At 45.9% G+C, this 72,089-nt stretch overlaps 1 protein-coding gene and 2 pseudogenes across 4 annotated transcripts in view; all 3 read right to left on the bottom strand.

The window, feature by feature from the left end:
- Window positions 1-8,831, bottom strand: part of LOC148140857 (class I histocompatibility antigen, F10 alpha chain-like) — a 12,797-nt gene extending 3,966 nt beyond the window's left edge. Inside the window, exons 1-5 of one of the 2 annotated variants that reach the window (XM_087979608.1) lie at window positions 8,527-8,831; window positions 8,132-8,410; window positions 5,952-6,071; window positions 5,000-5,032; window positions 4,247-4,282 (exon numbers count right to left, since the gene is read on the bottom strand). In XM_087979608.1, coding sequence (XP_087835734.1) covers window positions 4,251-4,282; window positions 5,000-5,032; window positions 5,952-6,071; window positions 8,132-8,410; window positions 8,527-8,737 — 675 coding nt within the window. In that variant the 5' untranslated portion in view covers window positions 8,738-8,831 and the 3' untranslated portion in view covers window positions 4,247-4,250. Of the gene's footprint in view, window positions 1-4,246; window positions 4,283-4,999; window positions 5,033-5,951; window positions 6,072-6,176; window positions 7,698-8,131; window positions 8,411-8,526 lie in introns of those variants that run through there. The other variant, XM_087979607.1, reaches the window with a different exon arrangement.
- Window positions 8,832-35,819: 26,988 nt separating this feature from the next.
- LOC148140856 (class I histocompatibility antigen, F10 alpha chain-like) lies at window positions 35,820-52,745 on the bottom strand (annotated as a pseudogene). The gene is made up of 8 exons (XR_015753089.1): window positions 52,495-52,745; window positions 47,361-47,621; window positions 42,179-42,422; window positions 41,752-42,071; window positions 38,113-38,232; window positions 37,635-37,667; window positions 36,891-36,926; window positions 35,820-36,260 (listed from the first exon to the last, which is right to left on the bottom strand). The product of XR_015753089.1 is annotated as a class I histocompatibility antigen, F10 alpha chain-like (transcript).
- A 1,692-nt stretch (window positions 52,746-54,437) lies between these two features.
- On the bottom strand, window positions 54,438-68,439 carry LOC148140855 (class I histocompatibility antigen, F10 alpha chain-like; annotated as a pseudogene). Its single transcript, XR_015752986.1, has 9 exons — window positions 68,361-68,439; window positions 67,050-67,277; window positions 65,713-65,988; window positions 65,318-65,596; window positions 60,316-60,650; window positions 58,093-58,199; window positions 57,656-57,688; window positions 57,124-57,159; window positions 54,438-55,071 (listed from the first exon to the last, which is right to left on the bottom strand). The product of XR_015752986.1 is annotated as a class I histocompatibility antigen, F10 alpha chain-like (transcript).
- Window positions 68,440-72,089: the final 3,650 nt, after the last annotated feature.

Below are 72,089 nucleotides of genomic sequence, written 5' to 3'. Positions count from 1 at the left end.
GTGGGACAGGGTCAGGAGGGGAGGGGAATTAGTCTGACAGGGTATAACAGTAACTGGGAGGGTGTGTCAGGGTCAGGAGGGGAGGGGAATAAGTCTGACAGGGTTTAAGAGTGTCTGGGAGGGTGGGTCAGGGTCAGGAGAGGAGGGGAATTAGTCTGACAGGGTTTAACAGTGTCTGGGAGGGTGGGACAGGGTCAGGAGGGGAGGGGAATTAGTCTGACAGGGTTAACAGTGACTGGGAGGGTGGGACAGGGTCAGGAGGGGAGGGGAATTAGTCTAACAGGGTTTAACAGTGACTGGGAGGCTGGGACAGGGTCAGGAGGGGAGGGGAATTAGTCTGACAGGGTTTAACAGTGTCTGGGAGGGAGGGACAGGGTCAGGTGGGTAGGGGAATTCGTCTGACAGGGTTTAACAGTGACTGGGAGGGCGGGACAGGGTCAGGAGGCGAGGGAAATTAGTCTGACAGGGTTTAACAGTGACTGGGAGGGAGGGACAGGGTCAGGATGGGAAGGGAATTAGTCTGACAGGGTTTAACAGTGTCTGGGAGGGTGGGACAGGGTCAGGAGGGGAGGGGATTTGTCTGACAGGGTTTAACAGTGACTGGGAGTGTGGGACAGGGTCAGGAGGGGAGGGGAATTAGTCTGACAGTGTTTAACAGTGACTGGGAGGTTGGGACAGGGTCAGGAGGGGAGGGGAGTTAGTCTGACAGGGTTTAACAGTGTTCTGGGAGAGTGGGACAGGGTCAGGAGGGGAGGGGGATTAGTCTGACAGGGTTTAACAGTGACTGGGAGGGGGTGACAGGGTCAGGAGGGGAGGGGAATTAGTCTGACAGGGTTTAACAGTGTCTGGGAGGGTGGGACAGGGTCAGGAGGGGAGGGGAATTAGTCTGACAGGGTTTAACAGTGTCTGGGAGGGTGGGTCAGGGTCAGGAGAGGAGGGGAATTAGTCTGACAGGGTTTAACAGTGACTGGGAGGGTGGGACAGGGTCAGGAGGGGAGGCGAATTAGTCTGACAGGGTTTAACAGTGTCTGGGAGGGTGGGACAGGGTCAGGAGGGGAGGGGAATTAGTCTGACAGGGTTTAACAGCGTCTGGAAGAATGGGGCAGGGTCAGGAGGGGAGGGGAATTAGTCTGACAGGGTTTAACAGTGACTGCGAGGGTGGGACAGCATCAGGAGGGGAGGGGTATTAGTCTGACAGGGTTTAACAGTGTCTGGGAGGGTTGGACAGGATCAGGAGGGGAGGCGAATTAGTCTGACAGGGTTTAACAATGTCTGGGTGGGTGGGTCAGGGTCAGGAGGGGAGGGGAATTAGTCTGACAGGGTTTAACTGTGTCTGGGAGGGTGGGACAGGGTCAGGAGGGTAGGGGAATTTGTCTGGCAGGGTTTAAGAGAGTCTGGGAGGGTGGGACAGGGTCAGGAGGGGAGGGGAATTAGTCTGACAGGGTATAACAGTAACTGGGAGGGTGTGTCAGGGTCAGGAGGGGAGGGGAATAAGTCTGACAGGGTTTAACAGTGTCTGGGAGGGTGGGTCAGGGTCAGGAGAGGAGGGGAATTAGTCTGACAGGGTTTAACAGTGTCTGGGAGGGTGGGACAGGGTCAGGAGGGGAGGGGAATTAGTCTGACAGGCTTTACCAGTGTCTGGGATGTTGGGACAGGGTCAGGAGGGGAGGGGAATTAGTCTGACAGGGTTAACAGTGACTGGGAGGGTGGGACAGGGTCAGGAGGGGAGGGGAATTAGTCTAACAGGGTTTAACAGTGACTGGGAGGCTGGGACAGGGTCAGGAGGGGAGGGGAATTAGTCTGACAGGGTTTAACAGTGTCTGGGAGGGAGGGACAGGGTCAGGTGGGTAGGGGAATTAGTCTGACAGGGTTTAACAGTGTCTGGGAGGGTGGGACAGGGTCAGGTGGGTAGTGGAATTAGTCTGACAGGATTTAACAGTGACTGGGAGGGAGGGACAGGGTCAGGAGGCGAGGGGAATTAGTCTGACAGGGTTTAACAGTGACTGGGAGGGAGGGACAGGGTCAGGATGGGAAGGGAATTAGTCTGACAGGGTTTAACAGTGTCTGGGAGGGTGGGACAGGGTCAGGAGGGGAGGGGATTTGTCTGACAGGGTTTAACAGTGACTGGGAGTGTGGGACAGGGTCAGGAGGGGAGGGGAATTAGTCTGACAGTGTTTAACAGTGACTGGGAGGTTGGGACAGGGTCAGGAGGGGAGGGGAGTTAGTCTGACAGGGTTTAACAGTGTTCTGGGAGAGTGGGACAGGGTCAGGAGGGGAGGGGGATTAGTCTGACAGGGTTTAACAGTGACTGGGAGGGGGTGACAGGGTCAGGAGTGGAGGGGAATTAGTCTGACAGGGTTTAACAGTGTCTGGGAGGGTGGGTCAGTGTCAGGAGGGGAGGGGGATGAGTCTGACATGGTTTCACAGTGTCTGGGAGGGTGGGACAGGGTCAGCAGGGGTGGGGAATTAGTCTGACAGGATTTAACAGTGCCTGGGAGGGTGGGACAGGGTCAGGAGGGGAGGGGAATTAGTCTGACAGGGTTTAACAGTGACTGGGAGGGTGGAACAGGGTCAGGAGGGGAGGGGTATTAGTCTGACAGGGTTTAACAGTGACTGGGAGGGTTGGACAGGGTCAGGAGGGTAGGGGAATTGGTCTGGCAGGGTTTAAGAGTGTCTGGGAGGGTGGGACAGGGTCAGGAGGGGAGGGGAATTAGTCTGACAGGGTATAACAGTAACTGGGAGGGTGTGTCAGGGTCAGGAGGGGAGGGGAATAAGTCTGACAGCGTTTAACAGTGTCTGGAAGGGTGGGTCAGGGTCAGGAGAGGAGGGGAATTAGTCTGACAGGGTTTAACAGTGTCTGGGAGGGTGGGACAGGGTCAGGAGGGGAGGGGAATTAGTCTGACAGGCTTTAACAGTGTCTGGGATGGTGGGACAGGGTCAGGAGGGGAGGGGAATTAGTCTGACAGGGTTAACAGTGACTGGGAGGGTGGGACAGGGTCAGGAGGGGAGTGGAATTAGTCTAACAGGGTTTAACAGTGACTGGGAGGCTGGGACAGGGTCAGGAGGGGAGGGGAATTAGTCTGACAGGGTTTAACAGTGTCTGGGAGGGTGGGACAGGGTCAGGTGGGTAGTGGAATTAGTCTGACAGGGTTTAACAGTGACTGGGAGGGAGGGACAGGGTCAGGAGGCGAGGGGAATTAGTCTGACAGGGTTTAACAGTGTCTGGGAGGGTGGGACAGGGTCAGGTGGGTAGTGGAATTAGTCTGACAGGGTTTAACAGTGACTGGGAGGGAGGGACAGGGTCAGGATGGGAAGGGAATTAGTCTGACAGGGTTTAACAGTGTCTGGGAGGGTGGGACAGGGTCAGGAGGGGAGGGGATTTGTCTGACAGGGTTTAACAGTGACTGGGAGTGTGGGACAGGGTCAGGAGGGGAGGGGAATTAGTCTGACAGTGTTTAACAGTGACTGGGAGGTTGGGACAGGGTCAGGAGGGGAGGGGAGTTAGTCTGACAGGGTTTAACAGTGTTCTGGGAGAGTGGGACAGGGTCAGGAGGGGAGGGGGATTAGTCTGACAGGGTTTAACAGTGACTGGGAGGGGGTGACAGGGTCAGGAGTGGAGGGGAATTAGTCTGACAGGGTTTAACAGTGTCTGGGAGGGTGGGTCAGTGTCAGGAGGGGAGGGGGATTAGTCTGACATGGTTTCACAGTGTCTGGGAGGGTGGGACAGGGTCAGCAGGGGTGGGGAATTAGTCTGATAGGATTTAACAGTGCCTGGGAGGGTGGGACAGGGTCAGGAGGGGAGGGGAATTAGTCTGACAGGGTTTAACAGTGACTGGGAGGGTGGAACAGGGTCAGGAGGGGAGGGGTATTAGTCTGACAGGGTTTAACAGTGACTGGGAGGGTTGGACAGGGTCAGGAGGGTAAGGGAATTAGTCTGACAGGGTTTAACAGTGTTCTGGGACGGTGGGACAGGGTCAGGAGGGGAGGGTGATTAGTCTGACAGGGTTTAACAGTATCTGGGTGGGTGGGACAGGGTCAGGAGGGGAGGGGAATTAGTCTGACAGGGTTTAACAGTGTCTGGGAGGGTGGGACAGGGTCAGGAGGGGAGGGGAATTAGTCTGACAGGGTTGAACAGTGTCTGGGAGGGTGGAACAGGGTCAGGAGGGATGCGAAAATGCTACAAATAAATCTAGAGAATATAAATCTGAATAAATTTCAGTCAGAGAAAAGTTGACATGTCACTTACTGAATCATGAAGAAGCTGCACCAGAGATATCAGAAGCTGAGAAAATAAAAACAGAATGTGAGAAGTTATATCAAATATAAAATGAGACAGTGTGAGATATTCTCCATCACTCACTGGACCCAGGATTTAATCGCCCTCAGCACTAACTAACCAGACTCTCCGAGCACCCCCCAGTGGGAATTAAGGGTGAGTGAGTGGAGGGAGGGGCAGTGGGGGAAGAGAATGGAGGGTGACAATTCGAAGGAGAGACACTGGGGACATGGAGTAGAGAAACAGGACGATAAGAGAGTGTTGGCTGAGAAACAGCATTGTGAGGAGATGGACCCATCACCCTGAGCAACACCCTGGCAAATATAACTCTACACTCTAATAGGGGCAGCACGGTGGCTCAGTGGTTAGCACTGTTGCCTCACAGCACCAGGGACCCGGGTACAATTCCCACTTCGGATGACTTGCGAACTTTGCACATACTCCCTGTGTCTGTGTGGGTTTCCTCCGGGTGCTCCGGTTTCCTCCCACAATCCAAAGGTGTGCAGGTCAGGTGAATTGGCCATGTTACATTGCCCATAGTGTTAGGTGTGTTAGTCAGGGGTAAATATAGGGTAGGGGAATGGGTCTGGGCAGGTTACTCTTTGGAGGGTCTGTGTGGACTTGTTGGGCTGAAGGGTCTGTTTCCACACTGTAGGGAATCTACTCTACACCTCCCATTACCTTATCCATCATTCCCAACACTCTGTCCCCTCGGTCACTTACTGGGAGCTGTTGTGTAGGTCCCATTTGGTGAACCTGCAGAAACAAAATAAATGTCCATTAGGATGGGGAATAATCCATTCTCAGAGAGTGAGAACACAACAAGTGAGGGGATGGAGATTGATGTGGGGGTGTTGGTATTGGACTCGTGTGAACACAGTCAGAAATCACACACGGCCCCAAGTTACAGTCCATCAGGTTTGTTTGAAATCACAAGCTTTCTGAGCGTAGCCCCTTCCTCAGGTGAAGTGAGAGAGAAGCTCACAGACACCGAATTTATCAGCAGGGAGATCAATGGGCAGAGAGATCAAAAGATCATCCAAATGGGGTGAGTGGAGTCTCTGCAGGTGATCACAAATGTCAGATGGTGGGAGGAAAGTGCCAACAGCTGGATAACAAGAGAAGGGATGATCCAGAATCCCATTAAATGGGGCAGAGAGATCATTCCAAAACATTAAAAATACGGTGGGACTGGAGACAAACCAAATGCCTGGAATAACATGATCGGTATCAGAGTCACACGCCCAGGGTCAAACCAAAGTAATAAGTCATCCAAAACTGTACAAACTCATTAAGGGAGAGAGATCTTCAAAATTTATCAAGGTGATGGTGCCCAAACAAGGCAGGAAGGAAGGTTCTTTAGGGATTGTGTCAGAAATCCTCATTCCCACACTCCCGTCCATCCTTACACTTTATGGAGATGCAGAAAATCCCTTCCATTCCATTAATATTCAGTCAGTGAGGATCTGATTAGGTGCAGTGGGTTTAATGATAAATATTAGACCTGGTCCAAAGGAAGATCAGACAGGGAACGAGACGTGTTTATACGTGTGTATCTGTGTGTGGGAATTCAATCAGTTCCATTCCCCACAGTGCCCTGTACTCCCAGTACTGGAGATCCCCCCACACTCACTCTGTCCCCTCAGTTCTACATTCCCCTCTCTCTGATTCTTACCTCTCCGTGACCATTTCCAGATGATTATTCCGACTATCCCGACAATAACAGCCAATAGAATGACCATTGATGCAATGAGACTTCCAAGTTGGGAATGCAGCCAATTGCTTTTCAGATTTTCTGAAACACATTGGAAATATATCAGGATTCTCTCTGTTCCTGGATTTATTTCTAGCTCTGTGTTGATTGGGAACAATTATAACTGCTCCGAGCTGTTGGGAATTGTTGGGATTGGCTGAAATGCAGGTTTGACCCTCTCCCGATTTCACTCTCCAGTGAAGTCACCAAGGATCCCATTGATAGGGGTATAAACATCGTGTTGTACCTGTCCTGGGGGTTACCTCCCCAGACAGTTCAGTTCCCATTCTCCCCAGTATCTCTGTGTCCTGTCCTTACTAGTGCTGGTGGGGTAGATCGGCCTTGGGTGAGGTGAAGGAGTGAGTGAATGGTTGGAGGGGTGTAGTTAGGTACCCAGAAAGGCACTTCCTCAGTGGTTGGGCAAGGGGCAGTTTGGGAACTCACTGGTGAGTGTTGGGGATGTTGAGTACCAATGGAATGGGGTTTGGGTGCCACAGTGGGCTGGTGAGGGGGCCTTGTTAGGGATCCAGTTGTGGAGTTCTGTGTTGTGTCCCAGTTATCTGTCCAGGGTGATGCACTGCGAGTCTGACAGACGTCTGGAGGCGGTGAGCTGGTGTTGGTGCTGGGGAGAGGTCAAGTGTTGGTTGCAGAATGTCAGGTTATGTATTTTGAGGGGATGGAGTCAAAGAGTTAAAGAGTCACACAACAAGTGTGTATGTTCAGTCCAACTTGCCCACGCTGACCAGATATCCTTGTCAGTGTGTGAATGGTGGGATCAGCAGTACGTTTGGAGATGGTCGGCTTTCCAGCTCTCTGGTGTTAGGGACCAAACCAGGCCCCCTCAAAATATTTGAAGAAGTCTAGATCTGAACTGTTTCTTATTTTAAAGCTGAATGGGAAATGCAGTGTTCCAGATACAACGCAGGTGGTCAAATAACTCGACGTTAAGCAAAACATAATTTATTTAAACGCTGTCATTAAAATACAAACAAAAGAAAAAGAAATTTAGAATAACTTACAATTGAAAAATGCAACCGAATACGGTACCTATTACTAATTAACTGCAGCAATATTGTAACGTCCTATAAACATCTTGGAAAAAAGGTAATTTCAGACAAAGATTCTTACATGCAGTTCTCCAATCCAGGAGGAAATAATATCAAGAAATAAATGTAGAAAGTAGTAGCCAGGTGACACTCACTGAAGCTGCCAACTCTTTTGAGACCCCAAAGGCTTCTGTGGTAACTGAAAAAAACCAAACTGCGAAATCTGGATCTGTGAGAGCTGGCCACGCCCATTCAGACTGCTTCTATTGTTCCAACTTAAAAAACCCCAAGGCCTCACAACTGGCTTACCTCAGTCATCATCAGCGGCAGGTTTGTTGCCTCTGCCTTACAACCTCCCTTCAAAACAAAAACTAGGACACCAACAACCTTTTAAAGTGGCAGCATCATCACACTAGGAGTTAAAGAAGCTTCCAATCCCTAACCTCAGACCCTGAGATCTTTCCAGAGGGTTCCAGATGCGAGGTAATTGTCCATCGGAAGTTGAAACTTCCCAGACAAATCCCATGAGTGAGTCAGGAATTCTGAGGGGTCCAGTCCCTCCTCTCTCAGTCTCTGACTGTCTGGCTGCTGGACAATCTGGGCCCATGTCTGGTGCTGAAGCCTGGAATACAAGAGAATCTTCTTGTAATTCTAGTGAGATTATTCCAGAGGGAAATCAACCAATACTTCACCAATAACAGGGTTGTGGGAATCTGGAATCCCCAAAAGGCTCTGGAAGCTTGGGATTCAGAGGCCCTTTCATACTTAGAATTGAAATCTTTAACTCAGTGAGACCAACATGACATATCAACACAGAGAACAAGGTGGGTAGTTGCAAACAAGGAAGTGAAAAAGTGTCCTCTAAATGGTTCCATCTGTCACATGTACACACACACACACACACAGATACACACACACACAGACACACACACACACACACACACAGACACACACACACACAGACACACACACACAGACACACACACACACACACACACACAGACACAGACACACAGACACAGAACACACACACACACACACACACCAGTCCCTTACCCCACTGATAGAGCTGGGCCTCTGCCAGGCTGCTGTGTTCAATGTGACAGGAGTATTGATCCTCATCCCCAGCATTGATCTCAATCTCTTTCTGGATCTGATGGGTCCCATCGTGGTTCGGTCGAACCCCCGAGGATTGGGTCTCAGACATGACCTCTCCATTCCTTAGCCAGGTCATCTCGATGTCTACAGGATAAAACCCAGTGACCAGGCAGGAGAGAGTGAGCGGCTTGTCCTGACCATTGGGCTCCCTCCTGGAGATGAACACTTCAGGCTGAACTGTGATGGGAAAGGGTGAAACCACAAACAATAGACAGACACTGAATGGAATGGGAGAGCGGTTTCACAGATCAGTGAGGTTAGATCGGAACATGGAACAAAACTGAAATACATACCTTTCCTTGTGAAATATTCCTTTCCAGCTTTCAGGTATGTGTTCAAATTTTCAATGTATGCATCTTCCAGGTGTCTTTTCCAGTAGTTGTTCCAGGAATCATCAGAATCCCATTTCTCTTTAGTCATCACTGCAATGGGATTGGATGTGATCCATCTCATTCTGTCTGGGTCTAAACTGATAAAGTCTTCTCCATCAAATCCAAATCTCATCGATGTCTTAATGCTGCCATCATCACTGACCTCAACAGTAGTTATCCGTTGAAAAATGTGAACTCCTGTCAGTGATCAAACAGTCATAGATAATTAATAATTAATAACCAGAGGAACAATCTGATCAAAGGGGAAGGGGGATCCTGTATCAGGCCCAGGGAGAGGGGGGTTACACACGGTGCTAATCCCCAGGGCCCCAGACTCGGGCAGCACTGACCCTTTCTCCAGTGGTTGCCTCACCCCTCAACCTGGAGCAGATAGGGAATGGGCTCTCCGATCTGGGTCAGAATTCCAGCGCTCACATTCCCACTGTCCTGGAACGACAGGCCCAGTCCTTCTGGTCATTTGTTTCAATCACAGGCTGCATTCTGGGGGATGTAGTCCATGTCTGTCTGTGACCACTCTGTCAGCCTCCCACAGGCTCTGGCCCACGATCGGACTCTGTGTGTTATTTACAAGGACCCTCTCCCTGCGTGGGACTCTTCCCCTGAGCCTGGCGGAATGGAGATGAAGGTAACTCTCTTTAAGTTACTCACTACCTGTGTCCACTGCTTTCTGTCAGTTTTATAAATGATTTGGATGAGCATATAGGAGGGAATGGTTCGTAATGGTTCGTTTACAGATGACACCAAAACAGGAAATGTAGTGGGCAGTGAGGAAGGTTATCTTAGAGTACAATGGGACCTTGATCAGATGGGCTGAGGAGTGGCAGATGGAGATTAATTTTGAGAAATATGAGATGTTGCATTTTGTGTAAATCATAGCAGCATTTACACAGTTAATGGTAGGGTGCTGGGGAGTGTTGCCAAACAAACAGACCTTGGGGTGTAGAGTCATAGTTCCTGAAGGTGGAGTTACAGACTGACAGGATAGTGAAGAAGGTGTTTGGTCTCCTTGCCTTTATGGGTCAGTGGATTGAGTACAGGAGTTGGGATATCATGTTGCAGCTGTACAGGACATTGATTCAGCCACTTTCCGAATGCTGTATTAAATTCTGTACTTCCTGCAATAGGAAATGTGAAAGGGTTCAGAAAAGATTTAGAAGGTTTGGAGCTATAGTGAGAGACTGAATAGGCTGGGGCTATTTTCCCTGAAGTTTATAAAAACACGAGGGGCATAAATAAGGTGAATAGCCAAGTTTTTTTCCCCAGGGTCTGTTTCTGAGATGTGCAAATCTATGAATCTACCTTCTGTACAATTTCCTCTATTTATTGCAGTGTTTTTACATTTGTTCTTGTTGGTTAATCCATTCCTCACAAATTAAACAGAATGAGTTGGCTTCTTTTGGGCAGTTTCCCAGAATGCCCTACTCCAAGTCCCAGCTGTCCCAAAGGGGTCACAATATATCTGCACAACATGATTCAAAACTATCTCCAGATCATGAATGGACCGTGACAGTCAAATGTTCTCTTTAATGTCCCTCCGGTCCTCAATTCATTAGTTATCACACTGTTTGCTGATTGGCTCATAACTAAACATGAATAATATTAATGATCATCCCTTCAATTTCTTCATTTGTTAAAAATATTCCTTCATTACTAGATTTGTTTACTTTACAATTTGTTTTTTTCTGTTTTAATGACAACAGATAATATATTCCAGTACTATACTTGATTTGCTGTTATCAAACACATTTTCAGTTAATTCTAGTAACACAGGAATTCAGAGGGAGAGTGGGCAAGTCAGCCCTTTGAGTCCACTCCACCATTTAACATGATCATGGCGATCTTACCTACCTCCTCTCTCTCTATACCTATGACCTCTTGTTCGAGACTCTCCCACAAAGGGAACATCTGCTAGATATCAATCTTATCAATCCCCTTTAGCATTTTATATTCCTCAATCAATCTCCCTTCATTCCTCTGATTGTCAGTAAGTATAAGCCAAGCTATACAATTGCTTCTCGTACAATAACCCTTTCATCCCTGGAACCAGCCTGGTGAACCTCGTCTGAACTGCCTGCAATGTCACCACATCCTCCCTTAGGTAAGGAGACCACAACTGGACATCATTCTCCAGGTGTGGTCTCAGCAATGCCTTATATTATTGTAACAACACTTTTTTGCAATAAATGCCAGTATTCCATTTACCTTTCTTATTATATGCTGCACCTGCATATCCAATTTCTGCAATTCATGCCCAAAAACACACAAATCCCTCTGCACTGACACACTGTGAATCTGCTTCCCAGTGCAATAACAATTTGTCTTATTTTCCAGCCAAAATGAACAACCCCACACTTATCCACATTAACCTCCACCTGTCAGAGTCTGGCCCATTCTCCTAGCCAATATCCATTTGGAAACGTATTATCTCCTCATCATAGCCTGGTTTCCCACCAATCTCCATTGTGGGTAAAAACCTGGTCATCAGGTGTGAGGCACTGCCATTGCTGTTATACGTGGCACAGGTCTGGCCTATTCCCAAAACCTGTGCCGCTGCAGTCACCCGGGCCATCTTCCAGTTTATATGGAGGTCAAAGATGGACCGGGTCCAAAGGGACTCGCTGTACAAAGATCTGGGCAACAGGGGAAAAAATACACCCAATGCCACTCTCACTCTGATGGCCACCTTTGTGTGTGGCTGCATCAAGCTGTGCGTGGATCCCCGGTACGCAAACACCAAGTGTCACTACGTACTGAGGTTCTACCTGTCCCCGGTGTTGCGAAGGATGGGCCTGGCCTCGCTGCCGCGGAACGCTCCGAGTAGTTGGACCGTTCCGTATCACCTGTCCTCCGTGGAGAAGTTTATGAAGAAAAACACCTTTGACCACAAGTCCATCAGGAAGTGGTCAGCACGTAGTGTCCTTGAGACCCTTCGGGAAAAGGAGAGGGCGGATCCTATCGAGCGGTTCCCTGAGCAGACTGTCAAAGCCATTTGGCAGAATGCCTCATCGCCAGAACTTTCCAACAAGCACCAAGACATGGCTTGGCTGGTGGTGAGAAGGGCTCTGCCTGTAAAATTATTTTGATATCTATACAAATGGTGATGCCATACATACATATACATTCCATTTCTTTACATACATAGATCAGAATTAATCATTCGTATGTACAAGTCTGTACATTGACCATCGAGGTATTCTGCTGAGGGGTCAGCAGAGCCATCTTTTTTTTTAATTTCAAGAATATACTTTATTCATAAAATATTTTGATGATCTGTACAATTGGTCATGCCATACATCCGTAAACATTCCATTTCTTGGTATACAGAGACAGAGTAATCATTCCTATTTACAGGTCTGTGCCATTACATATTTAGCTGAGGCGTCAACAGAGCCCAAATGATTGCATGGGCCCCCTGTTCTTCATTAGGCAGGCAGATGTTACACGGTGGTCTTTCCCCACCGCGCCTTGGCGGCAGCTGCCCCAAGCTTCAGCGCGTCCCTCAACACGTAGTCCTGGACCATGGAATGTGCCAGTCTGCAACACTCAGTCGGGGTCAACTCCTTCAGCTGGAAGATCAACAGGTTTCGGACCACCCAGAGAGCGTCCTTCACCGAGTTGATGATCCTCCAGGCACAGTTGATGTTCGTCTCTGTGTGCGTCCCGGGGAACAGGCCGTAGAGCACAGAGTCCTGTGTCACGGCGCTGTTCGGGACGAACCTTGACAAACACCACTGCATTCCTCTCCAGACTTCCTCTGCATAGGCACATTCCAGAAGGAGGTGTGTGACAGTCTCGTCCCCCCTGCAGCCACTTCGAGGGCAGCGTGCGGTGCGGTTGAAAGTCCGGGCGTGCATAAAGGATCTCACAGGCAGAGCCCTTCTCACCACCAGCCAAGCCATGTCTTGGTGCTTGTTGGAAAGTTCTGGCGATGAGGAATTCTGCCAAATGGCTTTGACAGTCTGCTCAGGGAACCGCTCGATAGGATCCGCCCTCTCCTTTTCCCGAAGGGTCTCAAGGACACTACATGCTGACCACTTCCTGATGGACTTGTGGTCAAAGATGTTTTTCTTCATAAATTTCTCCACGAAGGACAGGTGATACGGAACGGTCCAACTACTCGGAGCGTTCCGCGGCAGCGAGGCCAGGCCCATCCTTCGCAACACCGGGGACAGGTAGAACCTCAGTACGTAGTGACACTTGGTGTTTGCGTACCGGGGATCCATGCACAGCTTGATGCAGCCACACACAAAGGTGGCCATCAGGGTGAGGGTGGCATTGGGTGTATTTTTTCCCCCGTTGCCCAGATCTTTATATATCGAGTCCCTTTGGACCCGGTCCATCTTTGACCTCCATATAAACTGGAAGATGGCCCGGATGACTGCAGCGGCACAGGTTCTGGGAATAGGCCAGACCTGTGCCACGTATAACAGCAATTACAGTGCCTCACACCTGATGACCAGGTTTTTTCCCGTGATGGAGAGCGACCATAGCTTCCATCTGCCCAGTTTCTGCCTCACTTTGCTGATACGCTCCTCCCAAGACTTGGCGCACGCCCCAGCCCCCCCGAACCAAATACCCAGCACCTTCAGGTGGTTGGTCCTGATGGTGAAGGGGATCGAGGATTGGTCAGCCCATTTCCCGAAGAGCATGGCCTCGCTCTTGCCTCGGTTTACCTTGGCCCCCGAAGCCTGTTCAAACTGGTCACATATGCACATGAGTCTGCGCACGGACAGCGGATCCGAGCAGAAAACGGCGACGTCATCCATGTACAGGGAGGCCTTAACCTGCAGGCCCCCGCTGCCAGGAATATTCACCCCTCTCAGGCTCGCATCCTTCCTGATGGACTCCGCAAATGGCTCAATGCAGCACACAAACAAGGCAGGAGAGAGAGGGCAGCCCTGCCTGACTCCAGATCTGACTGGGAAGCTATCTGATTCCCACCCGTTGATTGAGACTGCACTGACAATGTTGGTGTAGAGCAGTCTGATCCAATTGCAGATTCCCTCCCCAAAGCCCATTTTGGAGAGAACATCTCTCATATACCTGTGTGATATCCTGTCAAAGGCTTTCTCCTGATCCAGGCTGATCAGGCAGGTGTCCAACCCTCTGTCCTGCACGTAGGATTGCTAGACTCTCAGTGATCTTCCTGCCCCGCACAGCACAGGTTTGGTCAGGGTGAATCACCGACCCCAGAGCAGACCTGACCCGGTTGGCGATTACCTTTGACAGAATTTTGTAATCCGCATCAGGTCGCGGTTTCATTGTCTCAGGGATTTACAAGGATGGCTGCGTGTTTTGGAAGTAAGGAATTGGATACCTTTTGTGAACCCTGTTTGTGTAGCTGTAAGCTCCAGCACACTGCAGACAAACCCAAACTGAGGGTTGTTTAATGGGAAGCTGATTGAAACTGGCCATTAGTTCCCAAACTAAAGTATATCCCAGTGAAAGGGAAGGACTGTGGGAGAAGGGGTCCACCTGCTATGGGTGTGTAAGGAAATAAGGGAGGCTGTCCAATTAAAAGAGAAGGCATACAACATGGCAAAGACCAGCGGGAGACTAGAAGCTTGAGAAAACTTTAAAGGTTGACAGAAAGCCGCAAAAAGCTATAAAGAAATGTCAGATAGATTATGAGAGTAAACTAACTCAGAATGTAAAGATAGATGGCAAAGGTTTCTGCAAATATATACAAATATATAAAATGAAAAAGATTGGCTAAGGTAAACATTGGTCCTTCAGAGGATGAGAAGGGTATTTGGAAATGGGATATGAGGAAATGGCTGGTGCATTGAACAGATATTGTATTTTGTGCCAGTTTTCACAGTGGAGGACAGGAATAACATGCCAGTAGCTGACAAGGAGATGAAGGTAGGTGAGGACCTGGAAACAATCATTACCATGAAAGAGGCAGTGTGGGCAAGCTCATGGAGGTAAAGGTAGACAAGTCTCCTGGCCCTGACTGAGTACATCCCATTGTACGAAAAGAGATGACGGGAGAAATAACAAATGCACTTGTGGTAACTTTACAAAATTGGCTGGACTCTGGGGCAATTCCAACAATTCAGTAAACAACAAAAACACGGTTTTAAAAAGGAGGTAGACAATAGATGGGGAATTATAGGCTGGTTAGGTTAACCTCTGTAGTGGGGAAAATATTTGCATCTGTTATCAAGAAAGAAATAGCAAGACATCCAGATAGAAATTGTCCCATTGGGCAGATGCAGCATGGGTTCATAAAAGGCAGGTTGTGCTTTAACTAACCAACTGGAATTCTCTGAAGGCATTAAGAACACAGTGAACAATGGGGACCCAGTAGATGTGGTGTATCTAGATTTCCAAATGGCATTCGACAAAGTGCCACACAAAAGGCTGCTTCATCAGAAAAGGATGCAATGCGTTATGGTTAATGTATCAGCATGGATAGAGGATTGGTTAACTAATAGGAAGCAAAGAATGTGCGTAAATAAGGGCTTTTCTGGTTGGCAATCAGTAACTAGTAGTATGTCTCAGGAACCAGTATTGGAAATGCAATTGTTCACAATTTACATAGATGTTTTGGAATTGGGGACCATGTGTAGTGTATCAAAGTTTGCTGATGACTATGACTGGTAGAGCAAAGTGTGCAGAGGACTGTGAAACTTTGCAGAGGGAAATAGATATATTCAGTGAGTGGGCAAAGGTCTGGCAGATGGAGTACAATGTTAATAAATGTGAAGACATCCATTTTGATAGGAGTAACAGTAAAAAGGATTATTACTTGAATGGTAAAAAAAATTCTGTCTTCATTGCTAAAGGGATTTAGCAATTTAAAGGGATTGGGTTTAAAAGCAGGGAGGTTATGTTGCAGCTGTATGGGGTGCTGGTGAGATCAGACCTGGCGTACTGTGTGCAGTTTTGGTCTCCTTACTTGAGAAAGGACGTACTGGCACTGGAGGGGATACAGAGGAAGTTGACTAGGTTGATTCTGGAATTGAGGGGGTCGGCTTATGAGGAGAGACTGAGTAGACTGGGATAATATACTTTGGAATTTAGAAGAATAAGTGGGGATCTTATAGAAACATATAAAATTATGAACGGAATCGATAAGTTAGAAGTAGAGAGGACGTTTCCATTGGTGGGTGAAATGAGGACAAGAGGGCACAGATTAGGGGGAGCAGATTTAGGTCTGAATTGAGAGGGAACTTTTTCATCCAGAGGGTTGTGAATCTATGGAATTCCCTGCCCAGTGAAGTAGATTAGATTACTTACAGTGTGGAAACAGGCCCTTCGGCCCAACAAGTCCACACTGACCCACCGAAGTGCAACCCACCCAGACCCATTCCCCTAACACTAGGGGCAATTTAACGTGGCCAATTCACTTAACCTGCACATTTTTGGACTGTGGGAAGAAACCAGAGCACGGAGGAAACCCACGCAGACACAGGGAGAATGTGCAAACTCCACACAGTTGCCTGAGACGGGAATTGAACCCAGATCTCTGGCGCTGTGAGGCAGCAGTGCTAACCACTGTGCTACCGTTGAGGCTTCCTGATTAAATGTTTTTAAAGCTAAGATAGATATGTTTTTGAACAGTAAAAGAATAAATGATTATAGTGAGAGGGTGGGGAGTGGAGCTGAGGCCATGGAAAGATTAGCCATGATCTTATTGAAGGGTGGATCAGGCTCAAAGGGCCAGTGGCCTACTCCTGCTCCTAGTTCTTATGTTTGTAAGTTCAAAGACAGAGCTCCTCTGCCTGCCAACAATAATGTGATTGGTTGTCAGGTAATTGAAGTGTTTGAAGTGGGTTTTTTAAATCCTTTAAAATGATTATGATGTCTGTAGGAATAGTGGCAAATGATTTCCAACCTGTGAGTCATGACAATGTGAAAACAGAACCCCACATTCATACTGAAATAACCATAATCATATTTTACCAAAACCCACCATTTACACTTGTCCTTCCTGTTTGCTGTGTCCTCTACCCTCAGGCACACACACACACAGACACGCATTCACACTCACACTCTCTCACACACATACACACAGACACATACACACTCGAACACATCTCTCTCTCTTTAAAATATACACACAAACACACACTCCCTCTGCAGGCAGATAGTTTGCCTTCTCTTCAATAAAGTGCTCCTGTTGAACACACTGTTGTGTTGTGTCCTCGAGACATGATGTTAGAACAGGCACTGAGGTGAATGTTGCAGAGCTGTGAGAAAGCACAGCTACTGACGGGACACAGGTACACACAGCATTGACAGCTGCCTTTAGAATTACAAAAATGCCAAGATCAACAAAGCAAGCCACAGTTAATGTACCTGATGGAACAATGTGGTGCAGCTATTCCCTAACATCTCCTGTTAAATGGCAGGGAAATATGAAGCTAAATTGGAGATGTTAGCAGGAGAGAATTGTAAAGAGTCCGCTGACATGTCTGTACTCTGGGAACGGGATTTTAACACCTTGATCATACCCTTCACCATTGAAACATGTCAATACCCTGATCGCCCTCTCACGTGACATGTTGTAGAGTCTTACCTATTGAAAGGCAAATATCTTGATGTGAAATCCAATTTCCATGTAAAGATCTTAGCAAGATCAAACTTGACAAAATTTTGTGAGACATCAGAAAAAAAATTCATAAAAAGTCTTGTTTATTTCTGGATATTGTAACATTAGTTCAATTTCATTAAGAAGAGCAATTAAATTAAATTCATTCAAAAAGTCAGATAGTCAGCCTAAAACTTTACAACCAATTGCAACATCAGCTCCATTTCAATATTGAAATGGACAAACTCTCCGTTCTGGAAGCTCCTTTCTGCTGGGGGTTGAATCTCCCTGGAAAGATGAGACTGGGTTCTGCTTCTGGATAAAGCAGCCTGAAGGTTTCTCAGTGAAAAACCAACATCAACTCAGGGAAATGTGCCCAAATTTTGAGACACATCCCATTGTTCGAGCAGCAGATCAGCAAAAGCTAATTTAAAGCTTGTTCAGAGCCAAACAGTATGTGACAGAAATCAGAATCATATGTTTAGACCACATTATGATCTGGAATCACTTTCCCCTGAGCTACCTCACACTGCCAATGGAGATCAGGTGGTTAAACAAGATCCTGACACTGAAGTCCATCTAAAAGCTGAGCTGCCAGCTATCGATGCTCTGACCATGAATCACTGTGACAATGCGTAGTTCATGTCGTTCCAGTGTCTGAGGATCCAATCCTGAAGATCATGTTTTCATCTACTGTGATATGGAAAATGATTACAGTAAGATTCTGTCGCTATTACCTTCTGCGCGAGTTCACCGTCACTGTCCTGAGAGCAGTTTACATTCCACCCCATGTAGAAGTGAAGAGTGCACTTGATGAAGTATACAATGGCACAAACAGTCTTGGGACAGAATATTCCGAGGCCTTGTTCATCATAGCCAGTCCCTTCAACCAGGCCAACCTCACTAAAGTGCGACCAAAATACTGTCAACTTGCCTCTGAATATCCTTGGCCTTTGCTACACAGATATCAAAGATGCCGACCACACTAACCCCATTAACATTTTGGAAAATCAGATCACAGTGCTGTGCTCCTCTTCCTGGTTTACACATGAGCAGAAACTGAGGTGTGAGGACCCAGTGCAGAAAGTAGTGCAGGGTGGGGCTGAGGCAATGAAAGGGTTTCTATGGGACAGCTTAGAGTCAGTGGACTGGTCCACATTCAAAACATAAATGGCCAACCTAAAGGAATATGCCACCAGTGACAGACTTCGTTAGTAAGTGTGTAGAAGACTGCATGCCCAAGACATTAATCTGAATGTTCCCCAAGCAGACACCATGGATGACCCGGATGACCCACTCCCTGCTGAAGGCCAAGTCTCAGGCTTAGAGGCCTATCCAGGAAATGTAGGTACGACTTTCATAATGCCATCAGAGATGTCAAGAGGCAAAACCAAACAAAGCTTTCAACCCATACCAACCGTACAGACACCCATTGTTAATGGCAATGATTGCACGACATAATGGGCTACAAAGTAAAGTTGAACTGAATCACATGCAATAGTACATTGCTCACTTGAACAGGCGGCCAGTGAGGTGTTGTCCCTATCTCAACAGCCTCGGATCCATCTGTACCCTTCAGCCTTCTTGAGAGTGAACCCACGGAAAGCGACTAGCCTGGATGGATTCTCTGGTACGGCATTTGGATTCTGTGCAGACCAGTTGGTGGGAGTATCCGCAGACAGCTTTAATCTCTCTGTGCTGTAATCTGAAGTCGCCACCTGCTTCCAGGAGATCACTACATCCAGGTGCTAAAGAAAGGCCATGCAGTGTGCCTCAATAACCTCTGCCCAGTGGTTCTGACTTCCATAATTAAGAAGTGCTTTGAGAGCTAGTCATAGCTCACATTAACTCCCGCCTATCAAGTTACCTCAATCTTCTGTAAATTACCGACCAGCACAACAGGTCCACAGAAGCTACCATCTCCCTGGCTGTGCACTCATCCCAGGAATGTCTGGATAACAAGGATATCTATGTCAGCCTCCTAGTTTTTGACTACAGTTCCATGTTCAACCTGATAATTCCAAACAAACTCATCTCTAAGCTCCGTGACCTCGGTCTTGGCTCCCTGGTCTGTAACTGGATCCTTCACTTCCTGACCCATAGACCACAATCAATAAGAACAGGTAACAACATCTCTTCCACCATAATCCTCAATGCTGATGCCCCACAAGGCTGCATATTCAGCCTCCTTCTGCTCTCCGTACACGCTCATGATTATGTGGCCCAATTCCATTCACAACCGCAGTTGTAGGTCGGATCTCAAACAATGATCAGACAGAATTCAGGAAATAGATTGTATGCTGAGCAGCAAGGTGTAAAGACAATAATGTCTTCATCAATGTCAGCAAAACTAAGGGGCTGGTCATTGACTCCAGAAAGCAGAGTGGAGGGCACATCCCTGTCTATATCAGTGGGGCTGAGCTGGAGGTGGGAGAGAGTGTCAAGTTTCTGGGAGTGATGATCATCAACAATCTGTCCTAACTCAACCACTTCAACGCAATGGTCAAGAAAGCACGACAACATCTCTACTTCCTCACAATGGCTTAGAAAATTCAATATATCCACAAGGACCCTTACCAAATTTTATAGATGTACCACAGAAACTGAGCAATTTGCTAACACAACCCAGTCTATCAAACAAACCAGCCTTCCATCCATTGACTCCATCTATACTTCCCACTGCCTCTGGAAAGCAATCAACACAAGCTAGGACCCCTCTCACCCTGGCTGTACTGTTTTACATTCTTTTCCATTGGGCAGAAGATATAAAAGTTTGAATACACGGATAGAGGGTCTGCATGAGTGTGTGTGTGTGTGTGTGTATATATGTAGTGGGGTCACCTGTAGTATGACATGAACCTGGTTGAGGCCATCCCCATGGGTACTGACCTTGGCTATTAGCCTCTGCTTGGCCACTTTGTGTTGTTGCCTGTCCCGAAGTCCGCCTTGGAGCACGGTGACGCTAAGACTCAAGGCAGGATGTCCCTGACTGCTGAAGTTCTCTCCAACTGTAAGAGACCATGCCTGTCTGATGATTGTTGTGTATTCATCCGTTGTCGTCGCGTCTGCTTGGTCTCACCAATGTACCATGCCTCGGGGCATCCTTGTCTGCAACACATGAGATAGACAATGTTGGCTGAGTCACATGAGTACTTGCCACGTACATGGAGGTTGGTAGCTTCACGGTAATGGTGGTATCTATGTTGACACTCTGACATGTCTTGCAGTGGTTGAAGTGATAGGATTGTATGGTGTTGTGGTCGATGTTGTCCTGCAAGACCGGACAGTTTGCTGCAAATAATCGTCTGTATAAGGTTTGGTGGTTGTTTAAAGGCAAAAAGTGGAGGTGTAGGGGAGGTCTTGGCAAGATGCCATCCCCATTGATCATATGTTACAGGCTGCAATGAACATGTTGTCGTCTTTTGGCTTTGGGGTTTGGTACCCATGAGGATGGCCTCAACTGGGACCTTGGGATCATGTCACACTACAGGTGACCCCACTACATACACTCACGTAAGCACACATACACACACACTCTTACATACACACACATTCACACAGACTCTCTCTCATACACACCATCTCTCTCATACATACACACACATACACACATACACATACATGCACCCTCTCACAGAGTTATACTCCAACACACCTACGCACACACACTTTACTGAGCTTTCACACACACAAACACACATTCTCTCACACGCACACAACTGCATGCGCACTATCTCTCTCTGTCTCTCTCAGATGCACACACACATCCATATAAGTCTATGATGTGAATTTGTCTTTGCAGAATTATATTTGCAGATACACTATTTTGCTCAAAAAATGCACAATTTGCAGGCAGTCAATAAATGTAATATTTTGTAAATTGCATTTTAGAGATAGGAAGAGTCTGACTCAAGATTGGGATACAGACAGACTCTAACTTCTCACATTAAATGCATTGTCTGGGCTGTGATGTCAACATTTGTAATAAAACCTTAAGTTATCTTGAGAAGGTGACTTAAAAGAAGTTCTGGGATTTACATATTAACGAACCAAAACCTGCATTTTAAAAGATGAAATACTTAACAATCCCAGGTTTGTTCAATATGTCACTGTATGACACTGTAATCTTTTGCTATAAATTCTGTGTCTTATGATCTTATACTCCACAAACACGCGCTGAAGGAACAGCGCTCTGAAAGCTAGTGATTCCAAATAAACCTGTTGGACTATAACCTGGTGTTGTGTGATTTGTAACTTTGTTCACTCCAGTCCAACACTGGCTCCTCCACATCATCCTGAAAGATAGGGAGTCGTACATTTAAAACAAAGATTAAGTACATTTTTTTCTCTGTTGGGTCACGAGAAATTGGAACTCTCTTCCTGAAAAATGCAGAGAAAATGTTTCCTTGAATATTGATAAGACAAAGGCAAATAGATTCTTAGGGATAGAGGAAATTTTCCAGATTTTGAGCAAAAACTCTATTGTTTTTAATGTTAAAAAGAAGGAGGTGACAATGACCTGGTGCTGAGCTTGTGAGTGAGCACACACACAAAAGCACATCAGCATCCTGAAGTCCTGTGATGGAGGATGGAGTGATCATAGATTCTGATTAAAGGAGGTGGAGATTGGTCAGTGTCCTGTCTATTGTGTGCAATGTCTCAAAGGCAGAGTCTGCTAACACTCACATTGCTTCCCACACTTAGCACTTTCAGTGGCTGTCTCTGTGAGTTTGGGACATCTGAGCAATGTAAATCCTGGAAAGGCCATATTTGCTGACACCTGGGCATGTGCATTGTGACACAGTGAGTTCCAGGGGGTGGTGAGAGTAATTGGGAGGGTGTTCAGTTATGGGGACGGGGTCAGTGAGAGTAATGGGGATGTGGTCAGTGTTAGTGATAGGGTTTCTATGTGAGTGATTGGTGGTGGTCAGTTTTGTATCTAGTCAGCAGTTGGAACTGGTTTAACTCCCTCTGTCCTTTCCTGGCTCACTGTCAAGATAAGTCAGTCAGAACCCTCCAGAGTCCCCACATATCCCTGAAAGTTAGAGACATTTACTAATGGTTCCTGATGGTGGGTAATGACACTCCGATATTCAGTCTACTGGGCAGTTACCGCACAGTCAGTGTATTCTCACTTTCAGAAGTTCCAGTGTGTATCTTCCCATTTGTTCCCTTGAATTTGTCCTGATCAGTTGCTGTGGGCGAGTGTTTAATGGCAGGGATTGTGGAGAGACCAGACATTCTGGGCAGTGGCACTGCTTCCTAGGAAGGTTTCACTGACCCAATGATCCTGTCAATTTTCTCTGGAATTTTCTGATCACGAATTCCGGGCTGTGTCCAGAGTAGGAGAGAAGGAGATGCAGGAAGAGGCCACTCAGCCCCTGAAGTCATTCTAGTGTTGGATACGATCACAGCTGATCTGACTGAGGCCTCAGCTCCACTTTGTGATCAGCCACATGATCAGATTGAAGTTGCAGCGTCAATCAGCCCATCACAATTCAACCTTCCTGGGTAATTACAGAGAGTGTGTGTGTTTTGTGCCAGGATTTCCAATGGGAGCGTGGGATGAAGATTTCCTTACTCTGGGAGGATGGGATTGTTGTATGTTTGATTCATTTCTGAGGCATCAGCAAGTTTGAACAAGAAATGGTTTGTTACAATTTGAGGAGCTGTCCCCAGCCTTACACAAGGCCCAGTCTCTCCATGGTGCTTCTCTCAAGTCTTTCTCTCTCTCTCTCTCTCTCTATGTCTCTTGTGGTCTCATATCACCACAATGGGAGATGCTCCTCATATTGTCACAGACAGTGACTCGTTGACACCTTTTGCCACTAGGCAGGGATTTTCTTTACTCAAAACACCTTTGCTAATTAGTCAAAAGGAAGTAAGAAAAGACCTGGGGCCTTGTCAGAGGCCTTGGCTGGTAGAATATTTCCCTCTGTCTTTAACAAAGATGTTGCTGATGTTATACTGCCAGAGAAGGTCAGTGAGACACAAGGCTAGACCGAAAGTTGAAAAAGTTAAATTAGTAAAGAATTTATGTTCGGAAATGCTCAGGACTTAATATGCTGCATCCAAGGTTCTTGAGGGAAATAAAGTTGGAAATTGCAGAGGCTCTGAACACAATTTCTGAATCTCTATGGAGACAAAGCAATGCTGGTAGACTGTAGATTTTTATATATATTACTCCAGAGCCACAGAGAAACAGAATTTTTTATGGAGGAAAAGGAGACCATTCAGCCCATCTTGCTTACACTGTGTCTCTGTGCATTTTAACTTAGTGCTAATCTTCTGTCATTTCCCCAAAGCCCCGCACATCATTTCCATTTAAATGCCTCAATTGAATCTTACTGCTCCACATTTCCAAAAAACACATTCCATTCCCGAATGATTTGTTGTGTGTAAAAAAAAATTCACTCACCTCGCATTTGCTTCTTTTGCAAAATCACTTTAAAACCGTGCCCTTTGGGTCTTCATTCATTTGGATTTGGAAACAGATTCTTCCTACTCATTCCCTTCTGAACCCTCATGATTTTCTAATCTCTGATCATATCTCTTATTAACCTTCTCCTCTCTATGGGAAAGAGTCTCAACTTCCCCAATTTTTCCTTATAGCTAGCCAGAATATAAAACAAAGAATTACTAAATGATTAATTAGGAGAGAAAAATTACAGAATGAGAGAAAGTCAGCCAAAAATATGAAACCAAATAAGAAAAGTTGTTGGATGTTTAAAAGAAATTTAACTTTGGTTCTTTTGAAAATGAATCTGGGGAATTTGTAATGGAGGATAAGGAGATAGCAGATGAATTGAACAGATATTTGACATCAGTCTTCACTAGAGAAGATATAAGTAGCATCTCAGACTTATCTGTAAATCAGGAATTGAAAGGGAAGGAAGAACACAAGAAAATTACAGTTGGCTGGGCATAAAGTTACTGAGTCATACAGCACGGGAACAAACCCTTTGCTCCAATCAATCCACATTGACCATGTTCCCAAATCTAAACTGGTCGCACAAGCATATGCTTGACCCACATCCCTCTAAATCTTTCCTATTCATGAATTGATCTAAATGTCTTTTAAATGTTGTAAATGTATCTACATCCATCACTTTCTCTGGCAGTTCATTCCACATCTGAACTGAGTCAAAAGGATGCCCCTCATGTCCATTTAAAATCTTTCCCCTTCCTCAAAAATATACCCTCTAGTTTTGAACACCCCTAGCCTAAGGAAAAGACCCTTGTCATTCACCTTATTTCATGACCCTCATGATTTTCTAAACCTCAAAAAGGTTACACCTCAACTCCTATGCTCCAGGGAAAAATATCTCATACTTTCCATTATATTTTTATATCTTAAACACTCCATTCCCAGTAACATCCTGGTAAACCTTTCTGGACTCTCTTCAGTTTAAGACTATCCTTCCTATAACAGGGTGACGAGAATTTCATACAGTACTCCTGAAGAAGCCTCACCAATCTTCTGTACAACCTCAACATAACGTCCCAACTCCTATACATCCTACAAATGGATGTAGATAGTTTAAGTGAATGGGCAATGATTTGGAAAATGGAGTACAATGTTGGAAAGTCTGAGTAATGAGGGCAAGAGCGCTAAACACCTTCTTACCCAAACTGGTTACCTGTGATGCAAATTTAAAAGCATTATGTCTCTGAATCCCTGGGCTTCTCTGTTCTAGAACACTATCTAGAGCCGAACCATTAATTGTGTATGTCTTACCCTTATTTGTTTCACCAAAATGCAATATCTCTCATTTATCCAAATTAAACTCCACCTTCCACCCCACAGTCAATTGACTCAATTGATCGAGATCTCTTTGTCATCTTCGAGAACCTTCCTCACTGTCCACTATATCACCAATTTTGGTGCCCTCTGAAAATCTGCCTTCTATATAACCATCCAAATAATTTGTATAAATGATAAATAAAAGTAAATTGTTGGAACTGTGAGCTGACAAGTCCCTGGGTGCATCCTAAGGCCTTAGAACAAGTAGCGAGTGAGATAGTTGACACGTTAGCTTTAATTTTCCAAAGCTCATTAGATTCAGGATAGGTTCCTTTAAATTCAAAAATAGTGAAAACAACTCCTTTATACAAAAAGGGAGGGAGCTAGAAATCAGGAAACTAAGCTAACTACAGTGAGCTTAACACCTGTCATAGAGATAATGTTAGAATTATAATTAAATGTGGTATAACAGATACTTTGGATACATTCAAGGTAATCAAGCAGAGCTGACATGGTGTGGTCAAAGGGAAATCATGTAAAACTAGTTTATTGGAGTTATTTTCAGAAGTAACTTATGCTGGAGACATTTGAGGAACCAGTTAATAAGAGGTGTCATATCAAAGGTAATGTAGAATATAGAATATCATCATGTTACGGGGAACATTTCGGTATGGATTGAAGTTTGGCAAGCATGATGTCACTAGTGGTGTGCGACAGGGGTCAGTGCTGCACAGCCTCAGCTCTTTGTCATTGATGTTAATGACATCGATCAGTTGACAAAAATGATATCAAAGGTCTGGTAGTCCTAAATTTGCTGATGGCACAAAAGTAGTGAGGAAGATGAATTGTGAAGATGACACGAGGAGCCTACAAAGGGATGTAGATAGGTTAAGTGAATGGGCAATGATTTGGCAAATGAAGTACAATGTTGGAAAATGTGAATTTGTTCAGTGTGACAGAGAGAATGAAAATGAAGCATGTATCTCAATAGTAAGAGATTGCAGAATTCTGCAGCTGTGGCAGAGAGATCTGCTGTCCTGGTGCATGAATCACAGATTGTTAGTATACAGGCACAGCAGGCACTGCACACACTGCTGGAGGTTTAGAACTGAGGATAACTAACAGAACGTTAAAGCTGAGTGCGAGGAGAGTAGGGGGACTATGCTTTATTTACACACAGCATTGGTGAGACTGCATCTGGAGTACTGTGTACATACTGACCATTGAACTCACCATTAATGTTCATGTCAGAAGCAGCTCAGAGAAGGCTGAACAGGAATGAGTGGAAAAATTCTTTTTCTTCCTTCAGAGGGTTGTGAGTCTTTGGAATTCCCTTCCTCAGACAGAAGTGGATACAGAATCTTCAAATATTTTTTCATTCAAAGGGAGGTAGATTCCTGATTACAAAGGTGATGAAAGATTGTCGGAATATGCAGGACTCATTCCATACACGCACCACCAGCTGTGTGAAAAGGTTGGCCTTCAGGTCCGTTTTACATCTTTCTCCCGCTCACCTTAAACCTCTGCCCTTTAGCTTTGAACTCTCCTGCTCTGGGGAAAAGATTTTGGCTATCACCGTATCCATGCCCCTCATGATGTCATAAAATTCTATGTAAGATCACCCCCTGTTATGGCATGGGGCAGAAAACCCCCTCAAAACATTTTTAAGAAGGTAGCCCAGACCCTAACTTTTCGAGTTGTTTTTGGTAGATGTACGGTGGATATGCCAGGAGTGATGCAGCTGGACAAACCACTCTGTTTTAAACAAATCAGAAGTTATTTACAGACTACCAAATGAAACTAGAGCAAAAGAGAACAGAATATCGAAAAACTTCACCTATCTGAAAACCTAACTGACTCTATTGCAACTCAATGATGTTGTTCCAATTTTCTGTAACATCCCCATTAACATACCCCTTGGCAAAAAAGGTACACTCCAACTCAGGTTCTTACAGGAGGGATGTTAGAGAGAAAGAGAGTCAGCTGGAAACATCTTTTGAATGGAGAATGGAGTCAAGAACAAAGACAATCTGATCTGATTCAAAAATGTTTCTGAAATTCTGAAAAACAGTTGAAGAGTGCCTAACGCAGAATGATAATTGTACCATTGTTCTTTAGGCTGTGTATTATACACATAATATTAGGAATAAGAGCAGAAAAATAGGGAAAAGGGAATGTAGAACTGAGGGGACAGAGTAAGTGTGGGGGAATCTCCAGTCCTGGGAGTACAGGGCACTGTGTTGAACAGAACTTATTGAATTCTCACACAAAGTTGCACATACACGAACACATCTTGTAGCCTGTCTGGTCTGTCTTTGTGTGATCAGCCCACACCAGGTATAATATGAACATTAAACCCACCCCACATTCCCCTGCACACACACAAAGACACACACATACAGACAGACACACACACAGTCACACACACACAGACACAGTCACACACACACAGAGACACACACATACAGACAGACACACACACACAAACACACACAGTCACACACACACAAACACAGTCACATACACACAGACACACACACACAAATACACACACACACACAGACACACACACACACACACAGACACACACACAGACACACACACACAGACACACACACACACACAGACACACACACAGACACACACACACAGACACACACACACACAGACACACACACAGACACACACACACAGACACACAGACACACACACAGATACACACACACACAGACACACACAGACACACACACACAGACACACACACAGACACACACACACAGACACACACACACAGACACACACACAGATACACACACACACAGACACACACACTCAGATACACACACAGATACACACACACACAGACAGACACACACACACACTCAGATACACACACAGATACACACACACACAGACACACACACAGACACACACACCCAGACACACACACACACAGATACACACACACACAGACACACACACACACAGACACACACACACACACACACAGATACACACACAGATACACACACACACACACACACTCATCCAATGAATATCAATGGAATGGAAACAATCTTCAGAAACTCCATAAAGTGTGAGGATGGAGGGGAGTGTGGGAATGAGGATTTCTGACACAGTCTCCATTCCCTCACACTGAGAATGGATTATTCCCCATCCTAATGGACATTTGTTTTGTTTCTGCAGATTCCCCAAGTGAGGCTCACACAATAGTTCCCAGTAAATGACTGAGGGTCAGAGTGTTGGTCTGTACCAACCCCCACAACAAAGAACCTGAGTTGCTGTGATGGAACAGGATAAATATTGGTGAGACTCTGGGGAGACCAACATTGTTGCTTCATGGAGCTCTCAATCTCCATTGACTGTCTCACTTTGCTATTTTATAATAGTCAGGGCAATTGAAATATCATTTTTTTGTCAGAAGGACACTTTGGAGATGGAAATTAATTCACAATTTCTGGGAACCGACAATGACCTGGAGCTCAGTTTCTGAGTGAGTTCACTCACAACTGTCAGTTAGAAATGGACACTTTCTGCCTGAGGATGGGGTGGTTTCGGTGTTAGGTTGAAGTTGGTGTTTGATTACAGAGTTTCCTGCCTATCCTGTAGATTTTCTCCATGTCTGTGGGAGAGTTACTGGAGGATTGTTACAACACGACAATGAGGAAAATGGCCAAAGGAGTTGATGCAATGTCACAGCAATGTCTTCACTGAGTTGGGTTTGTGCTGGATCTGTCGATGGGTTTCTTGACGGGAGACTCCTGCAAAGTGGACAGATATGAGTTAATGTTCTCAAAGCATGCCTTAAGAGGCCAAATACTCCCAGTGGATTATAGAGTGTCCAGGCTTGTGACCACCAAAACTGGAGATGGCTCAATTGGGAAGGCACCAAATAAACTGAGAAACTTCACCGTGTGTGTGCAGAGGGGGAGCTGGGGCATCGGTGAGAGCACACACACACACACACACTCCAACAACCCAATGCCCTAGCTCCTGCACTGCTACCTACAACATGTGTGGAAGAGTCTGCAGATCAGTCATCAGCCATCTCAGACCCAGTGCAGCAGAAAGAGAAGCAAGTTATCCTTGATTCCACAGGACTGACTTCAACGGACAGGACATTCCATTGGCAATGGGGATCTTTGACACATGGTGAACTTATCAAAGAAATAATATGATCAGAATGGTCTCTGAACTGTGTAAACAAGTAAATAATTAACACAGCGATACAACAGTATATTAAATCCTGCAAAAATGGAGTGGTTTATGATCATCAATAAATATGTTCTCATGTCTCTATGTTTACAATAACTCCATAAACCAACCTGGATGGATCCAAATTAAGGTCCAAAGATTGACCTTAATCATGTTCTATTTAAATATTACAAAGCACACCCACTGCTATATGTAACAAAGTACGTCAATCGCAAACTGACTGCTCAAAAAATATACTGAATGCTGTAAGTGTAAAACAAAACCAAAACCAAAGGTGGGAAATACTCATCAGGTCTGTCAGCACTGGGATCGAGAGAAACAGGGCAAATGTTTCAAGTCAATAACTTCAACAGAATGGGAAAACATTAGAAATGTTAGAAATTTTAAGCACTTAAACTGGAGAAGGATGAGTAAAGACAACAACTAATGGTCTGTGATTGGACAGGAGACATGAGACATTAAATATCAAAAGATGTGGAGCAGAAATAATTGGTTTGATCACAGAAGAAGCGAAAGGTGGGTCTAGAGGGGGTGGGAATGACAGAATAGGAAACAGCCGCTTTTCAAAAGGAAATGTAAAAGGGAAACCAAAGAAAGATCAACACCTTGGCTCAGATCCAGTCGGGATAGGTAATGTTCAATAAGGATTTCATAAACTCGGTCAATTAACAAAACAAAATCTGTGCCCCAAGATCCCTCATTGTTAACAAAAACAAAATCTTCGATGAACAAAAACAAAACCATCACCATGAATAATTCTGCAGGTACAGTTTGTGACTCCTTAATTAGGATTCCAGTTCTGCTTTCTGCATCCCTGATGAGCTGCTTTCTTCTTTCACATAACTCTCATCATCATTGGCCAATGCAAAAGTATGTTACAGCTCTCCGGCATTTACTTTAATTTTCTCAGCATTCGAGCTCTTTTTGCTGAAGAAGTCAGACTGGACTCAAAATATTAGCTTTTGTTTCTCTTCCCCCAGATGTTGCCCGACCTGCTCCAGCAGGTCGGGCAAAAAAAAAAAGTGGGCGGCACGGTGGCACAGTGGTTAGCACTGCTGCCTCACAGCGCCAGAGACTCGGGTTCAATTCCCGCCTCAGGCGATTGACTGTGTGGAGTTTGCACGTTCTCCCCGTGTCTGCGTGGGTTTCCTCCGGGTGCTCCGGTTTCCTCCCACAGTCCAAAGATGTGCAGGTCAGGTGAATTGGCCATGCTAAATTGCCTGTAGTGTTAGGTAAGGGGTAAATGTATGGGTGGGTTGCACTTCAGCGGGGCGGTGTGGACTTGTTGGGCCGAAGGGCCTGTTTCCACACTGTAAGTAATCTAATCTGTAAGTAATCTAAAAAAGCACTTTCTGTTTCTATAACTTTACAAATTGGTCATGACCAAGAAGCTGGTGACCCTTCACCTCCACATGGGGAATGTTTGATTCACCAAATTGATGAAACCTGTTCCTCACATCTGCCTCATCTGCTGCCATCTTCCATTGAGTAACCAAGTGAATAATTGCTGATGGAAAATGGAATGATGCTGACATTTGGTATTAATTCCCCCAATTCACACTGAATTAAAGCTCAACAACTGCTGATTCCAAGGGATTATGCCTTTCTTGTGAAACCATTAAGGAAGTTCTCGGGCAAATACCATTGGCATGTATTAATTGTTTACAAACCAAGATAAACACCTCTTGATGTTCTGAACATTAAAGATATTAAAAGTGACATTTTTTTCTTCACCAGTCTATTTATAAAATGCATCAAGCTACAATCCAGTTCAAATTTAACAATTCACAAAGTGCACTTTTCAGCTTACTTTGTTTCAGTAAATACCATTCTGAGGTGCCTTTACTATGTGTACAATCTCAGTTTATATTTAAGGTACACAGTTCATGAGAATCATATAACTGGGGAGGGGGTGGATTTCACGCAGTCTGCAGCCCCTCGGTGCACTGTGGCAGGTGGGTCTCAGCCTGTGGCCTTTCCCTTTCAAGCCTTTGCAGTGACTCCCCCAAGCTTTAGTGTGGCCCTCAGCACATGGCTCTGAACCTTGGAATGTACCGATTGGCAACACTCAGTCTCTGACAACTCTCAGCTCTGGATGACCAACATGTTTGAGGCAGATCGAAGAGAGCTTTTACCACATCGGGGTCCTTGAGCAGCAGTTGGTATTTCTCTCACTGTGTATCACTGGGAACAGCCCTGGAGCACAGGAAACTGCTCAGGATGAGCAGCCCATCAGAGGAATATAGCTAGATCCTACTCTCACCCTCCTTCATGTCACACAGCATTAAAGAGTGACTCCAATGTTTACCATTTACTCGCCAGTATATCCATACAATCTGAATTCTGTATCCTTTTTCCTTCTGTCCTGATCTATTTTGTAATTGTAAAGTGTCATTCAGTACTTATTACACTCCCCAACCTGAGGGCTACGTGTGGCTGAGGGGTGAATTTCTCCTGATTTCACTCACATCTCACAGCCGGGTCAGTGTTAATCTTAGAATCCCTGCAGTGTGGGAACAGTCCCTTCGGCCCAACAAATTCGCACCAACCCTCCGAAGAGTAACCCACCCAGTCCCATTCCCCATTATCCTGTATTTACCTCCAACTAATGCACCTCACCTACACATTCCTGGATGCTATGAGCAACTTACTGTGGCCAATTCACCTAATCTGCGCGTCTTTGGATTGTGGGAGGAAACCGGAGTACCCAGAAGAAGCCCATGCAGACACGGGAAGAATGTGTAAACTCCACACAGACAGTCGCCCAAGGCTGGAATCGAACCCAATTCGGTGGTGCTGTGAGGCATCACTGAGCTACCGTGCCATATTCTTGAAGAGCTCTCGGTTAATGACATCTGGAATCCTCGGTGTGCCAGACTGGAATATTGTGCTCACAAGTGTCTTAATCATTCCACAACAAAAGACTAACTGTGAAGATCTGTAGCTCTTCATTGTTGGTCTGTTCACGATCCGATATTGTAAAGCGTATAAACATGAGAATTAGGAGCTGGAGTAATCCATTTGATTCCTTAAGCCTGCTGCACTATTTAATCAGATCCTGGCTGATCCAGTCATGTTTTAAGTGACACATTGTCATCTCATCCCAATAACCTTTGATCCCTTTGATGAACAGGAATCTATCTAGCCCTGCCTTAAAAAAAAATACTTGTAGACATATGGATTTATCATTGTATCACGATCTGCGTGCCTGTTGGTTTAGGTGAGCCTGTCAGTTTGTGTGTGTCCAAGTGTGTGCATATATGTACTGTTGCTATCTAACATTGCATCAATGTCTATTTCCCTTTCACTGTAATTTCTCCTTCTTCCTATCTACCCACTGGATCCATCTGTCTGACTGAAATGTGGGTCAAATACTCAGGCCACATTATGAACTGGAATCACTTTCCCCTGAGCGACCTGGCACTGCCAATGGAGATCAGGTGGTTAAACAAGATCCTGACACTGAAGTCCATCTAAAAGCTGAGCTTCCAGCTATCGATGTTCTGACCATGAATCACGGTGACAATGCTCAGCTCATGGGGTTCCAGTGTCTGAGGATCTAATCCTGAAGATGGTCATTTCTGTACATTTTGAGATAAGCAGGAAGATTATAAGGTTTGTTTAAAAGAGTCACTGGAGAGATTTTCACAGAGACAGAGCCCCTTGTTGTTTGTGCAGAAATGACTGAGGACACTAACTGGGAGAAAACTCACCAAGATGAATAATAAAGACAACACAGCTAAAGCTGCAAAGACCTATGGGACATTTAATTTAAATGCTGCCTGTTTTCGGATGAGATGTTGAACCGAGATCCTGTCTGTTCTCAGGAATTTGTGTAAAATATCAAGGGAAACAGTTTTGAAGAAGAGCTGGTGATTTCTCCCGAAATCATCGATAACACTTGTCCTTCAAATCCCACTGAAAACAGGGTGAGTGAGTGGATCTTGAAGACTATTGGTGAAGAAAGGATGAGAAAGTGGAGAGTGAAAGATTGGAGGAAGAGGGACTGGAGAGTATGACGATGCTGCCCCTTTGACAAGGTTATTTTGTCCTCAGCTTTTTTCAAGAGGGGTTGTAAAGGCAGAGGTGCCAATATGTCTGTAAATGGCTACTTTAAACAATGGCAGGGGAGTAGCCAGTTCTCCCAGCTCAGGTCATTTTCTAGTTTGGTTTGTTTTCAGCAGGCAGTCAGAACTTGCTGGTAGCAGAGAAGCTGCTACAGTTAAAAAAAAAAGGTTCCATGCTTCAACAGATATTTCTTGCCTGACTCTTCTCTCTGCAATCTCTCCTGCCTGTAATACCTGGGTTTGAAATTCCTTTTTGCCAAGAGATATGTTTGTGGGGCATCACAGGGATTGCAACAGCTCCTTAGTTAAATTGCTATATCGGGTCAGTTGGGTTTTCAAATCGTTGTTATTCCGAATTCTGTTTTCTTTTGTTCATGTTTCAACTGTAGAGTGTAAATAAGTTGTGTTTTGCTTCAAGCTGAGTGGTTTGACCAGCTGCATCACTCCTGGAATATTCACTTCACATCTGCCTTTAAAACAGGAAAATGTTCGGGTCTGGGTGACCTTCTTAAAGTGTTTTGTGGGGCCTGGCCTGGTCCAGAACACTGATTGAAAGATTGTGCCTTGAATTGCTGCCTGGCAATTGTCCTTTGAATATTACTGACATGATAATTAACTATCACTCCATTCACCATGGCAACCTTTGTTACAACAGGAAAATCTTCAGTGCCAGAAATTGCTGTGTTGATCACAATCAATTAGTTAGTGTTTGTAGAACAAAATTAAAGGGACAATTTAACAAACATTTATACACATTCCCATCAGACCACCATGAATTCACATCCCTACAGTGACAATCTCCAACAATCCACCACTTTATCACACTGTCTGAATCCTGTCTGATATTATAAACACAGCCAGATTCAGCTGGGTCAGAATTAAATAGTGCAGTCTCTCAGAACAGAGCACGAACACAGAATCAGACATTCAATAGAGTCAGTGTGGATACAAGAGAGAGTCTGGGACACAATACAGGAATTGGTGTGTTAAACAGAAGAGTACTAACCTGGAATAGTAACCAGGGAACACCCAGTCTATCAGTAACCTGGGACACACTTGGTTTATCACTAACATGGAGTAATAACCCGGGACACACCCAATCTATCACTAACTTGGAGCTGTAACCCGGGACACACTCAGTCTGTCACTAACCTTGAACTGTAACCGGGGGCACCCAATCTATCACTAACCTGGAATAGTTATCGGTGGCACCCAGTCTATCACTAACCTGGGTCAGTCACCTGGGACACACCTGGTCTATCACTAACCTGGACCAATAACCAGGGACACACCTGGTCTATTACTAACCTGGAACAATAACCAGGGACACACCTATCACTAACCTGGAACATTAACCTGGGACATACCTATTACTAACCTGGAACATTAACCTGGGACACATCTGATCTAACACTAACCTGGAACAGTAACCTGGAACACACCCAGTCTATTACTAACCTGGGGCAGTAACCTGGGAACACACAGTCTATCACGAACCTGGAACAGTAACCAGGGACACAATCAGTCTATCACTAACCTGGAGCAGTAACCTAAGACTCACCCGGTTTATTACTAACCTGGAATAGTAATCGGGGACAGACCTGGTCTATCTCTAACCTAAATAGATCTCTTCAAGCTGTTACTAATCGGGGACAATCTGCCACTTTTCACATGGATCTTACGTTATTAGAATACATCAATGAATTTTAATCCATTCACCGAATCCCTGTGATGTTTGACACACCCAGTCTATCACTAACCTGGAACAATAACCAGGGGGAACCCAGTCTATCACTAACCTGGAACAGCATCCTGGGACACACCTAGTCTATCACTAACCTGGAACAATAACCAGGAGGAACCCAGTCTATCACTAACCTGGAACAGGAACCTGGGACACACCCAGTCTATCACTAACCTGGAACAATAACCAGGAGGCACCCAGTCTATCACTAACCTGGAACAGTAACCTGGGACACACCTAGTCTATCACTAACCTGGAACAATAACCAGGAGGAACCCAGTCTATCACTAACCTGGAACAGTAACCTGGGACACACCCAGTCTATCACTAACCCAGACCAATAACCAGGAGGCACCCAGTCTATCACTAACCTGGAACAGTAACCTGGGACACACCCAGTCTATCACTAACCTGGAACAGTAACCTGCGACACACCTGGTCTATCTCTAACCTAAATAGATCTCCCACAGAAGGCAGTTTAAGAAAAACAGTTGATTTAATCCAATGAATTCAGGCTGCTTGGCTCAGACATGCCAATCATTAGATGGAATGGAAGCGATCTCCAGAATCTCCATCAGGTTCTGACACAATCTCCATTCCTTCACACTTGTGTGTTCCCACTCTCTGGGAATGGACTTTCCCTGATTGTGTTGACGGGTATGGAGTTATCATTTGGGAATTGGATTTTACAATAGAGGCAGATGGATATGGTCTTAACTCCCCCAGTTCACATTGAATTGAAGCTCAGCATCTGCTGGTTCCAAGAGCCACAAGCTGCTGCTGTGTAAATGAATAGAATCGTTCTTGTGAGATCATGAATAAAAATATCAAAATTAATAAGTCCACAAATAACTTCTAGTGATTACAAATGACACATATTGGAGATTGTAGTTAAACAATGGTGATAAGTAGTGATAGATTTCAGTATTCAACAATAAATCAGATTTAGAGAATTTATATAGATATTTATCTAAGAATTAGAATTTGTACAAACTGATATTTATGATATTTGTACAAACAGAGATTTACATAACATTTGAAATTTGTTAACGTCAGATGCAAAACCTATTTCCTTCAATATAAAAACTGTCTCCGAGTTCCCTCGGGATGTTGCCTTATTTCAGGTCAATCAGTGACCCACTGAAGACAGTGAGGATGAGAAAGTGTGAGGGAGGAACCATCTGTGAAGATCCCTCTGACGGTGACACAGCTCACATTTCTGAGACGGGATGGAAACACGACTTGAGAACGTCCCACTTGAAGAACCAGTATCCAAACTTGTGGATCTGGGATCCACTGCTCAATCTGTGGAAACACATTCCCAGAAAAATTGATCTCAGTCCTGAAGGAATTGAGTGTGAACAATGAGCTGTAATTCTGTGTGTCTGCTGTGATATGGAAGGATAGACAATGGTGTCCATGTTCATACTGGAACAGGAGAATCCCGTTATTCCGCAATGAGGCTCCAGGAATGTCCTGCAGTGGGGCCCAGGAAACCCACAAGGTCAGGAATGGACAGACACGAGGCAATCACTTCAGGGTCAGGAGGGGAGGGGAATTAGTCTGACAGGGTTTAACAGTGACTGGGAGGGTGGGACAGGGTCAGGAGGGGAGGGGAATTAGTCTGACAGGGTTTAACAGTGTCTGGGAGGGTGGGACAGGGTCAGGAGGGGAGGGGAATTAGTCTGACAGGGTGTAACAGTGACTGGGAGGGTGGGACAGGGTCAGGAGGGGAGGGGAATTAGTCTGACAGGGTTTAACAGTGTCTGGGAGGGTGGGACAGGGTCAGGAGGGGAGGGGAATTAGTCTGACAGGGTTTAACAGTGTCTGGGAGGGTGGGACAGGGTCAGGAGGGATGTGAAAATGCTACAAATAAATCTAGAGAATATAAATCTGAATAAATTTCAGTCAGAGAAAAGTTGACATGTCACTTACTGAATCATGAAGAAGCTGCACCAGAGATATCAGAAGCTGAGAAAATAAAAACAGAATGTGAGAAGTTATATCAAATATAAAATGAGACAGTGTAAGATATTCTCTATCACTCACTGAACCCAGGATTTAATCGCCCTCAGCACTAACTAACCAGACTCTCCGAGCACCCCCCAGTGGGAATTAAGGGTGAGTGAGTGGAGGGAGGGGCAGTGGGGGAAGGGAATGGAGGATGACAATTCGAAGGAGAGACACTGGGGACATGGAGTAGAGAAACAGGACGATAAGAGAGTGTTGGCTGAGAAACAGCATTGTGAGGAGACGGACCCATCACCCTGAGCAACACCCTGGCAAATATAACTCTACACTCTAATAGGGGCAGCACGGTGGCTCAGTGGTTAGCACTGTTGCCGCACAGCACCAGGGACCCGGGTACAATTCCCTCCTCGGGTATTTGTCTGTGTGGAGTTTGCACATTCTCCCCGTGTCTGTGTGGGTTTCCTCCGGGTGCTCCAGTTTCTGCTCACAATCCAAAGATGTGCAGGTCAGGTGAATTGGCCATGCTACATTGCCCATAGTGTTAGGTGTGTTAGTCAGGGGTAAAAATAGGGTAGGGGAATGGGTCTGGGTGGGTTACTCTTCAGAGGGGTGGGCTGAAAGGCCTGTCTCCACATTGCAGGTGATCTGATCTACACCTCCCATTACCTTCTCCATCATTCCCAACACTCTGTCCCCTCAGCCACTTACTGGGAGCTGTTGTGTAGGTCCCCTTTGGTGAATCTGCAGAAACAAAGTAAATGTCCATTAGGATGGGGAATAATCCATTCTCAGAGACTGTAAACAGCTGTTCAAAATTTATCAAGGTGATAGCACACAAACAAGGCAGTAAGGAAGGTTTTACAGGGATTGTGTCAGAAATCCTCATTCCCACACTCCCCTCCCCTGCATCCCCTCCAGATGCAGAAAATCCCTTCCATTCTATTAATATTCAGTCAGTGAGGATCTGATTGGGTGCAGTGGGTCTAATGATAAATATTTGACCCGGTCTGGGCTGATCACATAAAGGAAGATCAGACCGGGAACGTGATGTGTTTATACGTGTGTATCTGTGTGTGGGAATTCAATCAGTTCCATTCCCCACAGTGCCCTGTACTCCCAGTACTGGAGACTCTCCCACACTCACTCTGTCCCCTCAATTCAACATTCCCCTCTCTCTGATTCTTACCTCTCTGTGATCATTTCCAGACGATTATTCCGACTATCCCGACAATAACAGCCAATAGAATGACCATTGATGCAATGAGACTTCCAAGTTGGGAATGCAGCCAATTGCTTTTCAGATTTTCTGAAACACATTGGAAATATATCAGGATTCTCTCTGTTCCTGGATTTATTTCTAACTCTGTGTTGATTGGGAACAATTATAACTGCTCCGAGCTGTTTGGAATTGTTGGGATTGGCTGAAATGCGGGTTTGACCCTCTCCCGATTTCACTCTCCAGTGAAGTCACCAAGGATCCCATTGATAGGGGTATAAACATCGTGTTGTGCCTGTCCTGGGGGTTACCTCCCCAGACAGTTCAGTTCCCATTCTCCCCAATATCTCTGTGTCCTGTCCTTACTAGTGCTGGTGGGGTAGATCGGCCTTGGGTGAGGTGAAGGAGTGAGGGAATGGTTGGAGGGTTGTAGTTCAGTCTCCCAGAAAGGCACTTCCTCAGTGGTTGGGCAAGGGGCAGTTTGGGAACTCACTGGTGAGTGTTGGGGATGTTGAGTACCAATGGAATGGGGTTTGGGTGCCACAATGGGCTGGTGAGGAGGCCTTGTTAGGGATCCAGTTGTGGAGTTCTGTGTTGTGTCCCAGTTGTCTGTCCAGGGTGATGCACTGCGAGTCTGACAGACGTCTGGAGGCGGTGAGCTGGTGTTGGTGCTGGGGAGAGGTCAAGTGTTGGTTGCAGAATGTCAGGTCATGTATTTTGAGGGGATGGAGTCAAGGAGTTAAAGAGTCACACAACAAGTGTGTATGTTCAGTCCAACTTGCCCACGCTAACCAGATATCCTCGTCAGTGTGTGAATGGAGGGATCAGCAGTACGTTTGGAGATGGTCGGTTTTCCAGCTCTCTGGTGTTAGGGACCACACCAGGCCCCCTCAAAATATCTGAAGAAGGTAGTCTAGATCTGAACTGCTTCTTATTTTAAAGCTGGATGGGAAATGCAGTTCCAGATACAATGCAGGTGGTCAAACAACTCGACGTTAAGCAAAACACAATTTACTTAAACGCTGTAATTAAAATACAAACAAAAGAAAGAAATTTAGAATAACAACAATTGAAAAATGTAACCAAATACGGTATCTATTACTAATTAACTGCTGCAATATTGTAACATCGTGTAAACACCTTGGCAAAAAGATAAATTCAGTCACAGGTTCATACATGCAATTCTTCAGTCCCGGAGGAAATAATATCAAGAAAAAATGCAGAGAGTAGTAGCCACTGAAGCTGCCAACTCTTTTGAGACCCCAAAGGCTTCTGATGCAACTGACAAAAAATCAAACTGAGAAATCTGGATCTGTGAGAGCTGGCCACGCCCGTTCAGACTGCTTCTATTGTTTCAACTTAAAATAAAACCCCAAGGCCTCACAACTTGTTTACCTCAGTCATCACCAGGACAAAAACTAGGACACCAACAACCTTTTAAAGTGGCAGCATCATCACACTAGGAGTTAAAGAAGCTTCCTATCCCTTTCATGCTTCCTATCTGATTACGGAAGTGAGTCAGAACCCTTCAAATCTCCAACTCAAACTCAGAACCTGAGATCTTTCCAGAGGCTTCCAGATGCTAGACAATTGACCATCGGAAGTTGAATCATCCTGGACAAATCGCATTCAGTGAGTCAGGAATTCTGAGGGGTCCAGACCCTCCTCTCACGGGATCTGTCCGATCTCTGACTGTCTGGCTGTTGAACAATCTGGGACCATATCTAGTGCTGAAGCTAGTCTCAACAGGGTTCAGGTCCACAAGGAGGAGGTGTTAGCAATTCTAGAAAGTGTGGAAATAGATAAGACCCCTGGGCCAAATGAGATTTATCTTAGGATTCTCTGGGAAGCCAGGGAGGAGACTGCAGAGCCTTTGGCTTTGATTTAAATGTTGCCGTTGTCGACAGGATGAGTGCCAGAAGACTGGAGGAGAACAAATGTCTCCTTGTTCAAAAAGGGAACAGAGACAACCCTGGTAATTATAGACCAATGAGCCTTACGTCTGTTGTGGGTAAAGTGTTGGAAAGGATCAGAAGAGACAGGGTTTATCATCATCGGGAGAGGAATAATTTGATTAGGGATAGTCAACATGGTTTTGTGAGGGTAGGACATGCCTCACATACCTTATTGAGTTCTTTGAGAAGGTGCCCAAACAGGTGGATGTGGGGAAAGCCGTTGATGTGATGTATATGGATTTCAGTAAGGTGTTTGATAAGGCTATTACAGAAAATTCAGAGACGTGGGATTAAAGGTGGTTTGGTGGTTTGGATCAGAAAGAGGACAAAGGGTGGTGGTTGATGGGAAATGTTCATCCTGGACTTCAGTTATTAATGATGTACCACAAGGATCTGTTTTGGGCCACTGCTGTTTGTCATTTTGATAAATGACCTGGATGAGGGTGTAGAAGGATGGGTTAGTAAATTTGTGGATGACACTAAGTTTGGTGGAGTTGTGGATTGTGCTGAAAGAAGTTGCAGTTTCCAGAGGGACATAGATAAGCTGCAGAGCTGGGCTGAGAGGTGGCAAGTGGAGTTTAATGCAGAAAAGTGTGAGGTGATTCATTTTAGAAGGAGTAACAGAAATGCAGAGTACTGGGCTAACAGTAAGATTCTTGGTAGTGTAGATGTGCAGGGCGATCTCGGTGTCCAGGCACAGATCCCTGAAAGTTGCCATTCAGATCGGGTTTTTAAGAAGGCGTATGTTGTGTTAAATTTTATTGGTAGCTGGTTTGAGCTCAAAGCCATGAGGTCATGCTGCAGCTAAACAAAACTCTGGTGCGGCCACTCTTGGATTACTGTGTACAGTTCTACTCGCCACATCACAGGAAGGATGTGGACGCTTTGGAAAGGGTGCACAGGAGATTTACTAGGGTGTTGCCAGGTATGGAGGGAAGGACTCATGGGGAAAGGCTGAGGGACATGAGGCTATTTTCGTTAGAGAGAAGAAAGTTGAGAGGTGAATTAGTTGAGACATTTCAGATAATCAGAGAGTGGACAGTGAGAGCCTGTTTCCTCAGATGGTGCTGGCTGGCACAAGGAGACATAGCTTTAAATTGAGGGATGATAGATAAAAGGGCAGATGTCAGAGGTAGTTTTTTTACCCAGAGCTTAGCAAGGGCATGGAATGTCCTGCCAGCAACAGTAGTAGACGCACCAACATTGAGGGCATTTAAATGGTCATTGGATAAGCATATGGATGAAAATGGCATAGTACAGGTCAGATAGACTTCAGATTGGTTTCACAGGTTGGTGCAACATCGAGGGCCAAAGGGCCTGTACTGTGCTGGAATGTTCTATGAAGCCTTGAATGCAACAGAATCTTCTTGTATTTCGGATGAGATTATTTAGGAGTGAAATCGATGAGTACTTCACCAATAACAGGGCCCTGGGAATCTGGGATTCTCTACCAAATGGCTGTGGAAGCTCAGGATCCAGAGAACTTTTCAAACTTAGAATTAGGATATTTAACTCGGTGAGACCAACACAATATATCAACATAGTGAGCAAGGTGGGTACTTGCAGGTGAATTGTGAATCAGTGTCCTCTGAATTGTCTAATCTGGCTCTCTCTCTCTCTCACACACACACACGGACAAACATTGTATCCTTACCCCACTGATAGAGCTGGGCCTCTGCCAGGCTGCTGTGTGCAGCTTGACAGTCGTATTGATCCTCATCCCCAGCATTGATCCCAATCTCTTTCTGGATCTGATGGGTCCCATAATGGTTCGGTCAAACTCCCGAGGATTGGGTCTCAGACATGACCTCTCCATTCCTTAGCCAGGTCACCTCGATGTCTACAGGATCAAACCCAGTGACCAGGCAGGAGACAGTGAGTGGCTTGTTCTGACCATTGGGCTCCCTCCTGGAGATGAACACTTCGGACTGAACTGTGATGGGAAAGGGTGAAATCACAAACAACAGACAGACACTGAATGGAATGGGAAAACGGTTTCATAGATCAGTGAGGTTAGATCAGAACATGGAGCAAAACAGAAATACATACTTTTCCTTTCAAAATATTCCTTTCCAACTTACAAGTATTTATTTAAAAGGTCGAATAGTTCTGTTTCCAATTGCCATTTCCAATAGTTATTCCAGGATTCATCTGAATCCCATTTCACTTTAGTCATTCTTGCAAAGTGATTGGATGCAATCCATTTCATTCTGTCTGGTTCTAAATTGATAAAATCCTTCCCATCAAATCCAAATCTCATTGACCTCTTCACTGAGCCATCTTCACTGACCTCAAGAGTGCGCATCCATTGGAGAGTGTGAATTCCTGTCAATGACAAAACAGGGATTGATCATCAATAATGAATCGATCATCACACACTGTCTGGTTTGAGGGAAAAGCAGAAGGATTTTGAGTCACATTCTGATTAGAGGTGAAAGAGCATCTTTCCCCAGATAAAAATACAGGGTTCAGGATAATAGTCTGATCAGAGGGGACAGGGTTACTTTCAATTCCTACAGGGCTACGATGAGAAAGTGTGAATTTCAGAATATGTTGCGATTTAAATCTGGTTATGGTAGCAATGTGATTAATTTCAAATTCGTTCAGGGATATGGTAAGATTTGGACATAGGATTGGTTTGAGAGTGATTCAGCAGAAGACAGCTGGATTGTGGGATTGACTTATTCAGGCTTGTGGAGAAGTATGAAAGTGGATTGGCAAAGTCAACGTAGAGAGGATGTCTTCGAATGTAGGACAACTTGGAACGAGACAATATAGTTTCGGATAAGGGGCAGCAGATTTTAAACAGTGATGAGGAGAAATACATCTCTCAAAGAATCTATGAATTCTTTATTGCAGCGTGTGGGAGATGCTGGGACTGAGAGTAAATTTAAGGAGAAGATAAAAGATTTTTAATTAGTGATGGGTTGAAGGGTTATGCAGAGCAGGTGGGAAAGTGAAGTTGAGACTGAGATGAGATCAGCCATGATCTCGTCAAATGGCAGAGCAGGCTCGAGAGGCTGAATTGCCTACTCCTGTTCCGAGCTCTTATGTTCTTGTGAGCTACACAATGGTGACATTGCTGCCCTCAAATTCCCAAGATTGGCTGACACTGAATTAATAAATGAGGCAAAGTACACTTTCTACAGGCACGACCTAAGGATAGATGACCACTGTAAATGAGGTTTCGCTGTCACTAACAGATTGATACACGTAATGGAATTGCCTGTCACATCCTTTAAAAGCTTCATTTCCCAGTGTCTCCCAGCAGATTAAAGCTTTGTCAACACGGTGAGTACTTGCACAGCAATCTTGGGTGTCAATGCTGAAAAGAAGGATCACTTTCTGATACTCCAGGCAATATTATACGGCATTTGCCACCCCAGGATAAATAATTTCTCTTGGGAATTTTAAAGCAAGAACTGGATCAGACTTATTTTCTGACATTGACAAAATGGACAGCTTATTGGACTTTGTACAGAGCATGGACATTATGTTGCTAATGTCAACGTTTCAAGGTGCAACCAGTACATGACAAACAAACATGTCCAAATACAGTGACACACTAGCCATTAGCATGTTCAACATAAAAACTGATGACAAGCATCAAAAATGCTCAGAAGTTTTGGACAGTCCCTTCCACATGAAGACTCAACAGATAGCACTGAGGTAGAACTCTGCAGACAGTTAACAACAAAGCTGCAATGACGATATCTGGCAAAGAAACATGAACATGAACAAGACCCAACCTTACAGAAAGGACTCCCGTCATCAAAGTGAACAGCACAGCTCACCTGGCTTATAAACTGTCTTTTAATACTGAAGCACGTGCCAGTCTGACACTGGAGAAGGCAGTTGTGCAGAATGCAGTAAGGTACTGCCCCTCCAAGTATTGCATGAATTCATGGGGAGAAATCCGGCTGCTCGTGACAATGGTAACCTTCATGTTGATAATATCAGAAGAACACTCAGGCACAGCACCAGCAAACCTACTTCTTGAGATCCACAGACAGGAATGTACTTGCTGATAGGAAGAAGCGAATGACTCACTGGACAAACTGGCTACTCTAACTGTCCATACGTGATCCAGATATTCTCTCTGCTGGTGTTTAATGATCTCCTGTGGCTACCTGTCATGCTGTTTGAAAAGGGGATAGTGAAGACTGCAGATCTGGAGATCAGAATCAAAAAGTGTGGTGCTGGAAAAGCACAGTGGGTCAGGCAGCATCCGAGGAGCAGGAGAGTCAATGTTTCAAGCATAAGCTCTTCATCAGGAATGCTGCTTGAAAAAGCCATCGACTCCTGTGTATCCATGACAGTACCTGGAAGGATGGAATACCAGTCGAGGTTATGAACGTATGGAAAACCCTACTTCTTCTGATGCCCCTCTGTCCATCACTTCGATAAGAGAGACAGAAAGTTCTGTTCCACAGGGTGTGTGCGATGTAAACTTCAGCCAGTTATACAAGAACAAAGGCCCTTGAAGGAATTGAAACAGCTATTATGGCATTTCACAAGCAATGGGCTCTTTTCCAGCACTAGTCAAAGGCTTCGTCAACCAGCCAACAGCATACAACAAGAAACAAAATGGGGCTTCAGATCAGACAGATACTGTCAACATGAGTATACCCCAATCTCAGCTTCAAGAGAAGGCAGACTGCAACTAAAAAAGGAATAAATTCTACCTTGCTTTTGGAGATTTCATGAAAGTATTTGACACCATGAGGAGACCAAGCTCTGTTGGATTTTGGAGAGAATCAGCTGACCTGCTGAGCTTTATCCTGTCATTCAGTGCTTCCATGGAAATGTGCACAGTACCAATCAGTTCAATGGATCTCTCAACTGTCACAGATGGAATAAGAATGGCCTGGCCTGGACTGGCCTGAGTCCTAACCCATATTTTGTTTTGTTCCCTTTTTTTGTCATGTTGATCTATGCTTTCCCTGCTGACATGAAAAGATTTGAAATCCTTACAATCTGATTAGGAACTCCTCAAATGAACAAACCTGAAAGTCAAGACAAAAAATGCAGTATGTCTTTATCCCACATGTCGAGAGGCTGATGAATGTTGCTGCATTCATTGTCCAGATCGAAGAACAGCTCCAAGCTTCATGAATCTTATACCCCACGCCTGTCTCATGTTCTACCTCACCATTGGTTTCAAGACAAAAGTAGATACAGGAAAGGCTGTGTATCTCTGCTGATGATCAACAGCACACCACTGGAAGCAGTCAGGAAATTCAGCTGGTGATAGACAAGCTATTTCTTGGCAAAGAGCTTAGCACATGTATTGGAAGGACAGCCACAACATCATCAGCCGTCTCATCAAACTGGGGGAGGAGCAATAAGTTGACCTGCAGAACCAGGAACCTTACTGACATTGTCTGTGTCCTTGGCATATTTCTCTACAACAATAAAGCCTGGACAACTTACATCTATCAGGATAAAAGGCTACAGAGACTAATTCCCATCTCTGGGATCTATCCTGCATCTATGGCACAACATGGAAAGAAAGGCACTGAGGTTAATCATGGAAACGAGGTTTCACGGGCTTGGGCTTGTGTCCAGGATGGAAGGAGGCAGCTGTATTCCCAAGGATATGCCATAGGGGGCAGAAGCCAGTGCAAAGAGACCAGCAAGGCACCCAAAATCTCTTCTCAAGGATACTGTTAAAAACTGACTTGACAGCCTTCAGGATCAACTGCAACACAAGGGAAATATCGCAAATGGTGACATCAGCTTCAGGGCAACATTTTGCCACCACTATGACATTTTGTTTTAGACACTCCAAAGCAGTTACTGACCCTACAAACAAGGTAGTGACAGAGACCTTCACCCACCACCAGAGGGACAGTTCCTGTGTGTTGCTTGTTACAGACTTTGCCTTCCCAGAAGCAGCTTGTTCTGCTGCTGAAAGAAGTGCAGAAGTCACCTCAGCAAAGCTCTGAGGCAGGCCATCACCCCTCTCAAATACCACATATACTCAAGGGTCAGCTGATTTCATGTAAAAGTCGACCCCCTATTTTTAGTCAACAAATCTGGAATTTTCCATATATCTCATGTAAAAGTTGACCCTAGTTCTTCTTTATAAGTCAGTGTGCCTGCCCATTGCACACCGCTCCAGCTTTCCAGTCTGCTGGCCGGACTGCTCCGTTCTGGGTCTTCCAGTCCACCAGCCATCATGCTCTGCTCCAGGTTTTCAGAATTACTGTAATTCTTGTGTTTTGTTTTCCTTTTTCGTTTCGCCATCAGTTGGGCTTTTGCTAACGATACGGTATAGATTGTGATTGTATGAATTTCAGCCCCTCAGATGTAGTATTCCTGTAATCGTTGACCCAATAAGTTTAACCTTAAAAAGTAGTCAAAAAATGCCACTATTACTCGAGTATGTATGGCATGTGTAGACCTACATGTACTTTACGGTTAGTGGGAACTGGAATGGGGTACGACAGTACCGTTCCATCGTAGCAGGCAGAATGGAGACAGTTATTTCAGAGATAGATATTCAATAATGGCCATCGTTCTTTTTCCTTTTGCTGTTTATTATTTTATATTGAGATCTGGCTCTTGTTTGTCCGTGGTTTTCACTCATACCAAACATAAATTCCATCCCCTTGAAGATAATGCTCGTGTATCCAATCTCAGCTTAAAAAATTCAAAAAATGCAACTTTTACACGAGTATATATGGTGGAAAGATGCCCAACTTCTCGTGCAAATAGCTGGCAGAGGTACCACGGGCTGAATGACCCCCTTGCATGTTGTGGCTGTGCTGCTTTCTTTTACCAGGCTTTCCCCTCTATCACTTCACTATCACCTTGTCTGCTCAGGCTTCCTTGCACTTTCTCCATCATATCTGCTGCTACCTCTTTGTTTACGTTTCTCTGGTATTCCATCCCTCCTTTCTTGCCCATTGGTCACTTTTCTTTTCCTTTCTCTGCATAGTTCTCTTTCTGTCAACTTGCTCAGCAGTTCTGCCTCACCTTTACCCACAGACACCCATTGGATATAAGTGGGAAGCACAGAAACCTGCAGAAACCGAGGGTCAGATTGTGGGGAAGTGGGAGGATCCATGAGTGGATATAATCAAGAATGAAGCAGGATTTCAGATGGGGCTGGCTGGGGACAGTGGAAACATCTGGAGTTAGAGACTGAGCAGAACAACATGAAAAACATTGCTTCATGCCCAAGAAGCAGCAACCAGCTCCCCAGACAGCCACTGTCACTTAGCTGTCGGTGGGAGATGACAGTTTGACTCATCGTACCAGTTGTCAGGTTCATCGATATCATGGACGTATTCAAAATCTCGTTCATCACATCATAACGTTTCTTCCCCAGGAGGTTGAGATAATCCCAGTTGTCCGCATTGAGATAGTCTGTTATGAACTGCTGCCTGGAAGCCATCTTCAGGGTGTCACTGTCATAATAGGAGAGTGGAACTCCATTGAGCATTGCCACCCCAACAAACTCAGGGCCATTCGTCATCCCAGAGGTTCTTGTGTACAGCACAGTAAAGGAACCAGTGTCTGTCAAATAAACAAATGAAATAATTGATTAATAATAAATTAATAACATTTCCAAACAGTACCAACTGATCCAATTGAATCATGACCACACGATGACAGCTTCCTTTGGTCAACTACTCCCATTTCAACATCAGGATCCTAATCTGAGATTCTAAACAGGAGATCAAGGCAGTACAGAGGTAAATTTCCATTTACACTATCTCCGAGGATGACCTCATCCTAACACTGTACCTGGGGTAACATGTGGCTATGCGAAGGGTAGTGGCTAGTGTACCTGTGAGCATTACCAACTGCCCTGTACAAAGGGAACGTGTTTCCTTTGTTCGGGGCCTCCTTTAACTTGACTTTGCACACCTGCAAAGAGTGTCAAAGGGGGGTCACCTCGCTTGTACAGGCTTTAATAAACTATAACTATTTGCAGAAGTTCGTGTGTGCAAGTTGCATCTCTTGTGTGAAACCTCAGGAACAGAACCTAACAGATGGTGGCAGCTGTGGGAATCCAACATACACGGAGCTTCCAGGGGGACTGAATAAGTGATCGTCTGAGTGTTGGTTGCATGAGATGGGAGAGCCTAGCACATCAGTGCTGAAGGTAGATTTGAAACATTTGCATCAACCTTCAGCCAGAAGTGGTGAATGAAAGTTCCTTCTCAGCCTCCTCCAAGGTCCCCTGCATCTACTGTGCAATCATCACTGAACATTCCCATTTGATGCCAGTCATCAATCAATTTGATTCATTCCAAAACAGTTGGAGGCACGGGATATTGTAAAGGCTATGGACCCTGATAACAATCCAGAACTGAAGACAGAACCTGCCAACCCTAACCCGAGCCATTCCAGTTCAACTGCAACATCAGCAACTAGCCAACAATTGCTCTGGGAAACAGTACACAGAAAGCAGAACAAATCCAACCTGACTAACCACCACCTCATCAATCTACTCTTGATCATCAGGGATGTGATGGAAGGTGTCATCAACAGTGCTACCAAGCAGCACCTGCTCAGTAATACCCTGCTCAGTGATGCCCAGTTGGCATTCCCCCTGGGTCACTCAGCTCCCGACCTCACCACAGCCTTGGCTCAAAAACAGAAAAAGAGCAGAATTCCGGAGGTGATGTGAGAGCGACAGCCCTTGACATCAAGACCACATTTGACCAAGTATGGCATCAAGGAGTCCAAGCAAAACTAGAACCAATTGGAATCGGGGTAAACTCTTTGCTAGTTGGAGTCATATGCGACACACAGGAATACGGTTGTGGTAGTTTAAGGTCAGTCCCCTCAGCTCCAGCACATCTCTGTCGAGGTTCCTCAGGGGAATGTCCTCAGCCCAACCAATTGCAGCTGCTGCACCAATGATTATCCCTCCATCATTGGGTCAGAAATGGGGCTGGTCACCAATGATTGCATGATCTTCGGCATCGTTAGCAACTCCTCAGACACTGAGGCCTGAACATCCAGGCTTGGGCTGACAAGTGCAAGTAAGATTTGCACCACATAAATGCCAGGCTATTACTATCACTAATAAGAGACAATCGAACCACCACTCTTGACATTCAATGGTGTGACCATCACTTAATCCCCCACGATCAACATCCTGGATAATAATCAGTAATTAAATGGAGTCATCACATAAACACAGGGACTACAACAGCAGGTCAGAATCCTGGAATACTGTGATACATAACTCACCTCCTTACTCCCCAAAACCTTTCCAACAGTTACAAGACAGTAGCCACAAGGCTGATGGAATACTCCCCACTTTCCTGATGAGTGCAGCTTTATCATGCAGAGGATGGGGCATATTTGGAATAAGCTGCCACAGGAAGCGGTGGAGGCTGGTACAATTACAGTGAGAGTATGTGTGTGAGCAGAACTGTGTGTGTGTGTGTGCATGTGCAGGAGAGAGGGAGATAATGTGTGTCTGTGTGTGTGTGCGTGTGCTTGATAGTGTGTGTGCGTGAGTGTAATGGAGTATATAACCTATGGGAGGGTGTGCACGTGAGTGTGTGTGAGACTGAGTGACAGCATGAGTATGAGACAGTATCTGTGTGAGTGTGATACTGTGGCCATGCGTGCATGTGTGTGCGCGTGTCTGTAGTGGTGTCACCTGTAGTGTGACATGAACTCAAGGTCCCGGTTGAAGCCATCCCCATGGGTACCATCTTGGCTATCAGCCTCTGCTTGGCCACTCCTCATTGTTGCATATCACCTGAAGATCTGAGGCTGAATGTCCTTGACTAATGAAGTGTTCCCCAACTCGGAGGGAACGTCCTTGTCTGACGATTGTTATGCGGTGTCCATTCGTCCATTATCGTAGCATCTGCATGGTCTCTCCATTTTACCATGCCTCAGGGAATTCCTGCCTGCAGTGTATGAGATAGACAAAGTTGGCTGAGTCACATGGGTACCTGCTGTGTATGTGGTGCCCCACAGGTGGGTGGTGCCCCACGGGTACTGGGACTATCCATGTCAACCTTCTGACATGTCATGCAGTGATTGCCATGACAGGATTGTATGGTTTTGTGGTCAATGTTGTCCCAAAGGCTCTGAACAGTAGTCTGTCTAAGGTTTGGTGGTTGTTTGAAGGCAAGAAGTGGAGGCGTAGGAAGGTCTTGGCGAGGTGCTCATCCTCAATCTGTTGCAGGCTGCGAAGAAAATGGCGTGGTTTCTTCACGCCCAAGAAGTACTTGACATCCCGTGGTTGTCTCCCGAGGAGATGTCATTCCAGTTTCTTGCTGTGGAATGTCAGAACTGGCAATCAATGAGTTGAGCATCGTATCCTGTTCTTATGAGGGGCATCCTTCAGCATCCTCAGGTGTCCATCGCATTCCTCCTCGTCTGAACAGGTCCTGTGTATGCGTAGGGCTTGTCCGTAGGGGATGGCTGTTTTAATATGCTTCAGGCAGAAGCTCGAGAAATGCAGCATTGTGAGGTTAACAGTGGGTTTACAGTAGAGTCAGGCACTGAGGTGCCCATCCTTGATGGAGATGCATGTGTCCAAGAATGAGACATACAGTAAACAGTAGTCCATGATGGTGGGATGAGACTCATTGACATGACTGTGTGGTTATTTCAGTGACTCCTCACCATGGGTTGAGAGGAAGAAAATCTTGTCAATGTATCTGGTGTATAGCATTTGGTTGGAGGTCCTGTGCAGCAAAGAGGCCTTGTGTCCAGATGAACAACTGGTTGTCATGGACCAAGCAAGCCAGGAACATTCCTTCTCACAACTGACATTTCAGTACTCTACACCAGCACCCCCACAGGACAACATCACCAGCCTCAGTACTCAATCCCAACAACTGCCCATCTCCAGGCACCATCCTACAGCTCATCCACTTCATCCTCGACCACAACTTTTTCACCTTTGACAACCAGTTCTTCATCCAGACACATGGAACAGCCATGGGGACCAACTCTGCATCCCAAATACGGCAACATTTTCATGCACAAGTTCAAACAAGACTCCTTTGCTGCACAGGGCTTCAGACCAACACTATAGACCAGATACACTGACGATGTTTTCTTTATCTGTACCCATGGCGAGGAGTCACTGAAATAATTACACAGTGATATCCACACCTTTCATCCCACCATCAGCTTTGCCATGGACCACTTTTTAATATCTCTCTCATTCTTGGACTCACGTGCGGTAGAGTGAGACACCTCAGTACCTCACTCTACTGCAAACATACAGATAACCTCACGATGTTACACTTCCCTAGCTTCCACCCTAAACAAATTAAAATAGTCATCCTCTATGGACAAGCCCTGCACATACACTGAATCTGCTCAGATGAGGAGGAACTCATCTGAAGAGACACTTGAAGGACATCCTCATAAGCACAGGATACGATGCTCAACTCATCGATTGCCAGTTCCGATGTGTCACACCGAGAAACTGAACTGACCTCCTCAGGAGACAGACACGGGATGTGACTGATATGGTACCCTTTGTTGTCGAGTACTTCACGGGAGCAGGGAAACTACACCATGTCCTGAGGCTGATAGACAGGTTCAGTATCCGTGAAGACAGCCTCAACCGGGATCTTGGGTTCCTGGCACACTCCAGGTGACCCCACTACACTATATACTCTCACACACACAGGTACACATACACATACACACACACTCTTGGACACGATCGCACTCACACACACAGGTACACATACACACAAACTCTTGGACACGATCACACTCACACACACAGACCCTCATACACACGCACTCACAAGCTCACCCTCTCAAAGGTATATACTCTGTCATATTCGTGCACACACTATGAAATATTCACACACATAAACACATTCTCACATGCCAGCACAGGTACAATCTGTAGGCAGTCAGTCCATGTGACACTTTATAAATTCCTATTTGGAAACAGAACCAGTCTGACTCAAGGTTGGAATACACACAGACCTTACACCTTTAATGTATTGTCTGAGCTGAAATGTCACATTATTTGAGATAAAACCTTAAGTTATCTCGAGAATGCGACCTGAAATAAGTTCTGGGATTTACATATTACTAAACTGAAACCTGAGTTATTAAAGATTTAACAGCAATCTCGGTTAGTTCATACACCGCATTAGTTGGATGACACTTTGAGCTTTTGCTCTGAATTGTATCCTATGATCCTGCCCCGTTAGTTATCCCGGTGAAGGAGCAGCGCTCCGAAACCTTGTATTTCCGGATAAACCCGTTTGACGAGAACGTGGTGTTGTGTGATTTTTAACTTCAATGTGTAAAAGATCAGGCTGGCTGTATAACAGGCGTCTGGTCAAACATCCCCCATTTCAAACTCTCCCCAAGAGAGTCACATTCACCCCGGACACACAGAGAGAGAGAATGGAAAGCTGAATTCTGTACTTACCGGGAGAGACCTGGGAAAAACACAGGGAGATGGAGAGAAGGATCAGCAACATTCTGGGAATCCACTCTCCCTATTCCCATCAGGGACTGGAATCTGAACACAGGTTTGAATTAAATCAAAATAATCCCCGTCGATCGAGGCTCCCTTTTCAGTTTCACTTCAGACTTCAACCATCTCCGGGCTGCAGGGGGTGAATGATTGGTTAGTCTCAGTAAAACAGCCAATTAAAGGGCCAGGGAGGTAACTCTCACCAGTTCCCAGGAAGATCACAGCCAGAAAGGTTCTGGGTCAGCCTGCGAAATAGGAACTAACCAATGACTCATTCCTCTCTCCAGAGAGGGTGACCAAAGGGGAATGTCATTGGAGAAATATTCCACACTTCCTGTGATTTCGGGACATATCCACAATTGATCTTCCCAAACGACCGGGAATTCACTGAAGGCCTTTAAAGTGCCATTGGCCCAATTAGCTCCTTCACGGCAGTGACAGGATGTTATGTTCATACTGGGAATCTGTAACTCTCATGCTGGACTAGTTATGTTCGCTTGTGGAAAGTAAGGACAAGCCGTTGGTCACCGAGGGAGGAGGAATTGAATTAACTTTTATTCCAACACCTGGTCCCCACAAAAGTACACTACACTCAGAGCCACTCGTGTGTCTGGGCTCATGTTCAGTCATTTGTATTTTCTGTAGCATCCACCATCAGTATGGTTGGAATGTCTGAGTGTTACATGTCGATAAAAATTATTTTGTGTGATTTGAACTGACTCCAGGTCAATCTGTAAATAAAATAATAGACTCCAACAGAAGAGAAACAATTTATAATTTACAAATAGAACTCTCTTTAAATAAAACATTTCCTCAAAATGAAACATTAAAAAGCCACACGTTCATCAGTGCCTGAGGGTCACTCTGACAGGGCAGGAGGGGGGAGGGCAGACAGACATCCCCCTGTCAGAGCTGCCACCCTCATGCCTACTGTATCTCCTCCTATGCCCGTATCCTGACCCCACCCCTCCACCGTCCTGTCCCAGAGACATGCCCAGCAGCTGAGAACTCCTCCCTGGGGAGCTGCTGGCCAGAAGCTGCATCCATGAGAGCTCCAGCTGCTCTCCCTTGGGCCTGCCCTGTTTCTGTACTCGGAGCTGCCAGGAGGCCTTCTATTGGGCTGCTTTGTATTCCTGCCCGAGCAGCTGTCTCCAACTGCTGGGTTTGTATTGGCCTCTGGTTAGGGGGCCTTGCAGCATCCTCCATGTGACCAGAAGGATTGAGATGGGTCTGCTTTGGACCAGGTAATGCATCAGGAATGCTTTTTCTCCAAAGGCCCAGCTGCTGTAGAAGCCCTTGAATGAACCTCCCCCATCTGCTGCTGCTCAAGTGCAGAGAGTCAAGGTGCTTGTCATGTTGAGCCACCAGTCCATTGCTCAGGTCAGTAATGAACACCTCTTCCAGCAGAGTGCCAACATGGGCCTGATGTGGTCCCTGTGCCACTGAAGACCATGGAGCAAGTCCTTGAACTGTTGGAGGTCCCTCAGGCCCTGACAGATCAGATTGGTTTATCACCCACCCTCCCAGTAACCCCACCCCATCAGCTTCATGGCTGCCCTAATGCCTCCCTCAGACCAAGAGGGGCTCGGAGATGGAGAGCTGGGGATCGGATTATCATCCCAGTCTCGGGACACTCCCCACATTAACACCTGAAGGTGCAACATGGGGACAGGAGTGAGAGTGTCACTTCACCTGCCCTCCCAGCCCAGAGTGCTCCCCCTCCTGTTCATCTGGATGTCACTCCCCTTCCCCCTCCAGCTCAGTTACTGTCTCACTTCCCTCTGTGCCCCAGGGCTCAGTGCCTTGTCCAGGTCCCCTTTCACCCCCCTCGGCTGCTGACACTGACTCCCCCCTCCTCTCCCTCCCCCCTCCAGGCAGTGTGTCCAAAGGCAGCACCTGTCAGAAGGAAACATTGACAATGAAGGTTCCTCTCCATCTGTCCCAGCCCAGACGCCCGTGTACCCAGTCCTGGGTGAAACATTCAGCTGGTGAGCCCGCCCTTTCCTGACAATCAACACCAATAACTGTTTATTGATGACAAACCACAATTCTCAGCATCTGTAGCTAAACATTGATGATAAATAGGATCAAATTGCTGCCATTATAATACATTATGGTGATAAAATAAAATAACAGTGGTTACAGAAAGGGCAAAGTTGATCAGTTCAGCTTAAATTAAGTTAGAATAAAAATAGAACAGTAACAGATAAATAGAGATTTTTGTCAACATATTTATACAGGTATTTACAGAGCCTTTCAAATTTGGCACATAATGTGCAAAAAAATGAATCAGTTTCCCCCCAATAAGTGCTGTGCCCCTGAGTTGCCTCGGGATGTTGCTTCATTTCAGGTCAATCAGTGACCCACTGAAGACAGTGATGATGAGCAAGTGTGAGGGAGGAACCATCTGTGAAGATCCCTCTGACGGTGACACTGCTCACATTTCTGAGACGGGATGGAAACGACTTGAGAAGGTCTCATTTGAAGGATCAGGATCCAAACCTGCAGATCCAGGATCCACCGTTCCATCTGTGGAAACATATTCCCAGGAAAACTCAATCTCAATCCTGAAAGAACTGGTTGTGAGCAATGAGCTGTAATTCTGTGTGCCTGCGATGATATGGAAGGATGGACAATGATGTCCATGTTCACACTGGAACAAGAGAATCCCATTATTCCACAATAAGGCTCCAGGAATGTCCTGCAGTGAAGGTCAGAAATGACAGACACGAGAATGGGACACCCAGACCAACCAACCCAACCACCCTGTGGCTCAACAATTCAACGCCCCCTCCCACTCCACCAAGGATATGCAGGTCTTTGGACTCCTCCATCGCCAGACCACAACAAAACGACGGTTGGAGGAAGAGCGCCTCATCTTCCACCTAGGAACCCTCCAACCACAAGGGATGAACTCGGATTTTACCAGTTTCCTCATTTCCCCTCCCCCCACCCTGTCTCAGTCAAATCCATCGAACTCAGCACCGTCTTCCTAACCTGCAATCTTCTTCCTGACCTCTCCGCCCCCACCCCAGTCTGACCTATCACCCTCACATTGACCTCCTTCCACCTATCGCATTTCCGATGCCCCTCCACCAAGTCCCTCCACCCTACCTTTTATCTTAGCCTGCTGGACAAACTTTCCTCATTCCTGAAGAAGGATTTATTCCCAAAACGTCGATTCTCCTGTTCCCTGGACGCTGCCTGACCTGCTGCACTTTTTCAGCAACACATTTTAGGCTCTGATCTCCAGCATCTGCAGACCTCACTTTCTCCTCAATGACAGACACGAGGCAATCACTTCAGGATGGGGAGGGGAGTGAAATTAGTCCGACAGGGTTTAACAGTGTCTGGGAGGGTGGGACAGGGTCAGGAGGGGAGGGGACATTAGTCTGACAGGTTTTAACAGTGTTTGGGAGAGTGCGACAGGATCTGGAGGGGAGGGGAATTAGTCTGACAGGGTTTAACAGTGTCTGGGAGGATGGGACAGGGTCAGGAGGGGAGGGGAATTAGTCTGGCAGGGTGTAACAGTGTCTGGGAGGGTGGGACAGGGTCAAGAGGGGAGGGGAATTAGTCTGACAGGGTGTAACAGTGTCTGGGAGGGTGGGACAGGGTCAGGAGGGGAGGGGAATTAGTCTGACAGGGTTTAACAGTGACTGGGAGGGTGGGACAGGGTCAGGAGGGGAGGGGAATTAGTCTGACAGGGTTTAACAGTGTCTGGGAGGGTGGGACAGGGTCAGGAGGGGAGGGAAATTAGTCTGACAGGGTTTAGCAGTGACTGGGAGGGTGGGACAGGGTCAGGAGGGGAGGGGAATTAGTCTGACAGGGTTTAACAGTGTCTGGGAGGGTGGGACACTGTTGGGGGGGGAGGGGAATTAGTCTGACAGGGTTTAACAGTGTCTGAGAGGGTGGGACAGGGTCAGAAAGGGAGGGGAATTAGTCTGACAGGATTTAAAGTGACTGGTAGGGTGGGACAGGGTCAGCAGGGGAGGGGAATTAGTTAGGGTTTAACAGTGTCTGGGAGGGTGGGACAGGGTCAGGAGGGGAGGGGAATTAGTCTGACAGGGTTTAACTGTGACTGGGAGGATGGGACAGGGTCAGGAGGGGAGGGGAATTAGTCTGACAGGGTTTATCAGTGACTGGGATGGTGTGACAGGGTCAGGAGGGGAGGGGAATTAGTCTGACAGGGTGTAACAGTGACTGGGAAGGTGGGCCAGGGTCAGGAGGGGAGGGGAATTAGTCTGACAGGGTTTAATAGTGACTGGGAGGGTGGGACAGGGTCAGGAGGGGAGGGGAATTAGTCTGACAGGGTGTAACAGTGACTGGGAGGGTGGGACAGGGTCAGGAGGGGAGGGGAATTAGTCTGACAGGGTTTAACAGTGTCTGGGAGGGTGGGACAGGGTCAGGAGGGGAGGGGAATTAGTCTGACAGGGTTTAACAGTGTCTGGGAGGGTGGGACAGGGTCAGGAGGGGAGGGGAATTAGTCTGACAGGGATTAACAAGGTCTGGGAGGGTGGGACAGGGTCAGGAGCAGAGTGAAAATGTTATACATCACTGGAGCTACATTAAAATGTCACTCACCAAATCATGAAGGAGCTGGAACAGAGATATCAGAAGCTGAGAAAATAAAAACAGACTGTGAGAAATGGAATAAAATATAAACTTGACCATTTTGAGTTATTGTCGCTCAGTCACAGGACCCAGGATTCAATTCCCCTCAGCATTAACAAACCAGACTCAGAGAGCACAGCACAAAGGGAGTGGAGGAAGAGGGATTGGAGGGAGAGAGTGGATGGTGGGGTTTAGGGAGTGCAGTGTGGGGGATGGGGAAGTGAAGGGTGAGGCAGTGGGACACTGGGGCCTGAGGGAACAGGAACTGAATGGTGACGGATGGGGATAACAGATGAAAGAGCAAAGAATTGGATGGAGACGAATGGGGGGTGGGGAAGGTGTGAAAATGAGGAAGAAGTGGGATAAGAGATGAGAGTTTGAGGGTCTTCAGAGTGAGGAAGGTGGCACATGTGTCAGCCTGAGTAACACTCAGTGGAATGTGACTCTGTACTTGCAAATCCCTCTCCATCATTCCCAACACTCTGTCCCCTCAGTCACTTACTGGGAGCTGTTGTGTAGGTCTCACTTGGGGAATCTGCAGAAACAAAATAAATGTCCATTAGAATGGGGAATAATCCATTCTCAAAGGATGATAACACAGTGTGTGGGAATTGAGGTTCTGTAAGAAATCCTAGTTCCCACATTCCTTTCCATCCTCACCTTTTATGGAGATGCTGGCGATCTCTACCATTCCACTGATATTCAGTCAGTGAGGAGGTGAGAGTGTGTGAAGGGTTTAATGATCAATATTAGCCCTGGACTGGGCCGATCACCTGAAGGAAAGTCAGACAGGGGACAGGACGTGTGTATACGTGTGTATGTGTGTGTGGGGGTTTATTCAGTTCCATTCCCCACAGTGCCCTGTACTCCCAGTACTGGAGATTCCCCCACACTCACTCTGTCCCCTCAGTTCTACATTCCCTTCCCTCTGATTCTTACCTCTCCAGGGCTTTTTCCAGATGATCATTCCGAATATTGCAGCCATTGCAGCGACTAATCCAATCACAATTCCAAGATGAGCATATCCTGCACTGTTTTCAGGACTTCTGAAATACATTTGAATAACATCAGGATTATCTCTGTTCCTGGATCCGTTCCCAATTCGTGTCAATTCAAGACAATTGAAAAGAACTTGTCCGTTGGGACTTGATGGGGTTGGGTCAACATTGGTTTGACCGTCACCCAGTTTCACTCTCAAGTGAAGTCCCTAAAGATCTTATTGAAGGGGGTGTAAAGAACGTGTTGTCCCAATCTAGAGGGATAATATCCATGTTTATGGAAGGCGCTAGGTTGAGAGATGGACTGAAGGTACAGTAACAGAGTAAATGAGTGAATTCCATCTGCTTCAGTTTTATCCAATGTGGGGAAGTGTGCAATCATCCACTTTGGATCTGAGGAAGACAAATCTGAACCCTTTCCTGCTGTTGTGAAATTATACAATGTAAATATAGTGCATTTAGCAAGGCCATGTAGAAACATCATAAACATCTCATGGCATGTTTCATTAAAAAACACAGAAAGTTAATAGAGTGTTGGCCATTACCTCAAAGGGGTTACAATACAAAGTGGCAAAGTGCACCTTCGGTCAGACTCTTTGCAGAGAATGACATTGTGTCCTGAACATCAAACCTCACATCAGACAGACTGTTCTTGGAGGGGGGATAGTGGAGATTCAGTAGAGTGAATGATAAGCACTGGTCACATTAACGTCATTAATTTGCTCCTGGGATGTGGGGGTCACAGAGACAGAGATGTCTGCAGCACAGAGAGAGACACCCTTCAGCACATCATGTTAACAACAACCAACAAACTGTTCTAATCCCATTTTCAAGCACTTGGCCATAGCCTTGTCAGCCTTGGAATCACAAGGGCACATCTAAATACTTCTTAAATGCTAATGAGGGTTTCTGCCCCAACATCTGAACAGACAGTGAGTTCCAGATTCCCACTACCCACTTTTTCTCACCGCTCCTCGGAACATTCTCAGTATTAATGTGGATGTTCTCAAGACTTATATAAAATCTATTCCCCCTGTTCATTGATCTCTCCACCCCACAGGGGGAAATGTTTCTTCTGTCTACCTTATCTGTGCTCCCCATGATTTTATACACCACAATCATGTCCCTTCCCACTTCGATCTCCTCTGCCGTATGTAAAACAATCCCAGTCTGTCTCATCTCTCTTCATAACGGAAACTCTCCAGACCAGGCATATCCTGGTAAATCTCCTCTGCACCCTCTCCAGTCCGACCACGTGAATGAACGAATGATTTCATTGTCATGTGTATTTTACAGTGAGAAAACAGTAAGATACAGTGAGAAGATTTTTCACTGTCACCACAATCTGACACCATTTTGATTAGTTTTAAGAACAAGGGGACAGCACAGTGGCTCAGTGGTTAGCACTGCTGCCTCCCAGTGCCAGGTATCCAGGTTCGATTCCAGCCTCGGGCGACTGTCTGTGTGGAGTTTGCACATACTCCCCTTGTCTGCATGGGTTTCCTCCCCCAATTCAAAGATGTGCAGGTCAGGTAAAGTGGCCATGCTAAATTGCCTATTGTGTTCAGGAATGTGTAGGTTAGGTGCATTAGTCAGGGGTAAATGTAGAGTAATGGGGAATGGGTTCAGGTGGGATATTCCTCGGAGGATCAGTGTAAACTTGTTGGGCCATAGCACCTGTTTCGACACTGTTGGGATTCTATTTTTAAAAAACCAAAAAAATGAGAGTTAAAGCTTCAAGAGAGTCCATGAGGCCTGATCATCGATGATGCTGCACCACGATCCCTCTCCCACTGCCTCGCCCACTCTCTACACTGGACCCAACCAACGCTGAAACTGCCACTCTTCAGGCACCATCCTGTATATCTGGGCCAATTCTCCTCTGTCACCGCCTTGCTGCCACCTGTACCGGATCCACCAACATCAGAGTCGCATCTCTCACCATTTGGCCAACCTCATCAATGTCACTATGAGGCCCTCCCACCACTGTATCTCCATCACTAGAGCTGGGTCCAACCAATGACGAAGTTACTGATCCTCAGGTGCCACCTTTTGCTGCTGAGCCTACCCTACCAACATCGCCTCCGCTGGGTAGCAGCTGCCAATTCTGATGCCAGCTCCCCATGCTCGGCCCTGGTAAAGTAAGTAAGCAAGGCTCACTTACCAACATCACAAGGTCCACACTAGGCCCAGTCGAGTCCACATTGGGATACTTTGCTGCTGCTGATGCTGTTCAAGCTCAGGGAAAGAGGTGAGTACAAACAGAAAGACCAAAAAAATGTGGAGCTATACTCCACCGCCATCTTGATGACACATCGTGCCTGTAAATCTTTTTTGATTACATTAGATTCCTGATAGCGTGGAAACAGGCCTTTCAGCCCAAGAGGTCCACACCGACCCTCCGAAGAGTATCCACCTAGACCCATTTTTTTCTCTTTTTCTTCCTGTCCGGGAGCAGAGGGAGACAGAGTGGAGGTGATGCTGGAGACCAGGAGGTTGCTGGGAAAGCAAGAGAACAGTATAAGTTCTTACCTTCGAAGCCTGAGGTCTTTTCCTGTCTGAGAGCAGCAGGAGACAGAGCAGAGGTAGTGGTGGAGACTAGGAGGTTGCCGGGAAAGTAAGGACTTAGTATAAATTTGGGCAGCGGCTAAACCCGAGATACGACACGTGTAGTATCTCCCTCCCGCCCCCCCCGACTCTAACCAGAAGAGAAGGACTCTGTAAGGTAAGGCTTTCTTTTACTTTCGTTTCTTTCATATATTTAAGTGCATTGTTTGGTTTTAGTTAGTTGATATAAAGCTAAGGCTTACAATGGCAGGTGACCTCAGACCCGTGGCATGTGCCTCTTGCTTGATGTGGGAGCTCAGGAACGTGGCTGACGTCCCTGACCCTTACATTTGGAAGAAGTGTGTCCAGCTGCAGCTCTTGTTTGACCGTGTGATGGCTCTGGAGCTGCGGATGGACTCACTGTGGGGCATCTGCGATGCTGAGGAGGTCGTGGATAGCACGTTTAGTGATATGGTCACACCGCAGGTTAGAACTGCTGAGGGAGACAGTGAATGGGTGACCAAAAGGCAGAAAAAGAGCAGGAAGGCAGTGCAGGTGTCCCCTGCGGTCATCTCCCTCCAAGACAGGTATACCACTTTGGACACTGCTGGGGGAGATGGCTCACCAGGGGAGGGCAGCAGTTGCCAGGATCATGGCACCGTGGTGGGCTCTGCTGTTCACAAAGGCGGGAAAAAGACTTGTAGGGCCATAGTCAGAGGGGATTCTATTGTTAGGCGAATAGATAAGCGGTTCTGTGGCTGAAAACGAGACTCCCATATAGGCACCAACGATACAAGTAAAAAATTGAGATGAGGTCCTGAAAGCAGAATTCAGGGAGCTCGGAGAGAAGTTAAAGTGTTGGACCTCACAGGTAGTGATCTCGGGATTACTACCAGTGCCACATGCTAGCCAGGGTAGAAATGAAAGAATAGGCAGGATGAACATGTGGCTTGAGGGATGGGGTAGGAGGGAGGGGTTCAGATTTGTGGGACATTGGGACCGGTTCTGGGGAAGGTGGGACTATTACAAATTGTTGGTCTACATCTGAACCAGACTGGAACCAATGTCCTTGGGGGAGGTTTTGCTACTGCTGTTGGGGAGGGTTTAAACTAATGTGACAGGGGGCTGGGAACCAGAAGAGAAGACTAGTAGACAGCGAGGTGGACACTGGAGACTATAAGGATCATGAAGTTAGCGTTACCAAGGGGAAGAGTAGGCAGACAGCAGATGAATGCAAAAGAACTGGGTGGCCTGAAGTGCAGATACTTTAATGCAATGTGAGTAAGGCAGATGGACTTAGGGCTTGGATTGGTGCCTGGGAGTATGGCATTATTGAGATCACAGAGACTTGGTTGAAGGAAGGGCATGATTGGCAACTAAATGTTCCAGGATATAGATGCTTCAGACAGGACAGGGAGGGAAGTAAAAGGCGGGTGGAGGAGTTGCATTGCTGGTCAGGGATGATATCACGGCTGTGCTAAAGGAGGACACTACGGAGGGCTTGGGTAGTGAGGCATTATGGGTGGGGCGGAGAAATAAGAAGGGCTCAGTTACATTGTTGGGGCTGTACTACAGGCCTCCCAACAGTGAGAGAGAAGTAGAAGAACAAATAGGTGAACAGATTATGGAAAGATATAAAGGCAACAAGGTGGTGATGATGGGAGATTTTAATTTCCCCAACATTGACTGGAATACACTTAGTGTCAGAGGTCTGGATGGAGCAGATTTTGTAAGGAGCATCCAGGAAAGTTTTCTGGAGCAGTATGTCAATAGTCCAACAAGGGAAGCGGCCATATTGGATCTGGTGTTGGGGAATGAACCAGGCCAGGTGGTAGAAGTTGCAGTGGGAGGTTTTCTTTGGGAATAGTGACCACAATTATGTAAGTTTTAGAATACTCATGGACAAAGATGAGAGTGGTCCTAAGGGAAGAGTACGAAACTGGGCCAAGGCCAATTACATCAAAATTAGGCAGGAGCTGGGAAATGTGGATTGGACACAGCTATTTGAAGGGAAGTCCACATTTGAGAAGTGGGAGGCTTTCAAAGACAGGTTAAAGATAGTGCAGGATAAGCATGTCCTTTTGAAAACAAGGGATAGGAAAGGCAAGATTCATGAACCGTGGATAATCGGAGAAATCATGCAACTAGCCAAGAGGAAAAGGGAAGTGTACATAAGGTCCAGGCAGCTTAGAACAGAACGGGTCTTGGAGGAATATCGGGAGAGTCGGAACAATCTTAAATGAGGAATCAAGCGGGCTAAAAGGGGTCATGAAATAAGGAGAATCCCAAAGCCTTTTATTCATATATAAGAAGCAAGAGGGTAACTAGAGAAAGGGTTGGTCCACTAAAGGATAAGGAAGGAAGGTTGTGTGTCGAACCTGAGAAAATGGGTGAGATTCTCAATGATTACTTTGCATCAGTGTTCACTGAGGAGAGGGACATGAGATTAGAGAGAGAAGTTTGTTTACTCTGGATCACGTTGACATAAAGAGGCAAGATATGCTGGGTAGGCTGAAGGATATTAAGGTGGACAAATCTCCAGGACTGGATGGGATCTAACTCAGGTTGCTGAGGGAGGAGAGAGAGGAAATAGCTGGGACCCTGATAGATATCTTTGTACCGTCCTTAAACACAGGTGAGCTGCCAGAGGACTGGAGGGTTGCTCATGTTGTCCCCCTGTACAAGGAGGATAGTAGGGATATTCCGGGTAACTACAGACCAGTGAGCCTGAAGTCAGTGGTGGGAAACTTGCTGGAGAAGGTACTGAAGGATAAAATCCATTTATATTTAGTAAAGAATGGGCTTATCAGTGATAGGCCAAATGGTTTTGTGTGGGGGAGATCGTGCCTTACCAACTTAATAGAGTTCTTTGAGGAAGTGACCAAGTTGATAGATGAAGGAAGGGCTGTAGATGTCGTACACATGAACTTTAGTAAGGCATTTGATAGGGTTCCCACGTAGTAAACTAATGGAGAAAGTGAAGTCACATGGTGTGCAGGGTGTTCTAGCTAGGTGGATAAAGAACTGGTTGAGCAACAGGAGACTTTTAAAAGAGTAGTAGTTGAAGGGAGTTTCTCCAAATGGAGAAAGGTGACCAGTGGTGTTCCACAGGGGTCAGTGTTGGGGTCACTGTTGTTTGTGATTATACATAAATGATCTGGAAGAGGGCAGAGTTGGTCTGATCAGTAAGTTTGCAGAAGATATGAAGTTTGGTGAGGTAGCAGAAAGCATAGAGACTGTCAAAGAATACAGGAGAATATGGATAGACTGGAGAGTTGGGCGGAGAAGTGGCAGATAGAGTTCAATCCAGGCAAATGTGAGGTGATGCATTTTGGGAAGTCTAATTCTAGAGCGAACTATACCGTAAATGGAAGAGCCTTGGGAATGGAAGTTGTTGGGCAGAGAGATCTGGATGTATCGGTCCATTGTACCCTGAAGGTGGCTGGACAGGTGGATAGAGTGGTCAAGAAGGCATATAATATGCTTGCCTTCATTGGACGGGGTATTGAGTATAAGAGCTGGCAGGTCATGTAAAATTTGTACAAGACATTGGTTCGGCCGCATTTAGAATACTGTGCACAGTTCTGGTCGCCACATTATCAAAAGGATATGGACGCTTTGGAAAGGGTGCAGAGACAATTTCCAAGGATGTTGCCAGGTATGGAAGGTGCTAGCTATGAAGAAAGGTTGAGTAGGTTAGGTTTATTTTCATTAGAAAAAAAGGAGATTGAGGGGGGACCTGATTGAGGTCTACAAAATCATGAAGGGTATACACAGGGTGGATAGGAATAAGCTTTTTCCCAGGCTGAAGGATTCAATAATGAGAGGTCACATATTCAAGGTGAGAGGTGAAAATTTTAAGGGGGATACACGCGGCAATGTATTCCCAGGATCCATCATGTATTCCCTTGCCTTGGTTGTCCTGCCCCAGGGCATCACCTTCGCCTTATCCAGAGTGAATTCCATTTGGCACTGATCAGCCCACCTGACCAGAACATCTATATCTTCCTGTAATCGAAGGCTATCCTCCTCACTATGTCCCACCACACTCATTTCATATCATCTGAGAACTTACTGATCAACCCTCTAACATTCAACTTTACGTAATTTCTATAAATCAGAAACAGCAGTCTTACTGGCTGGTCTAGCATTTATAAATCAATCCTAATTGGTCAGAGGGCAGTTGAGAGTTACCCACACTGCTGTATGTCTGGAGTTACATGGAGGTGAGAACGGCTGATTTCCACCCAAAAGGGAATTCATGAACCAAACAGGTTTACACAACAATGGTTTCATTGTCATTATTAGACTCTTAATTCCAGATTTTCATTCAAATCAACTTCCACCATCTAACAAATGGAATACAAACTCAGGTCACCAGGATGTTACTCAGGTCTCTGGATTAATAGTCTCGTGATAATACCACCACGTCATCACCTCCCCTCCTCACCAAAAGAGGGAATTCCACCCACTATCATTTTACCCAATCCGAGGAAGTGTGAGTCCAAGAAAATCTAAGGTCAATCTCAGAAAGAGCTATCAAAGGATTTTCATAAATTTTAAAAGTTTATGCATTGTAAAAAAAATTGCATGGATACACACAGACTCCAGTTCCTTACCCCACTGATAGAGCTGGGCCTCTGCCAGGCTGCTGTGGTCAATGTGACAGGAGTATTGATCCTTATCCCCAGCATTGATCTCAATCTCTTTCTGGATCTGATGGGTCCCATCATGGTTCGGTCGAACCCCCGAGGATTGGGTCTCAGACATGACCTCTCCATTCCTTAGCCAGGTCACCTCGATGTCTGCAGGATCAAACCCAGTGACTAGGCAGGAGAGAGTGAGCGGCTTGTCCTGACCATTGGGCTCCCTCCTGGAGATGAACACTTCAGGCTGAACTGTGATGGGAAAGGGTGAAAACACAAACAACAGACAGACACTGAATGGAATGGGAGAGCAGTTTCATAGATCAGTGAGGTTAGATCAGAACATGGAACAAAACTGAAATACACACCTTTCCTTCCAAAATACTGCTTTCCAGCTTGCAAATATCTCTTTAAATCCCGAACAAACCCTTGCCCTAGATGTGTTTCCCAATATTTGTTCCAGAATTAATCAGAATCCCATTTCTCTTTAGTCTTCACTGCATTGTGATTGGTTGTGATCCATCTCATTCTATCTTGATCGAAGCTGAGGTAATCCTTTCCATAAAATCCAACTTGCATCGATCTCTTAATATCGCCGTCATCAGTGATTTCAACAATTGTTATCCATTGAAACGTGTGACTTCCTATCGGTGATCAAACAGGAAATAGTATTAAATTTTTTGCAAATAAATGACAACTTGCCTGATCTGAGGGGAGGGTAATCTAGTATCAAATAGAATTGGAAATTATACTCCAGTAATGAATGGTATCAGGAGGTTAGTGCTGGAGTCGGACTGAGTGGGGTGATCCAGGGGTCAGCACTGGGAGACGGACTGAGTGGGGTGATCTAGGGGTCAGTGCTGGGGTATGGATTTGATCATCTCCACTGCTTTATCTCTCAGATATTTCCTACAGAGCTTCTCACTGTCCTCTCACACTGCCTGTTGGATTCACATTGCCCATTCTGTAATATTGGGAAAGAGCAATGTCTCCCTCCCCCCAACCTTATGTATGAACAGACATTGAGACCCAACAAGCTGCCCATTCCTGGAGGATCACACCCATCTCACCAGATTCCCATTCACTCAATCGTAAACCAACTCCTGATCTTCATCAGTATGACACATTTCATAAATGCATACCTCTGGCTCACACTGTGTCACATGTGGAATGTAGAAATGTTACAAGGAACAATATAACTCAGGCTCAGTACCTGCCTGTTACTCATTGGAAAGAACAAATAAAATTAAGTTTGTTTTTAAAAAGCAAGTTTCGTGATCTCTAGGAATGCTGAAGTGTGATGTAATTCATTACCTTTAGTAATTGTTTTAAAAGGAGGCAATGTGGGAGATAATTTGGACACAGGAAGGCTCCTACAAACTTGCAAATGATGAAAATTGAAGTTTGATACTGACCAGGGTGTTAGGGATAACTTCCCTGCTCTTCTTCAAAGGTTCATCAATATAAAGTCAACGGAGATTCTGTTCAGCATCTCATCTGACAGACAGCAACTTCAACAGCACAGCATTCTGTACAGCCTGAACTGGCATGTTCAGTGTAATTGCTGTGTTTATGCCCTGGGGTGGGGGCTTTGTACCAAACAACCTTCTGATACAGAACCCAGAGGGACACCACCTACACCACAGTCAACATTACCATTCAGAAATTCCATATCACCGATCTTACCAGGATGTCTGGTTTGTACTTTTCATCATTGTATTCAGATTCTCCTTTGCCATGTCTGATCGTGTATTCCCGAGACCTGTGAGATATTGCCTGTATTCTGCATCAAAATAGTCCACCATGAACTGCTGATGAACATTAGTGTCATGATAATTGAGTTGAACTCCATTGACTATCGCAATGTTAGTCACTTCTGGAAAATCCTTAATGCCAGAGACTGCCGTGTCGATCACAGTCAGTGAGTCGGTGTCTGCAAATATCAGTTAAAGAAGGGGTTAATAACCATCTACACAGTACTGAAGACTTATGCCCCAGAAAATTCCTACGCACCTAACCAAGATGTTCCAGTACAGCTCCAACACGAGCCTCAATGTGACAATGTGGACAAATCCAACCCAGTGAATTAACCACCCCCATCAGCCTACTCTTGATCATCAGCAAACTGATAGAAAGTCTCACTAACAATGTCATCAAGCAGCAATAACCTGCTCAGTGACATCCAGTTTAGTTTCTCCAGGGGCCACTGAGTTCCTGACCTCATTATAGACTTGGTTCAAACATGCACAAAAAAGCTGAATTCCAGAGGGCAGGCAAGAGTGGCAGCCCTGGGTATCTAGGCCACGTTTGACCAAGTGTAGCATCAAGGAGTCCTGGCAAAGTGGGAATCAGGGGGAAAACTTTCTGCCGGTTGGAGTCATACCTGGCACAGGAGAAAATGGTTGTAGTTGTTGGAGGTCAGGCATCTCAGCTCCAGGACATCACTGCAAGAGCTCCTCAGGGACCTTCTGTCCAGTATAAAGTCAGAAATAGAGATGTTCACTGATGATTGCACAATGTTCAGCATTGTTTGTGATTCCTCAGGCACTGAAACTGTCCATTACCAAATGCAGCAACACCTGGGCAATATTCAGGAACAGCTTATGCTCGAACCATTAACTCTTCTGCTCCTCGGATGCTGCGTGACCTGCTATGCTTTTCCAGTGCCACACTTGTGACAATATTCAGGCTTCGGCTGGTAAGTGGCGAGTTATACTGGCAGCACACACAGGCCTCATGTACTGACCAACTGAAACCGGTGAGAATGTAACTATCTCCCTTTGACATTCAATGGTGTTGTAATCACTGAGTGTCCAGAAACTGAAGTGGATGAACCACATGTATACTGTATGCAAAAGCAGGTCAGATGTTGGGAATTCTGCAGTGAGTAACTGCTGACTCACGGCCTGCTTAATTGTTAGCCCATCCACAACACTCACTCCTTACATGAGGGTATCACAGCTGAGCCTGGGCTGGGTTAAACATGGAGTATCCTTCTCCTCCCCGCAGTGTTTACAAGACTTTAGACCAGGAATGATGAAGCTGTCTGGCTTCTCCCAATCGATGTGAAAATTAAAATTCTCCATTGGAACCATTTCCCTTTTGCTCGGAGCTTCTCTGATCTCGGGGTTTCTACACCCTGCTGTCAGGAGACCTGGACACAAATCCCATCAGAGTCTCCCAGACTGTGCTGCCTTCAATGTGTAAAAGATCAGGCTGGCTGTGTAACAGGCGGCTGGTCAAACATCCCCCATTTCAAACTCTCACCAAGAGACTCACATTCACCCCAGACACAGAGAGAGAGAGAGAGAGAGAATGGAAAGCTGAATTCTGTACTTACCGGGAGACCCGGGAAAAACACAGGGAGATGGAGAGAAGGATCAGCAACATTCTGGGAATCCACTGTCGTTATTCCCATCAAAAACGGATTGGGGTAAAAGCTGCTGTTAATGGACTGGAAATGACAAAGAGAAACGTCTGCAGTGAGTCCATTCTCCAAGTTCGATGGAAATGTGATCACTTCCTCCAACTCAAACAGAGGGGAATGATTGGTTCGTATCAGAAAAAAAACACCCAATTAAATGTGAAACCGTGAGCCTGTCCCCAGTTCCCGGGAGCCTGAAAGCAGACACACAGGGGTTTGACACCAAGAGCTGCAGGTTTGAGACGCTGCCCACATCAGGAACAGGGATCGCTCCAGGAGGTGAAAGCACAGACCGTGTGCTGCAGCTGAATTGGGAGGGAAATCCTCATTCTCCACCCGACAGCCCCGCTCCCACTCTTCATTAGAAAGGACAGTGATCCCTATCCAATTATAAAAGCTGGTCATGTGAGACCCTGAACTCTCATCTCTCTCCGGGTGCATGCATCCCTCTTTGCATCCGTTTAAACTTGTACATTTCCCCGTGTATCCAGCGTTATGTGTTAAGATCTGTGTGTCTGGATATGGAAGACACTGTTTATCCCTGCACACAGTGACCTGGCTGGTGCAAGGCAAGTACCAGGTGTCCCTGAGCTCCAGAGTGGGGTCCTGAAGGGCCCATGGTCTGAGAGTTACTTCTGGAGCAGGCCTAGAGTCAGTGCAGCCTCAATCAATGGGTGGGAATCAGATAGCTTCCCAGTCAGATCTGGAATCAGGCAGGGCTGCCCTCTCTCTCCTGCCTTGTTTGTGTGCTGCGTAGAGCCATTTGCCGAGTCCATCAGGAAGGATGCGAGCCTGAGAGGGGTGACTATTCCTGGCAGCGGGGGCCTGCAAGTTAAGGCCTCCCTGTACATGGATGACGTCGCCGTTATCTGCTCGGGTCTGCTGTCCGTGCGCAGACTCATGTGCATATGTGACCAGTTCGAATGGGCCTCGGAGGCCAAGGTAAACCGAGGCAAGAGCGAGGCCATACTCTTCGGGAACTGGGCCGACCAATCCGCGATCCCCTTCACCATCAGGACCAACCACCTGAAGGTGCTGGGTATTTGGTTCGGAGGGGCTGGGGCGTGCGCCAAGTCTTGAGAGGAGCGTATCAGCAAAGTGAGACAGAAACTGGGCAGATGGAAGCTACGGTCGCTCTCCATCGCGGGAAAAAACCTGGTCATCAGGTGTGAGGCACTGTCATTGCTATTATACGTGGCACAGGTCTGGCCTATTCCCAGAACCTGTGCCGCTGCAGTCACCCGGGCCATCTTCCAGTTTATATGGAGGTCAAAGATGGACCGGGTCCGAAGGGACTCACTGTATAAAGATCTGGGCAACGGGGGAAAAAATACACCCAATGCCACCCTCCCCCCTGATGGCCACCTTTGTGTGTGGCTGCATCAAGCTGTGCGTGGATCCCCGGTACGCAAACACCAAGTGTCACTACGTACTGAGGTTCTACCTGTCCCCGGTGTTGTGAAGAATGGGCCTGGCCTCGCTGCCGCGGAACGCTCCGAGTAGTTGGACCGTTCCGTATCACCTGTCCTTCGTGGAGAAATTTATGAAGAAAAACACCTTTGACCACAAGTCCATCAGGAAGTGGTCAGCACGTAGTGTCCTTGAGACCCTTCGGGAAAATGTTTACGTATGTATGGCATAACCAATTGTACAGATTATCAAAATATTTTATGAATAAAGTATATTTTTGAAATAAAAAATTTTAAAAAGGCCTAGAATCAGAGAGAGTTGTAGAAACATACAGCATGGAAACAGACCCTTCAGCCCAACTCATCCATGCCCACCACCAGGTTTCCTAAACTAGATTAATCCCATTTGTCTGTGTTTGTCCTGTATTCCCCTTGAGCTTTCTTGTCCATGTACCTGTCCAAATGTCTTTTGAATATTGTAATTGTACTCACCTCTACCACATCCTCTGGCAGCTGGTTCCATATACCCACCACCCCTTGTGTGAAAAACTGGCCCCTCAGGTCCCTTTAAATCTTTCCCCTCTTATACCTCTATCCTCTAGTTTTGGACTCCCCTCCTCTGGGGAAAGGCCACCTCTCATGTTTCTATGTTCCAATGAGTGCAGGCTAATCTACTCAAGCTCTCCCCATCAGACTGAACCTCCATATCTGGGACCAGCTGAGTGAACCTTCTTCAGACTGTCCTCACTACCAGGATATCCTTCCTTAGATAAAGGGCCAAAGCCTGTTCACCGTCTTCCCACTAGGTCTGACCAGTGCCCAATCTATAGTTTTTACAAAACCTCCTTACTTTTACACTCCATCCTTTTGAAGTCAAGGCCAACATTCCATTTGCCTTCCGGCTGAACCTGAACACTAGCTTTTTGTGATTCTGGGGTGAAGACCCTGAAATCCCTCTTTCCTGTGGCTTTCTCCATTTGAATGATATTCAGTCCCTGAGTTTGTCCTGACAAAGTGCAAAACCTACATTTTCCCACATTACATTCCATCTGCCAAGTGTTGGCCATGTCAGTCAATCTCTTATATCCCTCTGCAGACACTTCATGTCATCTTCATCACATGCCATCCCACATCTTTTTGTATCATCCTCAAACCAGACTGTATTACATTCACTTTTCTCTTCCATGTCATTAGTATCTTTTGTAAATAGTTATGGCCCCAACACTGATCCCTGTGGCAGTAGTTACAGGCTGCTATTGTGAAAACGCTGCCTTTATTGGAACTCTCTCTCTTTAATTCATTCGCTCATCCTCTATCAATGCTAATATACTACCTCCACCATCATGGGCTCTTATCTTATTAAGTAGCCTCATATATGGGCCATTATCAAAAATCCAGACATTTCACCCACTGCTTCCGCTGTATCTATCTTGCTTGTTCCTTCCTCAAAGATTTCTATTTATTTTTCAGGCAGGATTTCCCCTTCACAATGCCATGCTGATTCTGCTTGGTCATGCTGTTTATTTCGAGATTCATTTTCCCAATAACAGGCATCAAACTGACCAGCCAAAAGATATCATTTTATGTTTCCTTTCTTTTTTAAGTAAAAGTGGCAGTTTTCTAATCCTCTGGGATTTTTCCAGAATTGAGTAATTTCCAGAAGATTCTGTGCATCCACTATCTCTGTGGCTACTTCTTGAATACGCTGGGATGCATCCCATCAGGTCCAAGCTACATCTACAAGCTGGACTACATTCTAGACCTCACTGGGGACAGAAATATCAGGCTGGAGACATTTGAAAGTCTTGAAGCTATTCTTTGAGCACTCCATGACTGATTATACAGAACGGAGCTGTGCTGGACATCAGATCCCTGAAGGAGACAAAGAATATGGATCAGTACGGTGATGCCA

The sequence above is a fragment of the Chiloscyllium plagiosum genome, unplaced genomic scaffold, assembly GCF_037043375.1.
Source record: "Chiloscyllium plagiosum isolate Xiang-an unplaced genomic scaffold, Cpla_swu_hap1 HiC_scaffold_35, whole genome shotgun sequence".
NCBI lineage: Eukaryota > Metazoa > Chordata > Chondrichthyes > Orectolobiformes > Hemiscylliidae > Chiloscyllium > Chiloscyllium plagiosum.
Note: the sequence above shows the minus strand (reverse complement) of the source record. Positions and strands in the feature narration are given on the sequence as shown.